At 46.0% G+C, this 60,948-nt stretch overlaps 1 long non-coding RNA gene and 2 pseudogenes across 1 annotated transcript; 1 reads left to right on the plus strand and 2 right to left on the minus strand.

The window, feature by feature from the left end:
- The first annotated feature begins 19,043 nt into the window (after positions 1 to 19,043).
- Positions 19,044 to 24,322, plus strand: LOC139561333 (uncharacterized; annotated as a pseudogene).
- A 20,658-nt stretch (positions 24,323 to 44,980) lies between these two features.
- LOC139561037 (uncharacterized) lies at positions 44,981 to 49,509 on the minus strand (annotated as a pseudogene).
- Positions 49,510 to 58,096: 8,587 nt separating this feature from the next.
- Positions 58,097 to 59,531, minus strand: LOC139561792 (uncharacterized). The gene is made up of 4 exons (XR_011672218.1): positions 59,342 to 59,531; positions 59,121 to 59,205; positions 58,449 to 59,017; positions 58,097 to 58,315 (listed from the first exon to the last, which is right to left on the minus strand). It is a non-coding gene; the product is annotated as an uncharacterized lncRNA (long non-coding RNA).
- Between the last annotated feature and the right edge of the window lie 1,417 nt (positions 59,532 to 60,948).

Raw genomic sequence — 60,948 nt, forward strand, 5'->3', positions numbered from 1 at the left:
GCTGGGAGCTGAGGGGGGTCGGTAGCAGGCGGCAACAGTGAGAGACTTATTTCTGGAGAGATTAATTTTTAAAATTAGAAGTTCGAACTGTTTGGGCATAGACCTGGAAAGTATGACAGAACTTTGCAGGCTATCTCTGCAGTAGATTGCAACTCCTTCCTACTGGTTGTGATCCTGGGTGTTGTAACTGCTGTTCTACTAGAGTGCTGCTGCACCTCATGTTTTTAATTTAACCGACCTGGAAGACCAGTTGAGTTGAATTTAGGCAATCACTGAAATGATCAATTAGCTCAGTTGGGTAGGTGTGGTGCCTATTTGGAACAAAATCAGGTAATACTTGCAGCACTCCAGGAACAGGGTTACCTTCCCCTGAAATACTGTATACTGACAATTGAAAGAGTCAGTACAAGTTATATTGTGAACACTACAATGGAATCAGTTGATATCTTCTCTCATCTCTGTTTTATATCATATTCAGGACCTGACTCGCAACGACAACCACAACATGATCAGGTAAATGCTATTTGTTCAGTGACATTATTTTGAAAATATGAGCAATTCAGAAACAGTGTAAATTATAATTCTATTTCATGGTGTTTCCAAATGTACAGAACCAAGATACTGATGCACTGAATTATGCTGCCCTGAATTTCACCTCCAAGAAAAAGAAGAGGGAGAGAAGAAGAGAGAAGGAGCTAGACCCCCATGTAGTGTATGCTGCTACAAGATGACAAAGTGGAGGATGGAGAGGTGGACAAGTGGTTTGCCATATCTTTGAATACAAGTTTAAATCTTCCTATATTGTATGTGTAGTTAAATAAAATATATTGAAATGTAAATCAGTAAATATCTCTGTAGTGTCGTGTCTTTGGCTATACCGGATTAAGTGAAATGACATATGCTATTCCATAAAATCATGTCTCTGTAATTAATATTAAATGATTAAGCTAATCAGGTAGATAATTAACTAGAAAGTCGGGACACCACGAAATAATGTTTATAGAGCTGTTATCTTCCGAATAAACTCTTAAAGACCTGGTAATGTTATACATCAATAGCAGTCAATATTTAATCCTCACCTTATTTAGTTTCATCTGAAAGTTGTAAATTCTTGGTTATCTTCACAAACCCTGGCTAACAAGTTGAATCAGCAATACAAAATACAACATTTTCACAATTCCTGACATTTAATCCTAGTAGAAATTCCCTGTCTTAGGTCAGATAGGATCACCACTACTTTAAGAATGTGAAATGTCAGAATAATAGTAGAGAGAATGATTTATCTGAGCTTTTATTTCTTTCATCACATTCCCAGTGGGTCAGAAGTTTACATACACTCAATTAGTATTTGGTAGCATTGCCTTTAAATTGTTTAACTTGGGTCAAATGTTTCGGGTAGCCTTCCACAAGTTTCCCACAATAAGTTGGGTGAATTTTGGCCCATTCCTCCTGACAGAGCTGGTGTAACTGAGTCAGGTTTGTAGGCCTCCTTGCTCACACAAGCTTTTTCAGTTCTGCCCACAAATTTACTATAGAATTGAGGTCAGGGCTTTGTGATGGCCACTCCAATACTTTGACTTTGTTGTCCTTAAGCCTTTTTGCCACAACTTTGGAAGCATGCTTGGGGTCATTGCCCATTTGGAAGACCCATTTGCGACCAAGCTTTAACTTTCTGACTGATGTCTTGAGATGTTGCTTCAATATATCCACATAATTCTCCTTCCTCACGATACCATCTATTTTGTGAAGTGCACCAGTCCCTCCTGCAGCAAAGCACCACCACAACATGATGCTGCCACCCCCATGCTTCACGGTTGGGATGGTGTTCTTCGGCTTGCAAGCCTAGCCCGTTTTCCTCCAAACATAACGATTGTCATTATGGCTAAACAGTTCTATTTTTGTGTCATCAGACCAGAGGACATTGCTCCAAAAAGTACGATCTTTGTCCCCATGTGCAGTTGCAAACCGTAGTCTGGCTTTTTATGGCGGTTTTGGAGCAGTGTCTTCTTCCTTGCTGAGCGGCCTTTCAGGATATGTCGATATAGTACTCATTTTACTGTGGATATAGATACGTTTGTACCTGTTTCCTCCAGCATCTTCACAAGGTCCTTTGCTGCTGTTCTGGGATTGATTTGCACTTCTTGCACCAAAGGGGAGGTCTACAATTTTAGTGGAGGTTTACAATCAGGTCGTGGCTGATCTTTTTTGATTTTCCAATGATGTCAAGCAAAGAGACATTCAGTTTGAAGGTAGGCCTTGAAATACATCCACAGGTACACCTCCAATTGACTCAAATTATGTCAATTAGCCTATCAGAAGCTTCTAAAGCCAAGCCTGGAATTTTCCAAGCTGTTTAAAGGAAGGGTCAACTTAGTGTATGTAAACTTCTGACCCACTGGAATTGTGATACATTGAATTATAAGTGAAATAATCTGTCTGTAAACAATTGTTGGAAAAATTACTTGTGTCATGCACAAAGTAGATGTCCTAACCGACTTGCCAAAACTATAGTTTGTTAACAAGAAATGTGTGGAGTGGTTGAAAAACTAGTTTTAATGAGTCTAACCTAAGTGTATGTAAACTTCCAACTTCAACTGTATGTACATATAACTAGAGTGACAGAAAATAAACAGTAGCAGCAGCATATGTGATGAATGAAACAAAGTAAGTTCAAATCAATTAGTTTGAGTAGCTGTTTGATGAACTACTGTATTTAACTATTAAGCAGTTTTATGGCTTGGGGTAGAAGCTGTTCAGGGTCCTGTTAGTTCCAGACTTGGTGCATCGGTACCGCTTGCTGTGTGGTAGCAAAGAGAACAGTCTGTGACTTGGGTAGCTAGAGTCTTTAGAAAAAATGTAGGTCCTTCCTCTGTCACAGCCTGGTATAGAGGTCCTGGATGGCAGGTAGCTCGGCCCCAGTGATGTACTGGGCCGTACACATTATAATCTGTTGCACCTTGCGGTCGGATCCTTAGCTTAATGATGAGGATGGAGGGAATAACGCCTTGCGGTCAGGTTCTTAGCAAAGTGATGCGCTTGGAGGGCACTATGGTGTTGAACGCTGAGCTGTAGTCAATGAACAGTATTCTCACAACGGTGTTCCTCTTGTCCAAGTGGGAAAAGGCAATATAGAGTGAAATAGAGATTGCTTCATCTATGGATCTGTTGGGGCGATGTGTGAATTGGAGTGGCTCCAGGGTGCTCTGAGTACGCGTCCTGGTAATCCGTCTGGCCCTGCGTCTTTGTGAATGTTAACCTGTTTAAAGGTCTTACTCACATCGGCTATGGAGAGCGTGATCACACAGTCGTCCAGAACAGCTGGTGCTCTCTTGCATGGTTCAGTGTTGCTTGCCTCGAAACAAGCATAGAAGGTATTTAGCTCGTCTGGTAGCCTTGAGTCACTGGGCAGCTCGCGGCTGGGTTTCCCTTTGCAATCCTTAATAGTTTTCAAGCCATGCCACATCCAACGAGCGTCAGAGCTGGTGTAGTAGGATTCGATCTTAGTCCTGTATTGATGATTTGACTGTTTGATGGTTCGTCGGAGGACATAGCTGGATTTCTTTAGAGCATCTGGATTAGTGTTCTGCTCCTTTAAGTTTACTCAACTTTTCAGTCCAAGTGTAAGCCGAACAAAATAGTTAGCCCAAACATAGCTCCAACTTCAGTCAAGTTGTCTCATAAGTTCATTCAAATATAAATTATTATTTGGGCATCTTAACTAAAAAAGGCTGTGCAAAAAAACGTTGACATACATTTTGCATGTTTCTTCCAGTTATGCTACCATGTCTATGCCACTTATCTTTAAATCTGATCATTCTCTCTTCATTAATTAGCTTTTCTTATTTAAGCAATTTTGGTTATTAAGGCAAACCATTGCTAGCCATATTTTTATCATTATAATTTTGAGAAAAACGACTTATTTATTCTACTTATCCTGAAGTTATAAAGTACAATCGATGTGAGGAAAAACTAGAGTCATCTAAAGGCAGTGTTTCTCTTTCTCTCCATGTAGATGCAAAAATTTAAAATAATTTCATTTTTAGCTCTGTCATTAATGGTCCACAAACTGATTTAATTACATTTAATCTAAAAGGACAATTAAATTGAACTATTGGTCCTGTATGGGAGAATGAAACCACCATGGAACTACCATGATCCTGGGTGTTGTGACTACTGTTCTGCTGATAGTCATCCTCATCCTGGTCCTCAGGATCAGACGAGATGCAAACACACAATAAAGTTACAATGGAAGGTGCATGTCTCAGATTATTAGACTATAAACTGAGTGTACAAAACATTAAGAATACCTGCTCTTTCCATGACATAGACTGACTAGGTGAATCCAGGTGAAAGCTATGATCCCTTCTTGATCCACTTCAATTAGTGTAGATGAATATAAAGAGATTTCACAACACATTAAGTGTGTGCCCTGAGGCCACTACTCTACTACCACATACGTATCTACAACACAAAATCCATGTGTGTGTGTGTGTATAGTTCGTATGTTATCGTGTGTCTGTGCCTGTGTGTGTCTCTTCACAGTCCCCTCTGTTCCATAAGGTGTATTTTTATCTGTTTTGTAAATCTAATTTGACAGCTTTCATGAGTTACTTGATGTGGAATAGAGTACCATGTAGTCATGTTCTGGACTTGGGGACTGTGAAGAGATCTCTGGTGTGCCATTCAGAGGGTGAATGGGCAAGACAAAATATTTAACTGCCTTTGAATGGGTTATGGTAATAGGTTCCAGGCGCACCGGTTTGAGTGTAAAGAACTGCAACGCTGCTGGGTTTCACGCTCAACATTTTCCTGTATATATCAAGAATTGTCCACCACGCAAAGGATATCCAGCCAACTTGACACAACTGTGGGAAGCATTGGAGTCAACATGGGCCAGCATCCCTGTGGAACGCTTTCAACACCTAGTAGAATCCATGTCCCAATGAGTTGAGGCTGTTCTGTGAGTAAAAGGGACGCAACTCTATATTAGAAAGGAGTTCTTAATGTTTTGTACACTCCGTGTAAATTGAGAGTAAACCACAAGCACACATTCTTGGGATATTCCTCTCTGACAAAAAGTTTGCATGGTAACAAAACATAAAATTAATGTTTGTGTACTGACCGAAATTCCTCTTTACCTATTCAGATATTGAGGCTCCACTGCAACCACAAAGAAGCCAGGTAATAGAAAATGTTATATTTACTTGATTTGTGTACATGACCTAAAGATAACAGTACTTGGACTAAGCTATTTTTAAGAAGTGTTTGTTTTGTTGATACAGTATTTGCATGTTTTGTGTAATATTATTATTTGTTTTCTACAGGATCCGGGTCAGGACCCAGACTCTCTAAACTACACAGCGTTGAGATTCCGTCAGATGAGAACAAGGAATATGAAAACAGCTAAAGGTCTAATAATGTAGATGGAGCATGTTGTGTACGCTGCCACAAGATCATGTCTAAATGTTTTCATGTTGATTTCAGTGTAGCACTGATGAAGAACTAATGTAATACACTGAATAGTTGTTTTATAATTGACTGTTGCTGTGCTCTGTCCCCCTATTTCAAGTTGTCAAAAATCCCCTTTTGACAGCCATCATGGTTAGAGTCTGAGGTAGAGTAGGAGGGGCCAGTGAGCAAAGTGTCACTTCCTGTAGTGTGAGTGATAGGAAAGAGCAGCTCAGTGTTGAGTAAGACCTGCTGAGGTGAACATCACTGGGCCTTTCATGACATTTGTCTTAGAGCGAGTCTATTTTTTATTAAATTTTTTAGAATAACTATAGAATAGATTCCCAGTACTCTACCATCTTTTTAAATTAAAGATGACATAGTCCTGCGTTAATATATCTAATTATGTGTAAATAAGATTCAAATAAGATTTAGAAAACAAACTGCAACAAAACTACCACAAACTGGGGCCCTTTTAACCAAACTCAGAATAATTGTGGTAATATACTGCACTGTATATTTAAGGGGAAATAACCAATAAATTAAAAAAGCTTTGTACAAAACACTTCTTTTATAGTTTGTGTGTATAATGTTGTCACTGATAGGCCTAGGTATATTCCATTATCTCTCTCTCTGCTGAAGACAAGCAACCTGAACCACAGGAAGACTGACCTGGAGCTCTCATCTCTCACCACACTGATCTGTTGTTCTCGTCAACTCTCTCTTTCTCTCTCTCTCTCTCTCTTTCTCTCTCTCTCTCTCTCTCTCTCTCTCTCTCTCTCTCTGCGCATCTAAACCACACTCTATCTTATCACCAATCAGGCCTCACATCTCTTTCCATCCATACCGCCAGACTATAAATACCTGACCAAAATCAAAACCAAAACCAAACTACACTCTCTCTCTCTCTATCTCTCTCTCTGCCGCATCTAAACCATAATACAGATTAATTTAATTGAATGCATGATGTACAATGATACTGTATTTTGGACACCTGGGGTTTGGGACACCTGCACACCGCCAACTGCTGTTTAGTACAATAACTGTACTTTAGTGGGCTATCTTTAAAAATACCATAAATGTGATCTATTCAACATCTTCAACACTTTGGAGCACTTGTAGGCCTACTTCAGTCATAGTGCATCCTTGATGTATTTGCATGCAGAGTGAATTCACCATAAACAATAGACTTACTGCTGTAATGTTGAGTGTACAGAGGCAGGTGTCAATCCTCTCTGCAGACTCTCATCTGATGCATTCGCTGCAGATGTTACATACTCGGCCTGTGGTCAGTGTCAACTCGCTGGTGTGAACAGGGATGGAAAACAACACACACCTCATACAAAGATCTCTGTGTTCAGAAGTTTCCACTCAACAACTAAACAAACAGACATTATGCCTTCACACATTTGGTATAAACTTATATTTCTTAGGTACTTTTGAGTTCACACCTCATCTTATTTGTGTGACATCACTGCTGGAATTTGACCTCTTACACTTACATACTGATAATACCGCTTGTGTTACGTGCGCGAGCGTTGCAAAATAAATGTACACATACATGTTATTTAATCATTGCATCCAAACTACTCGCATGTGTCAAGTCTGCTTGAGCGCTGCAAGTCCCGCCTCTCCCATCGCCTCATTGGCTTTTAGGAGCATATGCCCACGTGGGTGATTAAAAGATGAACTGAGTTCCACACTCCAGTCCAGTTGGTGGTGGTTATGCACATTAAAGTTGGTTGCCAAATGACAAATAAAGTCCAAAGAAGAAGAAGACTGAAGGGGGAGAGATTACTAGAAACTAACTCGGTTTACCCTTTTATCTGTGGATTAATTGTTGAAGTAGAGTACCTTGTGCATTTCAGGTAAATTAAAAACCCAATGTTTATATCCCAGGACAAGATGGCTACCAACAGCAAGCTAGCTAGCTAAATGTGACCCGATACAGGAAACTAGGAGTATGTCGCAAGTCACGACTTCACAGGAGAGCCATTTGAATGCAAAATAAAGGTTTTATCTGTCACGCCCTGACCTTAGAGATCCTTTTTATGTCTCTATTTGGTTTGGTCAGGGTGTGATTTGGGGTGGGTATTCTATGTTCTATTTTTTGTATTTCTATGTTTTGGCCGGGTAGGGTTCTCAATCAGGGACAGCTGTCTATCGTTGTCTCTGATTGAGAACCATACTTAGGTAGCCCTTTTTCCCACCTGTCTTTGTGGGAAGTTGACTTTGTTTATGGCACTTAGCCTTTAGCTTCACGGTTTGTTTTGTAGTGTTTATTGTTTTGTTCAGCATCTTTTCTAATAAAAAGAGAATGTACGCTCACCACGCTGCGCCTTGGTCCTCTTCTTTCAACGGCCGTGACATTATCAAAATGCATTTTTGGGCAGAAATGCCTTCTCAAATGTGTGAACTTTCATGTGCCTTAATAAAAAACGTTTAAGCCATCTGTAAATACAAATAAAGTTGGTAAATTACGAGCCAAGTTGGTTTAGCCAAAGAAAAAGACTGGAACATTCCTGCTAGCCATGATTGGCTGGGATAATGACTGGGCTGGACATGCCGAGAGATGAGTTTCAGATTGTTCTGCTGTATAGCATCTTGTGTCTATAAAATTAGCTGCTCGTTATGCATAGGTAATCCTTGATACTGCAGTTTTTCTAAAGATATAACGTTAGCCATGGAGAACTGCAAATATGTTGCTACTGCTCTCAATAACATTGCTGCCCTGAATTTATCAGGCACTATCGACAAAGGTCAGTGGGAAAAAGTTGTGATGGACTACTTTCTAGGACACGGTCAGTGTGAACCAGAGTGACTTGACACGATCGTGCCATGCTAACTCTCTCTGACTCAGAAAATAAATCAGACGATGAGGAAATCCCTGATTTAGGTAAAAATATTTTCATTGAAGAAGACATTGTAGAGTCTTGTTATGGAGGTGATGGGGAATAAACGGAGATCAACAATGTTGTTATCACGGAAGAAGTTGACCAAGTTTTGAAATCAGTGGAACACAATGGGCCAAACAAGTTGTGCAAACTAAACGGAAATGACACGGCGTCTTATTTCATGAAAGGGGTTGCAGTCTGCCGTGAAGCTTTCATCCATGTATACGGGTAAGAATCTAGCTACAGTTTCAGATACAATTAGTTTCTAAATTTGTCAGAAAGTTGTTTTCATTGCAAGTTAAGGCTTGTTGTTAGCTAGCCAGCTGGAGTTCGATGGCTGGTTTGCTAACTAATGTTAACATTGAACCTAATTTATTTGGTTAACTATAGCTATGACAATCGGTTTGTATTGCTAGTAACGTTACTCTATGGATTTGATTATAGTTAATTTTTTAGCTAGCTAACGTTAACATGACATGTCTAAAGACCCCAAGTTAAAGCTTGCTGTTAGCTAGCTAAAGTTAGCTGAGGTTAGATGGCTGGCTTGCTAGCTAACATTAATTTATGTGTATGAAATGTGTGTAACGTTAGTGATGTTTTCTCAGAATGCCATTTCGCATCTATTGTATAATAATGCTAAAATATTTGTATCTGGAATTTGTCTTACAGCATCAGTAGAACATGCCTGACTCTACTCCACCAGTCATACAAGGAGAATGGTCTATTGCCTCCCATCAAAAAGAGAGCTGGCCCAAACAAGGAAATGCATCAGCTCAGTCATCAAATATATGCACCATTTCAAGCAGAGCTTCAGAAAGACCAGAGTGAACAGATTGTCTTAGATTGCTGGTGTTGTGAAGAACAGCACTGTGACAGGGGTCAACATCCCACAGCTGGTTGGACTGAATGATGGTACGGTGCTGGTGGAAACTATGGCTGGCAACAACACCTGACTCCGTACTTCAGGCCTCTGCCACAAATCAAGCAGTACCAGCACTTCAGGTGAAAATCATTTTCATTGCATTCTTCTTATCTAAACTTGGGAGGTGAATTGATGTTGTGCAGGGTTGTAATGTCTTCTGATTTTTGTTGTTGTTGTTATTCCCTGTTTCACAGCTTCGATGCTCTGGAGCCTGGTGTTGTTGTCGCCAAGGAGCGTTCGGACTGTCGGGACCAGGTTTCAGCTGCTGCGCAACGCAGACATCCTTCCTCCCATAGATGGTCTGCCTGTACAAGCACCACCTGGACTGGACACAGCTAGACAAACATATATTTTTAAGAAGATCAAGGAGTTTTGTGACAAAGCGGCTATGGACATCACATGCCCTGCACCAAAGTCAAGGGCAGGACAGAAACAGACTCTCCGAATATAGATTCCCTTGTTCATGCGTGGTTCGGACGGACCAGTCATCAGCACTATCTGCAGTGCCTCTATTCAAATGACTCTCTCTTAACACACACGCCATACGTTGCTGATACTATTAAAAAAAATATCCTGCTGATCACCCACTTTATCCTTATTGTATGCATATAACTACCTCGTCTATCACCGATAGCGTTATTGATATTGTTCTTGTACATACCGTGTATTATTTTATTTTAACACTATCTATTTCTGATATTGCTATTATGCAAGTAACCATTTGGCTGTACCGTTTACACATTCTGTAGAGACCAATCCATCTACCAAGACTGACATATAAAATGAATACTGATATGTGTGGTCGTAACATGATTTTCTGACATACCACAACAATATCATGTGACCATATCAAGTGTCCACCATGCATATGGCATATGCATCTGTTTATGTACTGGACATGTGCACCTCACTCAGGTTTCAACTCAGGTTGCATGGCCTTGACTTATGTATGGAATACTATGTGATAAGTGAGTGTCTAACAGTATATAAAGTATGCTAATGTACTGGTGTGAAGGCATTTGGGCAGTGGTCAAAAGTACCTAAATAAAAATACTATAAAGTAATACTTAAGTATTTTTGGCGGTATCTGTACATTACTTTACTATTTATATTTTTGGCAACTTTTACTTTTACTTCACTGCATTCTGAAAGAAAATAATGTACTTTTTACTACATACATTTTCCCTAAAACCCAAAAGTACTCATTACATTTTGACAGGAAAATTGTCCAATTCACACACTTATCAAGAGAACATCCCTACTGCTTTTGATCTGGCAGACTCACTAAACACAAATGCTTCATTTGTAAATTAGGGCTGAATGTTGGAGTGTGCCCCTGGCTATCCGTCAATGAAAATAAAAAGGAGAAAAAATTGTGCAGTCTGGTTTAATATAAGGAATTTTAAATGACTTATACTTTTACTCAAGTATGACAATTTGGTACTTTTTCCACCACTGGATGTGGCTGGGGGTTATATAATTTCTTTCACATGACCCATCAACTTAAACAAGTGTGTCTGGGTAAGCGTCATCTAACACTTATAAAATATTTTTATCTGGACACTTTCTGTTTACCTGAAATTTTTCTAGGCTACTACCACTTTTAGTCTTAATCTTTACTACACTACTCACTGTTTAGCACATGACATCATGAGAATCCTTAAAGAGATAGGTGGGGCTGGCTTAAGAGGGTGTGAACAATGCTGAATGGGTGTAGACAAAGGAGAGCTCTCCAGTAGGTACCAAAACATTCAAAGGCCCTTTTCTCAAAGTGAGTTTACAAGTGTATCAACTTTCAAAGCAGAATTACTTTCCCATTGTTCCTCAAAAATGCCTTGTATGATATACCATTTTGTAGCTCTGAGTATCTTCTTTCATGCAATGTAAAAAAAATGAAAAATGAGAGTCACAAATTGCCATGAATGTCTAATGCTTTTCAACCTGTCCACAAATTAATATAGTTGGTTCAGAGTTCGTTTTGATATTTCAACCTACATGTCCTGAACTCGTCTGGTGTGGATGGAGAAAATCAACATGTGCACGATGGTGCACGCCAGGGGAACACGCAATGCCGTCGGGGGTACGCCAAATAAAAATGATAAAAATATGATTCACATTAAAAAAAGAAATGTCTTCATATTTTCAAACAGTCCATTTATATTCTCCAACAGGGCTACACATTTGGGTGAGGTTTTTTTCTTGCCTGAGTAGCCTCGTATCACTGCCAAAAATCAAATGAAACCATCTAATGTTCAGCGAAATAACAATACAATGTCAAATACAGGGAGCCTAGTCAAATGCTTAACATCCAATCACATAAACCGTTACTCTCTCGCGGGAATTCCACTAACGGTCCGTATGTAGCCAAACGTAGGAGCTGCTCATTCCGTTTGCTCGAAAATTGATAAATGGTTAAAAAAGGTAAGGCCCGCATCCATAGAGACACATAACAGCTCTACTGGTAATAGTGCTACTTCCAGCAGTACTGCACCTGTCGACGACACAAGTTGTTCTGCTTCCACGAGCACATCCAATGCTAGCATCAGTAATTCTACATTTGTTGTTAGCCCAGCTAGCATGGACACCGACAGTTGTGAATCTGATGCAGCCGAAGAGCTACTGCCCCCTTACCCGGGAAAGCACCGAACAACAGACAGGGACGTTGGACCATCGAAGAGGAGCAAATACGATCAAATCAAATCAAATGTATTTATATAGCTCTTCGTACATCAGCTGATATCTCAAAGTGCTGTACAGAAACCCAGCCTAAAACCCCAAACAGCAAGCAATGCAGGTGTAGAAGCACGGTGGCTAGGAAAAACTCCCTATAAAGGCCAAAACCTAGGAAGAAACCTAGAGAGGAACCAGGCTATGAGAGGTGGCCAGTCCTCTTCTGGCTGTGCCGGGTGGAGATTATAACAGAACATGGCCAAGATGTTCAAATGTTCATAAATGACCAGCATGGTCAAATAACAATAATCACAGTAGTTGTCGAGGGTGCAGCACCTCAGGAGTAAATGTCAGTTGGCTTTTCATAGCCGATCATTAAGAGTATCTCTACCGCTCCTGCGGTCTCTAGAGAGTTGAAAACAGCATTGACAACGATGAGAACTACATTGATTTGGGGTTCACTTATATTGGGAGTAGTGCCTTTCCTCAGCCACAGTGTGTTATATGTGCAAAAGTACTATCTCATAACTCAATGAAACCTTCCCTCTTGCGCAGACATTTAGAAACAAAACATGCCAATTTGAAAAATAAGCCAGGGGAGTTTTTTGAGCAAGAATTAAGACGACTTTCGAGTAGTAAGACATGTATAAAACCAACAGATACCATTAATAAGAAGGGGCTAGAAGCTAATTATACGGTGAGCTACCGAGTGGCTAGGACAGGCAAGACCCATACTATTGTGGAGGACTTAATTCTTCCTGCTGCCGCAGATATGGTTGGGACAATGCTGGGGGAAAAGGCCCAAAAAACTATACAGACAATGTCTTCATTAAACAATACTGTTTCACGACACATCAGTGACATGGCAGGACATGTTTTGAAACAATTACTGTTTCGCATACAAGCCAGTGAAATCTATGCGTTACAGCTGGATGAGTCAACAGACGTGGCGGGCCTGGCACAGCTCCTGGTATATGTCCGTTACGTTCATGGGGGGGTCAATTAAGGAAGAAATCCTCTTCTGCAAACCACTGGAAACCAGGACAACTGGAGAGGATATTTTTAAAGTACTGGACAGCTTTGTGACATCGAATGGACTTTGGTGGTCAAGATTTGTTGGTATCTGTACTGATAGTGCAAAAGCCATGACAGGGAGACATAGTGGAGTGGTAACGCGCGTGCAAGCAGTTGCTCCCAATGCCACTTGGGTACACTGCAGCATCCACCGAGAGGCTCTTGCTGCCAAGGGAATGCCTGACAACTTGAAACGCGTTTTGGACACTACAGTGAAAATTGTTAACTTTGTTAAAAAGCAAGGCCCCTGAACTCGCGTGTATTTTCTGCACTATGCAATGATATGGGTGGCAAGCATGTAACGCTTTTACAACATACAGAAGTGTGCTGGTTATCAAGGGGCAAAGTATTGACATGTTTTTTTAAATTGAGACACGAGCTTAAATTTTCTTTACTGACCATAATTTTCACTTGTCTGACCACTTGCATGATGTTTCTCACATGACTGGCCTATCTAGGTGATGTTTTTTCTCGCCTGAATGATCTGAATGTAGGATTACAGGGACTCTCTGCAACTATATTCAATGTGCAGGACAAAATTGAGACTATGATTAAGAAGTTGGAGCTCTTCTCTGTCTGCATTTACAAGGACAACACACAAGTCTTTCGATAATTTTATGATTTTTTGTGTACAATTGAACTCAAGCTTACGGACAATGTCAAATGTGAAATGGCGAAGAACCTGAGTGAGTTGGGTGCGTAATTACGCAGGTACTTTCCCGAAACGGATGAATGGATGATACACAAACAACTGGATTCGCTATCCCTTTCATGCCCTGCCTCCAGTTCACTTACCAATATCTGAACAAGAGAGCCTCATCGAAATTGCTACAAGCGGTTCTGTGAAAATTTTATTTAATCAGAAGCCACTGCCAGATTTCTGGATTGGGCTGCGCTTTGAGTATCCTGCCTTGGCAAATCGCGCTGTTAAGACACTGATGCCCTTTGCAACCACGTACCTATGTGAGAGTGGATTCTCTGCCATCACTAGCATGAAAACTAGATACAGCCACAGACTTTGTGTGGGAAATGATTGAAGACTGAGACTCTCCAATACAACCCAACATTGCAGAGTTATGTGCATCCTTTCAAGCACACCCTTCTCATTAACCTGTGGTGAGTTATTCACAGTTTTCGATGAACAAATAAGGTTTTATATGTTAGATGGTTAACCTGTTTTGGTCGGAATTTCGGATGACTGACGTGTCCAAAGTAAACTGCGTGTTACCCAGGTCCAGAAGCTTGGATATGTATATACTTGGTAGTATTGAATAGAAAACACTCTGAAGTTTCTAAAACTGTTAAAATAATGTCTGTGAGTATAACAGAACTGATATGGCAGGTGAAAACCCAAGGACAATCCAACCCGAAAATGTTTTTTTTTAGGTCACAGGCCATTTCAGTGCTTGCCTATTGGAAATACAAATAGATAGGACCCATATTGCAGTTGCTATGGCTTCCACTAGATGTCAACAGTCTTTATAAAGGGTTTCAGGCTTCTTTTTTGAAAAATGAACAAGTAGTTGGAAGAACTACAAGGTGTCTCTCATTAGAGAAGTGGTCTTGTTGGCGTGTGAATGAGGTGCGAGCTCTTCGTTATTTATCTTCCCTATTGAACATACTATTCACCGTCTTAAATATTATAATTTATTTAGATATTAGAGAACCTGAGGATTAATTAGAAACATTGTTTGACTTGTTTGGATGAACTTTACTGGTAACATTTTGGATTCATTTGTATGCATGTTGAAAGAGTGGATTACTGAGATCATTGTCACCAACTAAACTGACTTTTTGGGATATAAAGAAGGACTTTATCGAACAAACCAACCATTCATTGTGTAGCTGGGAACCTTGGGATTACAAACAGAGGAAGATATTCAAAGGTAAGTGATTTATTTAATCTCTATTTGTGACTTTGTGACACCTGTGGTGGTTGAAAAAGTATTTTGGTGTGGAGCGCTGTCCTCAGATAATCGCATGGTATGCTTTCGCCGTAAAGCCTTTTTGAAATCTGACATTGCTGTTGGATTAACAAGAAGTTAAGCTTTTAAATTATGTTTGACACTTGTATTATCATGAATGTTTAATATTACGATATTTGTATTTTAAATTTCGCGCTTTGCAATTTCAACGGATGTTGTCGTAGGTGTCCCGCTAGCGGTTCATGCGCCAAAAGAGGTCTTAAGGCCATGCACTTATCAAGGCTTAGTTTACTTTTTCTAAAACTGTTATCTACCTACAGCATCTACCAAACGACAAGTGTGCTTCCAAAATGGCATCCTATTTCTTATATAGTGCACTTCTTTTGACCAGGGCCAATGTTGACCAGAGAACTATGGGCCCTGGTTAAAAGTAGTGAACTGTACACTCTCTTGGGAAAAAAGATGCTATCTAGAACCTAAAACATTTTTTCAGCTGACCCCATAGGAGAAGATAAAACCAATTTTGTTTCCAGGTAGAACCTATTTGGTTCCATGTAGATGATTCCATTTCTTCCCGGAGTGTGACCTCCTATATGTGCGAGAGAATGCAAAGCTGCAATCAAGTCAAAGGGTGGCTACTTTGAAGAATCTCAAATATAACATATATTTTGATTTGTGTAACACTTTTGTGGTTACTACATGATTCTATATGTGACGAGTTTTAGAAGAAAGTTCTTTATTTCTGGCCATTTTGAGCCTGTAATCGAATCCACAAACGCTGATGCTCCAGATACTCAACTAGTCTAAAGAAGGCAATTTTTGTTAGAAAAATATCATAGTTTTGATGTCTTCACTATTATTCTACAATGGAGAAAATAGTCAAAATAAAGAAAAACCCTTGAATTAGTAGGTGTGTCCAAACTTTTGACTGGTACTGTATTTACATACACCAAACGTATGTGGACACCTGCTCGTCAAACATCTAATTTCAAAATCATTGGCATTAATATGGAGATGATCCCCTTTAATGCTATAACAGCCTCCACTCTTCTGGGAAGGCTTTCCACTACAGTAGATATTGGAACATTGCTGCGGGGACTTGCTTCCATTCAGCCACAAGAGCATTAGTGAGGCCGGACACTGATGTTGGGGTGATTAGGCCTGGCTCACAGTCGGCGTTCCAATTCATCCCAAAGGTGTTAGATGGGGTTGAGGTTAGGGATCTGTCACAGCGTGGCCCTTTTTGGGTGTATATCGTGGCTCCCCCCCTCTCTCAGTCTCTCCCACATCAGGTTTTACAACGGTCATAAATACCTGGTAGAAACTGCCATGCAGTTTTGAGGGAGAGAGTCTACGGAGAACAAAGAGCATCTTGCCCAAACTCCTAATCCCCAAAATGGGAGAATTAAACAATATTTCTATTTTTGAGAGTGTGGGAATGGTCCATGGACACTTAAGGGACAGTCATGTTGAGTGTGTTTCATTTGGTGATCTCATGAAGACAGGAAACACACATAACTGTTTCACTTAAAGTGTACATTTACCAGCTGTCAGGTTTACATCTGTCAGGTTTACATCTGTCAGGTTTACAGCTGTCAGGTTTACATCTGAATGTTGTATAAGATGAATGACTAAGTATAAGAATACTTTTGAAAAGATAACAATGTAATTTAGTCTTCTAAATGAGAATTGGTTGTTTTATGGTAACTTGTGCACAGTCAGTAGCCACGCCCAGGTGGGGACAAACATGATGAAACGGTCCCTTTTCTACCCAAGTATAAAAGCCCCCTTGACGCAATTCACACCAGACCACGCAAACCACGGTGTAAGCAAAGGTTGCAAATGGTTGAATTTCTAAGACCATGCAGTGTGTAACGTTGGCTACACAGCTAGAAATGGTTAAACTCTAAAACATTGCCACGAAGGAGCAAATCTTAGACGAGGACTTTTCAGTTTGCAGCAGCTGGAAATATACTTAGCCTAGGACGAAGAATACCGACAACTGCCGAAACATCTATTCTATGCGACAACATGGGTATGCCTGACTTATCCACTAGGAATGCAACTAGAGACCTTTCTGTCGACTCTCTCCAGCAGACGGACCGGCAACCACAGAGACAGACAACAAGACAAACACTCGTAAATATGTACAGTACCGTTTAAAGGTTTGGGGTCCTTGTTTTCCATGAAAACATACATGAAATGAGTTGCAAAATGAATAGGAAATATAGTCAAGAAGTTGACAAGGTTATAAATAATTATTTTTAATTTAAATAATAATTGTGTCCTTCAAACTTTGCTTTCGTCAAAGAATCGCCCACTTGCAGCAATTACAGCCTTGCAGACCTTTGACATTCTAGTTGTCAATTTGTTGAGGTAATCTGAAGAGATTTCACCACATGCTTCCTGAAGCACCTCCCACAAGTTGGATTGGCTTGATGGGCACTTCTTACGTACCATACGGTCAAGCTGCTCCCACAGCAGCTCAATAGGGTTGAGATCCGGTGACAGTGCTGGCCACTCCATTATAGACAGAATACCAGCTGACTGCTTCTTCCCTAAATAGTTCTTGCATAGTTTGGAGCTGTGCTTTGGGTCATTGTCCTTTTGTTGGAGGAAATTGGCTCCAATTAAGCACCGTCCACAGGGTATGGCATGGCGTTGCAAAATGGAGTGATAGCCTTCCTTCTTCTAAATCCCTTTTACCCTGTATAAATGTCCCACTTTACCACCACCAAAGCATCCCCAGACCATCACGTTGCCTCCACCATTGCGTCAAGCACTCCTCCAGCATATTTTCATTTTTTCTGTGTCTCACAAATGTTCTTCTTTGTGATCCGAACACCTCAAACTTAGATTTGTCTGTCCATAATACTTTTTTCCAGTCTTCCTCTGTCTATTGTCTGTTTTCTTTTGCCCATCTTAATCTTTTCTTTTTATTGGCCATTCTGAGATATGGCTTTTTCTTTGCAACTCTGCCTAGAAGACCAGCATCTCGGAGTCGCCTCTTCACTGTTGAAGTTGAGACTGGTCTTTTGCGGGTACTATTTAATGAAGCTGGCAGTTGAGGACTTGTGAGGCGTCTGTTTCCCAAACTAGACACTCTAATGTATCTGTCCTCTTGCTCAGTTGTGCACCTTGGCCTCCCACTCCTCTTTCTATTCTGGTTAGGGCCAGTTTGCGCTGTTCTGTGACGGGAGTAGTACACAGCGTTGTACGAGAGCTTTAGTTTCTTGACAATTTCTTGCATGGAATAGCCTTCATTTCTCAGAACAAGAATAGACTGATGAGTTTTCGAAGAAAGTTATTTATTTCTGGCCATTTTGAGCCTGTAATCGAATCCACAAACGTTGATGCTCCAGATACTGAACTAGTCTAAAGAAGGCCATTTTTTAAAATCAGAACAACAGTTTTCAGCTTTGCTAAGCATAATTTCTAAAGAGTTTTCTAATGATCAATTAGCCTTTTAAATTATAAACTTGGATTAGCTAACACAACGTGCCATTGAAACACAGGAGTGATGGTTTCTGATAATGGGCCTCTGTACGCATATGTAGATATTCCATAAAAAATCTGACGTTTCCAGCTACAATTGTAATTTACAGCATTAACAATATCTACACTGTATTTCTGTTCAATTTTATGTTATTTTAATGAACCAAAATGTGCTTTTCTTTCAAAAACAAGGACATTTCTAAGTGGCCCCAAACTTTTGAACTGTAGTGTAAATTGCAATTTCTTTTCGAATGAGCAGTCGTTCATGTAAACTATTAGAAATTTCTATGAGTGCAGATATCAGCCATGAGTTTCTCCTGAATGAGAGATCACTAAAAGAAGACTACTGTATTGTGTTTGCTGTGTTTTCTCCATAGATGTTTTAAGTGAGGTGAAGTGACTTTGTGGAGATAGAAGCCCTCGTGGATGACAGTGTCATAACATGCATGTTCCAAAAAGGTCACAACTATGACTCTCTTATATTACAGTAGCTGCAGTGATAAAGAATAATGGATGCCACAATTCAATAATAAGTACTTAATATGTAATACATCTATAATGATGAGAATCTACTTATAAGACAACTATTCTGAGTCAGAACAAGTTGTGAAGTGGATGACAACTTTAAGGATGATCACACTGTCATATATTTCCACTTCTCGTAGAGATGGGTAAGTCAATCTTTTATATTTCTCTGCTTGCAGTATGTGATGTCCAATTATTGTTGTACAGACACTTTGACAATCTAAAGTTTTATTTGGGGTAACTTATAGCATAGTTAATATGTTTTCATGTTCTCTAGTTGATGTGCTAGCTGGAACTGAGTCTTCATCCATACGTCAAGAGAGTGGTCTCATGTCAGCCATCGTTGAAGACATAGTGATTTTGCACTGCTTTCATGAAAGTGACAAGGCAGTATTGTTCTCTTGGTACAAGCAAACCTTGGGAGATAAACTTCAGTTCTCCTCAATTGTCAATAAGTTTGAAAGGAACGCAACATTCTATCAGGAGTTTAAGGGTAACCCTCGCTTCTCGGTGGAAAATGGCCAAGAAAAGAATCACCTAAGGATCTCAGACATGCAGCTGATAGACTCTGGCACATACAATGTGGGAGCTCTTTTAGCAACAATATGGAGTTTGGAGAAGGATCAAAGATAAAGTTAAAGTTTGTTTTTTAAATCTGAATATAGAGATTTATGGTGTAAATATGAGGTATTTCCTTAATCAGATGAGATTTTAATTTAACAAATCATCAGTTAGAACACTTGCTGCCGTGATATTCTAGAAATTCTATGGGTTAATAGACCTTTTTGTCCATTTCAGAAACATGACTGTGCTCCAGCAATCTGTGTCTGAGACGGTCCAGCCAGGAGACTCTGTGACTCTGAACTGCACAATACACACTGAGACCTGTGCAGGAGAACACAGTGTCTATTAGTTCAGACATGGCTCAGGAGGAAATTATTACATTTAATGTTAAAAATACAGTTCTGTTTCACACAGGCCCAAGATGCAGACAGTCTCCATTATGTAGCTCTGAATCTGAGCAACAAGAAGAACAGGTCTAGAAGACAGAGAAGCAACATGGAGGAAGAGATGGTGTACTCTGGGATCAGACAGTAGACCTGGATGAATGAAACAGTTGTCATTGTATGCAAGATACCTCTTTAATAACTAGCTCTATATGAATGCTTCAGTATAATGTGATGATAGCTATTTTAAGTGTAACACAAAGTACAAATAATTTAATGCATTGTTTCTGTGTCAAACTCATTTTATATTTGATTTGCATGTGTAAAGAAAAATAAAGCATTTCCAACTGTTAAACCAAAATAATGTCAACAAGTTGAACTCAATGCATTCTGTTCATACACCTCTGTGGTCATAGTGGAGGGTGTTACAGTGACTTTCCACTATTGGAAACTAACTTTCATAGACTTTTAACACAGGAAGACTGACCTGCACCAACACTCTGCACTACTTTCCCTCTCAAGGCCACCGTACTCTTCACACCCCTTACTGCAACAATGGTCTCTAAACACAGAGCTTACAATGTAAAGGTCAATGTCTTCATTTACATGGAGTCAGGAAGTCCCATGCATCATGTTACAGAAAATATCATGCAGTTGTAGTGTAGGAGGTTTTCTTCTTTGCTTTCTCTAAGACATAGGCCTGCTGATTGCATGCCACAGCCTTGTGTACATGTATTCTGCGGTCTGCTGTGAACAATACACAAGGCTGTAGCTTTCTACACTTTGTTAAGGCCTATTGGCCTTCTGCACAGGACCCTCTATGTCTCTCTCTGTGTTTCTTTCTCTCTCTGTCTCTCTTTATGTGGTTTCAGCAGGATGTCTCAGTGGTGTCAGTCAGTTGTATGACATAATTTTTTGCTCTTCATGTTGTCCTTTTTATCAACAATAGAACACTATTTTTATGAGGCAGCAAGTTATCTATATATAGTCTACTGAAATCTGTGAAAAACCACAATGAACTATTTATTAGGTAATTTGACCTAGACATCTGAAGTCTACTTTAGCCTTAGTCTACTGCGCCACTCGGGAGGCATACTTGAGTCATTTTTATTAAGGTATCTTTACTTTTACTCAAGTATGACAATTGGGTACTTTTTCCACCACTGTCCAGAGTGACGATGATGCCTTGAACTACACTGCCATGAAGTTAGCAGACAAGAAGAGTGCCAAGCCCAGGAGACAGAGGAGAGAACAGAGAGAGGAAGAAATCATCTACTCTGGTGTGTCATCAAGACAGGATGTGACATGTGAGGGTCATTGTAACGATCGTCGTCCTCGTCTGATGAGGAATAGGAAGGATCGGACCAAAATGCAGCGTGGTACGTGTCCATGTTAAATTTATTAAACTGAACACTGAAAACAAAATAACAAAGGTGAAACAACGAAAAAACGAAACAGTCCTATCAGGTGACACAACACAAAACAGGAAACAACTACCCACAAACACAGGTGGGAACAGGCTACCTAAGTATGGTTCTCAATCAGAGACAACGATTTACAGCTGCCTCTGATTGGGAACCATACCAAGCCAAACACAGAAATACAAAACATAGCACAAAACATAGAATGCCCACCCCAACTCACGCCCTGACCAAACCAAAATAGAGACATAAAAAAGGAACTAAGGTCAGAACGTGACAGTCATCCAATCAGCATCATTCTAAATTAAGCCCCACCCCTCCTCTGAATTCCCCTTTAATCTTGACAGTGTCCGTGTGAACTGGCGATTATATAGATTTCTCATTTGCTGTAGGATGCTATTGAAAGGGCTTGCTTCACCTAATATAAATGTAAAATAACTCAGATGCAGAGCATAATTGTCCAGCAACTGTGAAAGCTGATACTAGGATTGTGTCATGAGTCTCAAATCCTCAGCAATAGTGGCTGAGATTGACTGACTGGATACATCTGTTTTTGTAGAAGTGTACAACAAAATGTACGTATATAATGATTTCGCAAATGTCTGAACTCTTACTTTTTATGATAATGGTTTTAACATGGAAGTCTGTAACCTGCCTTTATGTTGGTGTGATAGTTCAATAAGCATCATTTTATTTCCTAGTTTAATGACTTCTTACTTCTTACCACTTATTTGCACCAGGTATCAAAATCACATCTTTATTTTGTCAAAAAGGTGCCAACCTCACCAGAGTTCACTTCCTCCTGAAAGCTTGAACTGCCTTCTACAGACATGAAGTGAGAAATACAATGTAAACCCCATGTGTATGTCAAAGAGGACATACATGTATGTACCAATAGTCACAGCCACTAACCCAAATTATGAAAAAATATAGACCAGTAACTCTGACATTACATCAGTTGAAGGGCTGCTCTAACTATGTTATGCCACAGGACACATGTTAGATTGAAGTTTTTATCACATGTTTTATGCCTGTTCAGACAGCCAATAATATCACTTAGTTCAGAGTTTCCGCCTACTTCATGATGATTAACCAATGAGTGTCATCATATAAAAGGTGCCTCGTTGTCAGACCCACACACTATACAGTTCAGAAAGGAAATTATGATTATATATTGGACAATAATTTTAATTAACACCAATTTGGGTAAGTAAGAAATATAAACGTGGATCCTTTTACTTATGTCATAGTCTTTTTTAATCAATTTGGATGACTATGTAGTCTGAATAATGATAATAATGTATATTTCTGTACTATAACTTGTCTTTGATTTATTTAGTTTGTTTGCTTCACAGGTTGTGCACTTAACAAGGATGTAATCCAACCAGACCCTGTGATAGTTACACAACTGGGACAAAGTGTATCACTCACTTGCTTTTGTCAATCTAATTTGATGGTCAGAGTCTCTTGGTTCAAGCAAACTGTTGGACAGAAGCCCCTTCTCATGGCATCATCATATTATGGGACTAAAAATAGTTTGTATTTTACCAAGGACTTTAATGAGACTAAACGTTTAAGTGTGAAGAGAGAAGTTGACAGCTTTAACCTGACCATCTCCAAGACAGAGTCAGGGGACACAGCTACATACTACTGTGGTGCTATGGAAGTGGGCAAAGTCATATTTGGAGAAGGAACTTCTTTAATTGTCAAAGGTAACTTAATTCTGTACCTTATTGCGTTCATATAATGCTAAATGAATGAATCTAGCAAGAAAAGAAAATGTACACACCATGACCTTACTCACTCTCTTTAGATTCAGGGTCCAACCACATGTCTATACTCCAGCAGCCTGTGTCTGAGTCAGTCCAGCCAGGAGACTCTGTGACTCTGAACTGTACAATACACTCCAAGACCTGTGCAGGAGAACACAGTGTCTATTGGTTCAGACATGGCTCAGGAGAATCCCGTCCAGGAATCATTTACAACAATGGAGACAGTAGTGATCAGTGTGAGAAGAGCCCTGGGGCTGGGTCAACTACACAGAGCTGTGTCTACAACCTCCCCAAGAGGAACCTCAGCCTCTCTGATGCTGGGACTTACTACTGTGCTGTGGCCTCATGTGGGGAGATACTATTTGGAAAAGGGACCAAGCTGGACATTGACTGTTAGTGATATTTCTGACATTTCTAAAATGTTCTAACATTTTATGCCTGCTTAAACAAAATGTCCTGAATCTCCTCTATCACTGTCTGTTTTTCCACAGATGGTTGTAAGGAGGACCAGGTTCTCTTGGTGTACTGTCTGGGTGTAGCGTTGGCTCTTTGTGTCATCATCATCATTGTCCTTGGTTGTGTTATGTGTAAGATGAACAAGAAAACCTCTCTGCTGTGCAGCGGTAAGCGTTATCATTGCCCACAATATATGCTTAAACTGTTGGTGCAATATACATTACATGTTATAGTCATAAAACTGGGTTAATTCATTGTATGATGATGATGTTGATGATGATGATTCCTTCATGTTTGTCTAAAAGGAACGCATCCTCAGCCAAGTGGTCCGGCAGTCCCCAGTTCTCATAACCAGGTATGCAGACCTTATAGTCAACTATTCTGAGTATGCCTTTGACTACCTGTAAACAAATCCTTCTATCAAATTTCAGGTAATTTCCTGATGTTGTGGGAATTTGTTTTGTTATTCCTCTTAGGATCAAGAACATGATGACACACTCACGTCGGTCCATTACGCTGCTCTGAATGTCATCCACAAGAAGCCAAAGACCCAGAGACAGAGGAGCACCATGGAGAGAGACACTGTGTACTCTGGGGTGAGGTGCCAAAACATGGACTGAAACATAAATTTACCTCCTTTAAGACTTGCATTGCTTTTCTGTTACACACTGTGTTTTTATCATTATAATTGTGTTACAATTGCTTGTATTCTGTCAAACTCCTTTTAACATTACTGGTGTGATACTGTGGTACATTTTCGATCAAATAAAACATTAATTCACTGTAATGTTGATGTATTGTTTGATTTGCACTCATATTCTTCAAGTTAATCTGGGAAGTTTGCAGGTACATTGCATCCTGATTACATGATGTTTATAATAGCATGCGTAGAGTACATTGTACTGACTAAAACTTTCAGTTGTCTCAAACTCTCTTTTTAAGCTGTATTCTGCGTCACATCTCTGTGGTGTTCTGACGGCCCTAAATAGATTTTCCACTCAGCCTAACTCATCTCAAACCCCCAGTAATGACCATCAGTCCTCACCACACACTGTCTTCACACACCTCAGTGCATCAAAACCACAAACATCCATGTCACTAAGATCACAACTCAATCTCTTCATGAGGAAAGCCTGAACTAAAAATAGACTTCTTAGCTGAGTATATTTTGAAGAGAGTCGATATTGTTGAAAATTGAATCTGAATATGACAATGTACGCATAGTAATTAAGAAGTTTTCACAAACAATACAAAATGTAAATATGCATATGTGCAGGTTGAAGTACTGCACTTCATTTCTCTTTCAATGAGGTACGTGGAAGTCCCCATAACTACCTGAACAGTAGAGTTGGCATGAACTTTTATAAATTGTCAAAATGTTAAAATTGTTCACTAAGAATCATTAAAAATGTACTTTCCTGTGATAGATCATGTGTGTAGTCATAATATCTGTCAAAAAATGCCCAACAAAGACAATGTTTGGTTAAGAATCTTTAACGAGTTAATATATTACATGCATATTAGATATCTGTATCATGTTATAAATCCATTTCAGAATAATAGTGTCACATGCATCAAACAGGCTAGTTATTCATCATCACTGGATCATTACTACTAACATCAACTAAATTATTATAAAGTGTAGCTTAGTTACCAGGAGGAGCCACACAATCACTCAAAATAAAATGGGTAGCAGAGTGCTCTCTATATGACGAAGACAATGACTCATGTTTGTCTGTAGTTTTGTATTGAGTTCCAGGGAGTAGTTGAATAAGTATGGGAAACAACCTATTCATTCAAGTCATCTCTCCTCTGTAATGTGTTGTCCTCTTTTAGTTGTGTTGATAGCATGTCACTCACACCCACCCCCACACAGTGAACAGTTTCACAGGTACTCTGCAGTCTTCTGTACGCCCAAGACGAGGCTGTATCTACGCTTTGGTCAGGTGGGCCTGCTGGCTTTGTGCACACAGGACCCTCCTACCTGCTCTCTGTGTCTCTATGTCTCTATGTGGTTTTCCGCAGGATGTCTATGTGGTGTCACTGTTGTTCTCACTATCTTTACTTGCTGTTCATGTTGCACCTGACAGCTTCCAACCAAAGCAAAACAGTTATTTATAAAACTGACTCTAATATACAGTGATGGAAAAAAGTATTTGATTCCCTGCTGATTTTGTACGTTTGCCCACTGACAAAGAAATGATCAGTCTATAATTTTAATGGTAGGTTTATTTGAACAGTGAGAGACAGAATAACAACAAAAAAATCCAGAAAAACGCATGTCAAAAATGTTATAAATTGATTTGTATTTTAATGAGGGAAATAAGTATTTGACCCCTCTGCAAAACATGACTTAGTACTTGGTGGCAAAACCCTTGTTGGCAATCACAGAGGTTAGACGTTTCTTGTAGTTGACCACCAGGTTTGCACACATCTCAGGAGGTATTTTGTCCCACTCCTCTTTGCAGAACTTCTCCAAGTCATTAAGGTTTCGAGGCTGACGTTTGGCAACTCGAACCTTCAGCTCCCTCCACAGATTTTCTATGGGATTAAGGTCTGGAGACTGGCTAGGCCACTCCAGGACCTTAATGTGCTTCTTCTTGAGCCACTCCTTTGTTGCCTTGTGTTTTGGGTTATTGTCATGCTGGAATACCCATCCACGACCCATTTTCAATGCCCTGGATGAGGGAAGGAGGTTCTCACCCAAGATTTGACGGTACATGGCCCCGTCCAATGTCCCTTTGATGCGGTGAAGTTGTCCTGTCCCCTTAGCAGAAAAACACCCCAAAGCATAATGTTTCCACCTCCATGTTTGACGGTGGGGATGGTGTTCTTGGTGTTATAGGCAGCATTCCTCCTCCTCCAAACATGGCGAGTTGAGTTGATGCCAAAGAGCTCCATTTTGGTCTCATCTGACCACAACACTTTCACCCAGTTGTCCTCTGAATCATTCAGATGTTCATTGGCAAACTTCAGACGGGCATGTATATGTGCTTTCTTGAGCAGGGGGACCTTGCGGGCGCTGCAGGATTTCAGTCCTTCACGGCGTAGTGTGTTACCAATTGTTTTCTTGGTGACTATGGTCCCAGCTGCCTTGAGATCATTGACAAGATCCTCCCGTGTAGTTCTGGGCTGATTCCTCACCATTCTCATAATCAGTGCAACTCCACGAGGTGAGATCTTGCATGGAGCCCCAGGCCGAGGGACATTGATAGTTCTTTTGTGTTTATTCCATTTGCGAATAATCGCACCAACTGTTGTCACCTTCTCACCAAACTGCTTGGCGATGGTCTTGTAGCCCATTCCAGCCTTGTGTAGGTCTACAATCTTGTCTCTGACATCCTTGGAGAGCTCTTTGGTCTTAGCCATGGTGGAGAGTTTGGAATCTGATTGATTGATTGCTTCTGTGGACAGGTGTCTTTTATACAGGTAACAAACTGAGATTAGGAGCACTCCCATTAAGAGTGTGCTCCTAATCTCAGCTTGTTACCTGTATAAAAGACACCTGGGAGCCAGAAATCTTTCTGATTGAGAGGGGGTCAAATACTTAATTCCCTCATTAAAATGCAAATCAATACGGCCTTATTCTAAAATTGATCAAATAGTTGTTTTCCCTCATCAATCTACACACAATACCCCATAATGACAAAGCAAAACCAGGTTTAGAATATTTAGCAATTTTATCTGAATAAAGAAAGTTTAATATCACATTTACATAAGTATTCAGACACTTTACTCAGTACTTTGTTGAAGCACCTTTGGCAGTGATGAGAGCATCAAGTCTTCTCGGGTATGACGCTACCAGCTTGGCACACCTGTTTTGGGGGAGTTTCTCCATCTCTGCAGATCCTCTCCAGCTCTGTCAGGTTGGATGGGGAGCGTCGCTGCAGAGCTATTTTCAGGTTTCTCCAGAGATGTTCGATCAGGTTAAAGTCCGGGCTCTGGCTGGGCCACTCAAGGACATTCAAAGATGTGTCCCGAAGCAACTCCTGCATTGTCTTGGCTTTATGCTTAGGGTTGTTGTCCTGTTGGAAGGTGAACCTTCACCCCAGTCTGTGGTCCTGAGTGTCCTAAGCACTCTGGAGCAGGTTTTCATCTCTGTACTTTGCTCCGTTCATCTTTGGTTTACAATGTGAGCAGATAGTTCCCTCTCCAATGATGTACTCTGTCCTGTATCTCAGCCTGTGTGGACAGAACTGGTGCCACTAGGGGGTTCTGTGACCCTTGAAAGCTTCTCCACAGTGGACTTAGTGTTATCCTAGATATGGCTGAAACACACTCCAGGACATGGACTTGTAACAACCTACTATGAAACAGTGTAATTTCAAGTTGCAAAAGGATGGAATTAGTTTCTTTGGAAAGTTGCCCTCACTGATGTTGGATTGTATCATTGTGGAATATTCTGGTATAGTGAATGCTATTTTGGAAATGGTGCATATCTCATGATTCAAGGTCAGTGGAGAAATGGGAAGAGATTGGAAGACAGAAAATTATGTTTCCAATTTCAATTTCAGATAATTTTCCTACTCAGAATGTCTAAATGTTGTGTGGTTCTCTTTAGCCAATGAATCTTGTTACGGCTGTCCTCGCTGACAGAAGGTGTGGACCAAAACGCAGAGTGGTTAGTGTTCATACTTTTAATGAAAGTCAACAAAACACTTCAAAATACAAAAACAACCAACGTGACAAAACCGAAACCGTCCTGTGTGGCACCAAAACCTCCACAGGAACAAACACCCACAAAACACAAGTGAAACCCTGGCTGCCTAAGTATGATTCTCAATCAGGGACAACGATTGACAGCTGTCTCTGATTGAGAATCATACCAGGCCGAACACAAAATCCCAACATAGAAAATCAACCATAGACAACCCACCCAACTCACGCCCTGACCAACTAAAATAAATACAAAACAAAGGAAAACAGGTCAGGAACGTGACAGAACCCCCTCCCTTAAGGTGGGAACTCCGGGCGCACCAGCACAAAGTCTAGGGGAGGGTCTGGGTGGGCGTCTGTCCACGGTGGCGGCTCTGGCGCTGGTCGTGGTCCCCACCCCACCATAGTCAACCCCCGCTTCCGTGGCCTCCTCCCAATATCCACCCTCCATGTCAATCCCACTATTCCAAAGGGTAGCACCTGACTGAGGGGCAGCACCGGACTGAGGGGCAGCACCGGACTGAGGGGCAGCACCGGACTGAGGGGCAGCACCGGACTGAGGGGCGGATCCTGGCTGGCTGGCTCTGGCGGATCCTGGCTGGCTGGCGGATCCTGGCTGGCTGGCTCTGGCGGATCCTGGCTGGCTGGCTCTGGCGGATCCTGGCTGACTGGCGGCTCTGGCAGACCCTGGCTGACTGGTGGCTCTGGCAGATCCTGTCTGGTTGGCGGCTCTGGCAGATCCTGTCTGGTTGGCGGCTCTGGCAGATCCTGTCTGGTTGGCGGCTCTGGCAGATCCTGTCTGGTTGGCGGCTCTGGCAGATCCTGTCTGGTTGGCGGCTCTGGCAGATCCTGTCTGGTTGGCGGCTCTGGCAGATCCTGACTGACGAATGGCTCTAGCGGCTCCTGACTGACGAACGGCTCTGATGGCTCGGGACAGACGGGCGGCTCTAATGGCTCGGGACAGACGGATGGCTCAGATGGCGCTGTGCAGACGGATGGCTCAGATGGCGCTGGGTAGACGGATGGCTCAGATAGCACTGGGCAGACGGATGGCTCAGATGGCGCTGGGTAGACGGATGGCTCAGATGGCACTGGGCAGACGGATGGCTCAGATGGCGCTGGGTAGACGGATGGCTCAGATGGCACTGGGCAGACGGATGGCTCAGATGGCGCTTGGCAGACGGGCAGCTCTGGCCGGATGAGGCGCACTGTAGGCCTAGTGCGTGGTACCGGGCTGAGGGCACGCACCTCAGGGCGAGTGCGGGGAGAAGGAACAGTGCGTACAGGGCTCTGGAGATGCACAGGTGGCTTGGTGCGTGGTGCCGGAACTGGAGGCACTGGGCTGGAGACACGCACCACAGGGAGAGTGCGTGGAGGAGGAACAGGGCTCTGGAGACGCAATGGAAGCCTGGTGCGTAACGTAGGCACTGATGGTACTGGGCTGGGGTGGGAAGGTGGCGCCGGATATACCGGACCGTGAAGGAGGACACGCGCTCTTGAGCACCGAGCCTCCCCAACCTTACCAGGTTGAATGGTCCCCGTAGCCCTGCCCGTGTGGCGAGGTGGAATAGCCCGCACTGGGCTATGCATGCGAACCGGGGACACCACCTGTAAGGCTGGTGCCATGTACGCCGGCCCGAGGAGACGTACTGGAGGCCAGATATGTTGGGCCGGCTTCATGGCACCCGGCTCGATGCCCAACCTAGCCCTCCCAGTGCGGCAAGGTGGAATAACCCGCACTGGGCTAAGCACGCGTACTGGGGACACCGTGCGCTCCACCGCATAACACGGTGTCTGACCAGTACGACGCCCTCTCACTCCACGGTAAGCCCGGGGAGTTGGCTCAGGTATCCAACCCGGCTTCACCACACTCCCCTTTAGCTCCCCCCCAAGAAATGTTTGGGTGAGCCTCTCGGGCTTCCGTGCTAGCCGCGTACCCTCATACCTCCGGTTCCTCTCTCCGGTTGCCTCTGCTCTCCTCGCTGCCTCCAGCTGTTCCCATGGGAGGCGATCCTTTCCAGCCAGGATCTCCTCCCATGTGTAGCAACCCTTGCCGTTCAAGACGTCTTCCCATGTCCATTCCTCTGTCTGTCTCTGCTGCTGTCGCTGCCCTTCTCCACTCCGCTTGGTCCGTCTGTGGTGGGTGTTTCTGTTACGGCTGTCCTCGCTGACAGAAGGTGTGGACCAAAACGCAGAGTGGTTAGTGTTCATACTTTTAATGAAAGTCAACAAAACACTTCAAAATACAAAAACAACCAACGTGACAAAACCGAAACCGTCCTGTGTGGCAACAAAACCTCCACAGGAACAAACACCCACAAAACACAAGTGAAACCCTGGCTGCCTAAGTATGATTCTCAATCAGGGACAACGATTGACAGCTGTCTCTGATTGAGAATCATACCAGGCCGAACACAAAATCCCAACATAGAAAATCAACCATAGACAACCCACCCAACTCACGCCCTGACCAACTAAAATAAATACAAAACAAAGGAAAACAGGTCAGGAACGTGACAGAACCCCCCCCTTAAGGTGCGAACTCCGGGCGCACCAGCACAAAGTCTAGGGGAGGGTCTGGGTGGGCGTCTGTCCACGGTGGCGGCTCTGGCGCTGGTCGTGGTCCCCACCCCACCATAGTCAACCCCCGCTTCCGTGGCCTCCTCCCAATATCCACCCTCCATGTCAATCCCACTATTCCAAAGGGTAGCACCTGACTGAGGGGCAGCACCGGACTGAGGGGCAGCACCGGACTGAGGGGCAGCACCGGACTGAGGGGCAGCACCGGACTGAGGGGCAGCACCGGACTGAGGGGCGGATCCTGGCTGGCTGGCTCTGGCGGATCCTGGCTGGCTGGCGGATCCTGGCTGGCTGGCTCTGGCGGATCCTGGCTGGCTGGCTCTGGCGGATCCTGGCTGACTGGCGGCTCTGGCAGACCCTGGCTGACTGGTGGCTCTGGCAGATCCTGTCTGGTTGGCGGCTCTGGCAGATCCTGTCTGGTTGGCGGCTCTGGCAGATCCTGTCTGGTTGGCAGCTCTGGCAGATCCTGTCTGGTTGGCGGCTCTGGCAGATCCTGTCTGGTTGGCGGCTCTGGCAGATCCTGTCTGGTTGGCGGCTCTGGCAGATCCTGACTGACGAATGGCTCTAGCGGCTCCTGACTGACGAACGGCTCTGATGGCTCGGGACAGACGGGCGGCTCTAATGGCTCGGGACAGACGGATGGCTCAGATGGCGCTGTGCAGACGGATGGCTCAGATGGCGCTGGGTAGACGGATGGCTCAGATAGCACTGGGCAGACGGATGGCTCAGATGGCGCTGGGTAGACGGATGGCTCAGATGGCACTGGGCAGACGGATGGCTCAGATGGCGCTGGGTAGACGGATGGCTCAGATGGCACTGGGCAGACGGATGGCTCAGATGGCGCTTGGCAGACGGGCAGCTCTGGCCGGATGAGGCGCACTGTAGGCCTAGTGCGTGGTACCGGCACTGGTGGTACCGGGCTGAGGGCACGCACCTCAGGGCGAGTGCGGGGAGAAGGAACAGTGCGTACAGGGCTCTGGAGACGCACAGGTGGCTTGGTGCGTGGTGCCGGAACTGGAGGCACTGGGCTGGAGACACGCACCACAGGGAGAGTGCGTGGAGGAGGAACAGGGCTCTGGAGACGCAATGGAAGCCTGGTGCGTAACGTAGGCACTGATGGTACTGGGCTGGGGTGGGAAGGTGGCGCCGGATATACCGGACCGTGAAGGAGGACACGCGCTCTTGAGCACCGAGCCTCCCCAACCTTACCAGGTTGAATGGTCCCCGTAGCCCTGCCCGTGTGGCGAGGTGGAATAGCCCGCACTGGGCTATGCATGCGAACCGGGGACACCACCTGTAAGGCTGGTGCCATGTACGCCGGCCCGAGGAGACGTACTGGAGGCCAGATATGTTGGGCCGGCTTCATGGCACCCGGCTCGATGCCCAACCTAGCCCTCCCAGTGCGGCAAGGTGGAATAACCCGCACTGGGCTAAGCACGCGTACTGGGGACACCGTGCGCTCCACCGCATAACACGGTGTCTGACCAGTACGACGCCCTCTCACTCCACGGTAAGCCCGGGGAGTTGGCTCAGGTATCCAACCCGGCTTCACCACACTCCCCTTTAGCTCCCCCCCCAAGAAATGTTTGGGTGAGCCTCTCGGGCTTCCGTGCTAGCCGCGTACCCTCATACCTCCGGTTCCTCTCTCCAGTTGCCTCTGCTCTCCTCGCTGCCTCCAGCTGTTCCCATGGGAGGCGATCCTTTCCAGCCAGGATCTCCTCCCATGTGTAGCAACCCTTGCCGTTCAAGACGTCTTCCCATGTCCATTCCTCTGTCTGTCTCTGCTGCTGTCGCTGCCCTTCTCCACTCCGCTTGGTCCGTCTGTGGTGGGTGTTTCTGTTACGGCTGTCCTCGCTGACAGAAGGTGTGGACCAAAACGCAGAGTGGTTAGTGTTCATACTTTTAATGAAAGTCAACAAAACACTTCAAAATACAAAAACAACCAACGTGACAAAACCGAAACCGTCCTGTGTGGCAACAAAACCTCCACAGGAACAAACACCCACAAAACACAAGTGAAACCCTGGCTGCCTAAGTATGATTCTCAATCAGGGACAACGATTGACAGCTGTCTCTGATTGAGAATCATACCAGGCCGAACACAAAATCCCAACATAGAAAATCAACCATAGACAACCCACCCAACTCACGCCCTGACCAACTAAAATAAATACAAAACAAAGGAAAACAGGTCAGGAACGTGACAGAACCCCCTCCCTTAAGGTGGGAACTCCGGGCGCACCAGCACAAAGTCTAGGGGAGGGTCTGGGTGGGCGTCTGTCCACGGTGGCGGCTCTGGCGCTGGTCGTGGTCCCCACCCCACCATAGTCAACCCCCGCTTCCGTGGCCTCCTCCCAATATCCACCCTCCATGTCAATCCCACTATTCCAAAGGGTAGCACCTGACTGAGGGGCAGCACCGGACTGAGGGGCAGCACCGGACTGAGGGGCAGCACCGGACTGAGGGGCAGCACCGGACTGAGGGGCGGATCCTGGCTGGCTGGCTGGCTCTGGCGGATCCTGGCTGGCTGGCTCTGGCGGATCCTGGCTGGCTGGCGGATCCTGGCTGGCTGGCTCTGGCGGATCCTGGCTGGCTGGCTCTGGCAGATGCTGGCTGACTGGCGGCTCTGGAAGACCCTGGCTGACTGGCGGCTCTGGCAGATCCTGGCTGACTGGCTGGCTCTGGCAGATCCTGTCTGGTTGGCGGCTCTGGCAGATCCTGTCTGGTTGGCGGCTCTGGCAGAACCTGTCTGGTTGGCGGCTCTGGCAGATCCTGTCTGGTTGGCGGCTCTGGCAGATCCTGTCTGGTTGGCGGCTCTGGCAGATCCTGACTGACGAATGGCTCTAGCGGCTCCTGACAGACGGGCGGCTCTAATGGCTCGGGACAGACGGATGGCTCAGATGGCGCTGTGCAGACGGATGGCTCAGATGGCGCTGGGTAGACAGATGGCTCAGATAGCACTGGGCAGACGGATGGCTCAGATGGCGCTGGGTAGACGGATGGCTCAGATGGCACTGGGCAGACGGATGGCTCAGATGGCGCTTGGCAGACGGGCAGCTCTGGCCGGATGAGGCGCACTGTAGGCCTAGTGCGTGGTACCGGCACTGGTGGTACCGGGCTGAGGGCACGCACCTCAGGGCGAGTGCGGGGAGAAGGAACAGTGCGTACAGGGCTCTGGAGACGCACAGGTGGCTTGGTGCGTGGTGCCGGAACTGGAGGCACTGGGCTGGAGACACGCACCACAGGGAGAGTGCGTGGAGGAGGAACAGGGCTCTGGAGATGCAATGGAAGCCTGGTGCGTAACGTAGGCACTGATGGTACTGGGCTGGGGCGGGAAGGTGGCGCCGGATATACCAGACCGTGAAGGAGGACACGCGCTCTTGAGCACCGAGCCTCCCCAACCTTACCAGGTTGAATGGTCCCCGTAGCCCTGCCCGTGTGGCGAGGTGGAATAGCCCGCACTGGGCTATGCATGCGAACCGGGGACACCACCTGTAAGGCTGGTGCCATGTACGCCGGCCCGAGGAGACGTACTGGAGGCCAGATATGTTGGGCCGGCTTCATGGCACCCGGCTCGATGCCCAACCTAGCCCTCCCAGTGCGGCAAGGTGGAATAACCCGCACTGGGCTAAGCACGCGTACTGGGGACACCGTGCGCTCCACCGCATAACACGGTGTCTGACCAGTACGACGCCCTCTCACTCCACGGTAAGCCCGGGGAGTTGGCTCAGGTATCCAACCCGGCTTCACCACACTCCCCTTTAGCTCCCCCCCAAGAAATGTTTGGGTGAGCCTCTCGGGCTTCCGTGCTAGCCGCGTACCCTCATACCTCCGGTTCCTCTCTCCGGTTGCCTCTGCTCTCCTCGCTGCCTCCAGCTGTTCCCATGGGAGGCGATCCTTTCCAGCCAGGATCTCCTCCCATGTGTAGCAACCCTTGCCGTTCAAGACGTCTTCCCATGTCCATTCCTCTGTCTGTCTCTGCTGCTGTCGCTGCCCTTCTCCACTCCGCTTGGTCCGTCTGTGGTGGGTGTTTCTGTTACGGCTGTCCTCGCTGACAGAAGGTGTGGACCAAAACGCAGAGTGGTTAGTGTTCATACTTTTAATGAAAGTCAACAAAACACTTCAAAATACAAAAACAACCAACGTGACAAAACCGAAACCGTCCTGTGTGGCAACAAAACCTCCACAGGAACAAACACCCACAAAACACAAGTGAAACCCTGGCTGCCTAAGTATGATTCTCAATCAGGGACAACGATTGACAGCTGTCTCTGATTGAGAATCATACCAGGCCGAACACAAAATCCCAACATAGAAAATCAACCATAGACAACCCACCCAACTCACGCCCTGACCAACTAAAATAAATACAAAACAAAGGAAAACAGGTCAGGAACGTGACAGAACCCCCCCCTTAAGGTGCGAACTCCGGGCGCACCAGCACAAAGTCTAGGGGAGGGTCTGGGTGGGCGTCTGTCCACGGTGGCGGCTCTGGCGCTGGTCGTGGTCCCCACCCCACCATAGTCAACCCCCGCTTCCGTGGCCTCCTCCCAATATCCACCCTCCATGTCAATCCCACTATTCCAAAGGGTAGCACCTGACTGAGGGGCAGCACCGGACTGAGGGGCAGCACCGGACTGAGGGGCAGCACCGGACTGAGGGGCAGCACCTGACTGAGAGGCAGCACCGGACTGAGGGGCGGATCCTGGCTGGCTGGCTCTGGCGGATCCTGGCTGGCTGGCGGATCCTGGCTGGCTGGCTCTGGCGGATCCTGGCTGGCTGGCTCTGGCGGATCCTGGCTGACTGGCGGCTCTGGCAGACCCTGGCTGACTGGTGGCTCTGGCAGATCCTGTCTGGTTGGCGGCTCTGGCAGATCCTGTCTGGTTGGCGGCTCTGGCAGATCCTGTCTGGTTGGCAGCTCTGGCAGATCCTGTCTGGTTGGCGGCTCTGGCAGATCCTGTCTGGTTGGCGGCTCTGGCAGATCCTGACTGACGAATGGCTCTAGCGGCTCCTGACTGACGAACGGCTCTGACGGCTCGGGACAGACGGGCGGCTCTAATGGCTCGGGACAGACGGATGGCTCAGATGGCGCTGTGCAGACGGATGGCTCAGATGGCGCTGGGTAGACGGATGGCTCAGATAGCACTGGGCAGACGGATGGCTCAGATGGCGCTGGGTAGACGGATGGCTCAGATGGCACTGGGCAGACGGATGGCTCAGATGGCGCTGGGTAGACGGATGGCTCAGATGGCACTGGGCAGACGGATGGCTCAGATGGCGCTTGGCAGACGGGCAGCTCTGAGCCTCCCCAACCTTACCAGGTTGAATGGTCCCCGTAGCCCTGCCCGTGTGGCGAGGTGGAATAGCCCGCACTGGGCTATGCATGCGAACCGGGGACACCACCTGTAAGGCTGGTGCCATGTACGCCAGCCCGAGGAGACGTACTGGAGGCCAGATATGTTGGGCCGGCTTCATGGCACCCGGCTCGATGCCCAACCTAGCCCTCCCAGTGCGGCAAGGTGGAATAGCCCGCACTGGGCTAAGCACGCGTACTGGGGACACCGTGCGCTCCACCGCATAACACGGTGTCTGACCAGTACGACGCCCTCTCACTCCACGGTAAGCCCGGGGAGTTGGCTCAGGTATCCAACCCGGCTTCATCACACTCCCCTTTAGCTCCCCCCCAAGAAATTTTTGGGTGAGCCTCTCGGGCTTCCGTGCTAGCCGCGTACCCTCATACCTCCGGTTCCTCTCTCCGGTTGCCTCTGCTCTCCTCGCTGCCTCCAGCTGTTCCCATGGGAGGCGATCCTTTCCAGCCAGGATCTCCTCCCATGTGTAGCAACCCTTGCCGTTCAAGACGTCTTCCCATGTCCATTCCTCTGTCTGTCTCTGCTGCTGTCGCTGCCCTTCTCCACTCCGCTTGGTCCGTCTGTGGTGGGTGTTTCTGTTACGGCTGTCCTCGCTGACAGAAGGTGTGGACCAAAACGCAGAGTGGTTAGTGTTCATACTTTTAATGAAAGTCAACAAAACACTTCAAAATACAAAAACAACCAACGTGACAAAACCGAAACCGTCCTGTTTGGCAACAAAACCTCCACAGGAACAAACACCCACAAAACACAAGTGAAACCCTGGCTGCCTAAGTATGATTCTCAATCAGGGACAACGATTGACAGCTGTCTCTGATTGAGAATCATACCAGGCCGAACACAAAATCCCAACATAGAAAATCAACCATAGACAACCCACCCAACTCACGCCCTGACCAACTAAAATAAATACAAAACAAAGGAAAACAGGTCAGGAACGTGACAGAACCCCCTCCCTTAAGGTGGGAACTCCGGGCGCACCAGCACAAAGTCTAGGGGAGGGTCTGGGTGGGCGTCTGTCCACGGTGGCGGCTCTGGCGCTGGTCGTGGTCCCCACCCCACCATAGTCAACCCCCGCTTCCGTGGCCTCCTCCCAATATCCACCCTCCATGTCAATCCCACTATTCCAAAGGGTAGCACCTGACTGAGGGGCAGCACCGGACTGAGGGGCAGCACCGGACTGAGGGGCAGCACCGGACTGAGGGGCAGCACCGGACTGAGAGGCAGCACCGGACTGAGGGGCGGATCCTGGCTGGCTGGCTCTGGCGGATCCTGGCTGGCTGGCGGATCCTGGCTGGCTGGCTCTGGCGGATCCTGGCTGGCTGGCTCTGGCGGATCCTGGCTGACTGGCGGCTCTGGCAGACCCTGGCTGACTGGTGGCTCTGGACGATCCTGTCTGGTTGGCGGCTCTGGCAGATCCTGTCTGGTTGGCGGCTCTGGCAGATCCTGTCTGGTTGGCAGCTCTGGCAGATCCTGTCTGGTTGGCGGCTCTGGCAGATCCTGTCTGGTTGGCGGCTCTGGCAGATCCTGTCTGGTTGGCGGCTCTGGCAGATCCTGACTGACGAATGGCTCTAGCGGCTCCTGACTGACGAACGGCTCTGACGGCTCGGGACAGACGGGCGGCTCTAATGGCTCGGGACAGACGGATGGCTCAGATGGCGCTGTGCAGACGGATGGCTCAGATGGCGCTGGGTAGACGGATGGCTCAGATAGCACTGGGCAGACGGATGGCTCAGATGGCGCTGGGTAGACGGATGGCTCAGATGGCACTGGGCAGACGGATGGCTCAGATGGCGCTGGGTAGACGGATGGCTCAGATGGCACTGGGCAGACGGATGGCTCAGATGGCGCTTGGCAGACGGGCAGCTCTGGCCGGATGAGGCGCACTGTAGGCCTAGTGCGTGGTACCGGCACTGGTGGTACCGGGCTGAGGGCACGCACCTCAAGGCGAGTGCGGGGAGAAGGAACAGTGCGTACAGGGCTCTGGAGACGCACAGGTGGCTTGGTGCGTGGTGCCGGAACTGGAGGCACTGGGCTGGAGACACGCACCACAGGGAGAGTGCGTGGAGGAGGAACAGGGCTCTGGAGATGCAATGGAAGCCTGGTGCGTAACGTAGGCACTGATGGTACTGGGCTGGGGCGGGAAGGTGGCGCCGGATATACCGGACCGTGAAGGAGGACACGCGCTCTTGAGCACCGAGCCTCCCCAACCTTACCAGGTTGAATGGTCCCCGTAGCCCTGCCCGTGTGGCGAGGTGGAATAGCCCGCACTGGGCTATGCATGCGAACCGGGGACACCACCTGTAAGGCTGGTGCCATGTACGCCGGCCCGAGGAGACGTACTGGAGGCCAGATATGTTGGGCCGGCTTCATGGCACCCGGCTCGATGCCCAACCTAGCCCTCCCAGTGCGGCAAGGTGGAATAGCCCGCACTGGGCTAAGCATGCGTACTGGGGACACCGTGCGCTCCACCGCATAACACGGTGTCTGACCAGTACGACGCCCTCTCACTCCACGGTAAGCCCGGGGAGTTGGCTCAGGTATCCAACCCGGCTTCACCACACTCCCCTTTAGCTCCCCCCCAAGAAATGTTTGGGTGAGCCTCTCGGGCTTCCGTGCTAGCCGCGTACCCTCATACCTCCGGTTCCTCTCTCCGGTTGCCTCTGCTCTCCTCGCTGCCTCCAGCTGTTCCCATGGGAGGCGATCCTTTCCAGCCAGGATCTCCTCCCATGTGTAGCAACCCTTGCCGTTCAAGACGTCTTCCCATGTCCATTCCTCTGTCTGTCTCTGCTGCTGTCGCTGCCCTTCTCCACTCCGCTTGGTCCGTCTGTGGTGGGTGTTTCTGTTACGGCTGTCCTCGCTGACAGAAGGTGTGGACCAAAACGCAGAGTGGTTAGTGTTCATACTTTTAATGAAAGTCAACAAAACACTTCAAAATACAAAAACAACCAACGTGACAAAACCGAAACCGTCCTGTGTGGCAACAAAACCTCCACAGGAACAAACACCCACAAAACACAAGTGAAACCCTGGCTGCCTAAGTATGATTCTCAATCAGGGACAACGATTGACAGCTGTCTCTGATTGAGAATCATACCAGGCCGAACACAAAATCCCAACATAGAAAATCAACCATAGACAACCCACCCAACTCACGCCCTGACCAACTAAAATAAATACAAAACAAAGGAAAACAGGTCAGGAACGTGACAAATCTACTCAAGTGAAAGGAACCAATCCTGACATTGAAGGTCAGATATTTGAACAACTGAACTCTAAAAAAGGCTGCATGAAATGTAAAAATATTCTAAATATTTTATTTCATCCATCTGGGCACCAGATGTAGGTACAGTATTATAAATTATTTGTTTGTGTTTTTCTGGTCAACAACATTAAGAATTCCCTCGTTATATGTATGGAATTTTCTCCTATCCAGTGGCGACTTTAGCATACATTTATTTTATGCCAACAAAGCCGCTACACAGCACAACACTAAACAATACATCAACTGCACTGTAGCGGTGACAAACGGTGCCCACAAACTGTTAGGGCCTACATGAAGATGTTCCAACAGCAGAGTCCCAACACCTTCCCACTGCTACACCTGGCTATAAGCGGAGCCTTGTCTGGCAGCGAAACAGTTAATTCAGACTAATTTAATGCCTAATAAAAAGCATAGCTGATATGGCTGACTTGCTTAAACAAATGCTGTTTCTACTGACAATTAAGATGTACAAACTATGGCATAAGGGGATGACAAGTGGATAAGAGGCCATCCGTAATTTCGGTTAAGACATTAATGAGCAAGCTAGGATGGACGTAGTCAATATAACTATTTGTTCAGCACTTTTGAAATGAACAGCGACAGAATTCAGAATATGAGCCGTTCTTACAGTATTCTCCCTGTACACCAAGTCAGAACCGTAGGATAAATAAAGGGGGTATATAAGCTGCCAATGAAAGCTCTTACAATATTAGATGATGACATTTCTCTAAAACAGGCTATAGGCTAAATGTGCACAACCAAGTCAGAACAGTAGGGAGAGGCACATGGGCTACTAACAGTTTACTACACAACATACACTTAGTATTACTTTCTTAGCTACAGTACACATATCTCCCTGGCATAATACATCATTTATCCAGCAGTATACAATACATTTTTGGACTCACCTTGTTGTGCTGTGCTCACTTGAACAGGAAGGTGGCGCAGCGGTCCTTCGTGGCTAATTTTGTCATCATACTTTGTCATCAAAGTCTGGCCTTCTCTGGATTTATGGTGCTTTCAAGACAACTGGGGACTCTGAAAAAAACAAGGTTGAATCCTGACGTCAATGATCTTCAGGTCGGAGCTCTAGAAAGAGGCCAGAGTTCCCGACTTGGAATTCCGAGTTGGATGACGTATTTTCAAAACGTATTTTCCCAGTCGGGGCTCGTTTTTATTCAGATTTCCCAGTTGTCTTGAACTCACTGAAGTCTGGGATTTCCCAGTTCCAAGTTTCTAGTTGTTTCGAACGCGGCAGAAGTCATACTGGATTGACAGCATGGCCTATGTTGAATGTTTATCCTTTTAAACTTGGAAAAGAGACCGTTAAACCCAGACTTGGGACCACAAAGCCACTGCACTAAATAGCAGGCTAGTGATTGCTTTGCGATGCTTGCAGTTAGACAATGATTCCTTCCAAACCACTCATTGTTGAATTTGCAATTTCCAACTTCTTGTGTAATGTTTATGTCCAATGGCCGATGAGCAACAATATGTTTTATCTATAATTTCTCTTCATAATTTCTCTTCATATGACAAGGATTGACAAGGATTTGCCAATAGATTGCAGACTTGATGCATGATGATGACTGCCTGCTTGCTAGCTAACATTTTGAAAGTAGGATGTTGACATGATCAGTCCAATCAAAGCTAGAGTACATATAATGATATTTTATGTCATTTTATCTGTGGCCAATGACCTTGGGCCTTCTTGGATGGGCACTTCTAATGTAACTCTATGGCAGCACCCAAGGGTCTTGAATTTCCGAGCTCTCCCTGTAGATTTTGCAGTGACATAGTGTCCCCATGAGTGACAGAACACTGAGCCAATCACGGCGCAACTAGAGGACAATGCCAAACCCTATGCTCCGTATTTTCCGCTGGCTGCCCCACCACCACAGAAAGCACTGAGCTAGGCTGAAACACCTGCTTTTTGGATGTGCCTTACTCAAGAAAGCAAAACATTTTTGCATTTTAATTCAATAAAGATGAATGTATTTATTGAAAGTCTGAACAGCAATATCTGCATCTTCAACATGTCAAAAGGCTGAAATATGGACATTTTACTTTACGTTATGTTACAAAAGCTGACGAGCACTGAAACATTTGAAAAGACAGTAAACCACATTTGTATTTGTAACAGCTGAAGGATTGAGAAACTGAATCATTGAATTAATCTATTTCCTGATGAAGTAAATGATGAAGAAGATGGTCGGACAGCAGAGGAGAAATCCAGTTCTTATGAAGGAGAAGAGGACAGGTATCCTCATATCCGCTTCAGTCGCCACTTGAATATCACCCCCTGAAACAATTACATGTTTTCCATTATACAGTAGGGGTTATTACAGTGTAGTAGCATGCATTTTATTTTGCAATTATTTGATCAGGTAAGTCAGTACGTAGGGTGGATGGTAGCCTAGTGGTTAAGAGCACTGGGCCAGTAAATGAAAGGTTACTGGTTCGAATCCCCGAACTGTCAATGTGCCCTTGAGCAAGACACTTCAAATCAAATCAAATCAAATTGTATTTGTCACATACACATGGTTAGCAGATGTTAATGCGGGTGTAGCGAAATGCTTGTGCTTCTAGTTCCGACAATGCAGTAATAACCAACGAGTAATCTAACCTAACAATTCCACAACTAATACCTTATACACACACAAGTGTAAAGGGATAAAGAATATATACATAAAGATATATGAATGAGTGATGGTACAGAACGGCATAGGCAAGATGCAGTAGATGGTATAGAGTACAGTATATACATATGAGATGAGTAATGTAGGGTATATAAACATAAAGTGGCATAGTTTAAAGTGGCTAGTGATACATGTATTACATAAAGATGGCTAGATGATGTAGAGTACAGTATATACCTATGAGATGAGTAATGTAGGGTATGTAAACATTATATTAAGTGGCATTGTTTAAAGTGGCTAGTGATACATTTTTACATATATTTCCATCAATTCCCATTAATAAAGTGGCTGGAGTTGAGTCAGTATGTTGGCAGCAGCCACTAAATGTTAGTGGTGGCTATTTAACAGTCTGATGGCCTTGAGATAGAAGCTGTTTTTCAGTCTCTCGGTCCCTGCTTTGATGCACCTGTACTGACCTCGCCTTCTGTATGATAGCGGGGTGAACAGGCAGTGGCTCGGGTGGTTGTTGTCCTTGATGATCTTTATGGCCTTCCTGTGACATCGGGTGGTGTAGGTGTCCTGGAGGGCAGGTAGTTTGCCCCCGGTGATGCGTTGTGCAGACCTCACTACCCTCTGGAGAGCCTTACGGTTGTGGGCGGAGCAGTTGCCGTACCAGGCGGTGATACAGCCCGACAGGATGCTCTCGATTGTATATCTGTAGAAGTTTGTGAGTGCTTTTGGTGACAAACCGAATTTCTTCAGCCTCCTGAGGTTGAAGAGGCGCTGCTGCGCCTTCTTCACAACGCTGTCTGTGTGGGTGGACCAATTCAGTTTGTCCGTGATGTGTACGCTGAGGAACTTAAAACTTACTACCCTCTCCACTACTGTCCCGTCGATGTGGATAGGGGGGTGCTCCCTCTGCTGTTTCCTGAAGTCCACAATCATCTCCTTTGTTTTGTTGATGTTGAGTGTGAGGTTATTGTCCTGACACCACACTCCGAGGGCCCTCACCTCCTCCCTGTAGGCCGTCTCGTCGTTGTTGGTAATCAAGCCTACCACTGTAGTGTCGTCCGCAAACTTGATGATTGAGTTGGAGGCGTGCATGGCCACGCAGTCGTGGGTGAACAGGGAGTACAGGAGAGGGCTCAGAACACACCCTTGTGGGGCCCCAGTGTTGAGGATCAGCGGGGTGGAGATGTTGTTACCTACCCTCACCACCTGGGGCGGCCCGTCAGGAAGTCCAGTACCCAGTTGCACAGGGCGGGGTCGAGACCCAGGGTCTCGAGCTTGATGACGAGTTTGGAGGGTACTATGGTGTTAAATGCTGAGCTGTAGTCGATGAACAGCATTCTCACATAGGTATTCCTCTTGTCCAGATGGGTTAGGGCAGTGTGCAGTGTGGTTGCGATTGCGTCGTCTGTGGACCTATTGGGTCGGTAAGCAAATTGGAGTGGGTCTAGGGTGTCAGGTAGGGTGGAGGTGATATGGTCCTTGACTAGTCTCTCAAAGCACTTCATGATGACGGAAGTGAGTGCTACGGGGCGGTAGTCGTTTAGCTCAGTTACCTTAGCTTTCTTGGGAACAGGAACAATGGTGGCACTCTTGAAGCATGTGGGAACAGCAGACTGGGATAAGGATTGATTGAATATGTCCGTAAACACACCAGCCAGCTGGTCTGCGCATGCTCTGAGGACGCGGCTGGGAATGCCGTCTGGGCCTGCAGCCTTGCGAGGGTTAACACGTTTAAATGTTTTACTCACCTCGGCTGCAGTGAAGGAGAGCCCGCAGGTTTTGGTAGCGGGCCGTGTCAGTGGCACTGTATTGTCCTCAAAGCGAGCAAAAAAGTTATTTAGTCTGTCTGGGAGCAAGACATCCTGGTCCGCGGCGGGGCTGGTTTTCTTTTTGTAATCAGGGATTGACTGTAGACCCTGCCACATACCTCTTGTGTCTGAGCTGTTGAATTGCGACTCTACTTTGTCTCTATACTGGCACTTAGCTTGTTGATTGCCTTGCGGAGGGAATAGCTACACTGTTTGTATTCGGTCATGTTCCGGTCACCTTGCCCTGGTTAAAAGCAGTGGTTCGCGCTTTCAGTTTCGCGCGAATGCTGCCATCAATCCACGGTTTCTGGTTTGGGAATGTTTTAATCGTTGCTGTGGGTATAATGTCGCCGATGCACTTTCTAATGAACTCGCTCACCGAATCAGCGTATTCGTCAATGTTGTTGTTGGACGCAATGCGGAACACATCCCAATCCACGTGATCGAAGCAGTCTTGAAGCGTGCAATCAGTTTGGTCGGACCAGCGTTGAACAGACCTTAGTGCGGGAGCGTCTTGTTTTAGTTTCTGTTTGTAGGCTGGAAGCAACAAAATGGAGTCGTGGTCAGCTTTTCCGAAAGGAGTGCGGGGGAGGGCCTTATATGCGTCGCGGAAGTTAGAATAACTGTCACGTTCCTGACCTGTTTTCTATTGTTTTGTATGTGTTTAGTTGGTCAGGGCGTGAGTTGGGATGGGCAGTCTGTGTTGTTTGTTCTATGTGGGAGTGTGTTGGTTAATTAGCCTTATATGGTTCTCAATCAGGGACAGGTGTTATTCATTTCCTCTGATTGAGAATCATATATAGGTTGGCTGTTCTCACTGTTTGTTTGTGGGTGATTGTCTTCCGTGTCTGTGTATGTCGCACCACACGGGACTGTTTCGGTTTGTATGTAGTCTGTTCCTGTTCGTGCGTTCTTTGTGTCTATGTAAGTTCTCATGTTTAGGTCAGTCTACGTCGTTTGTTATTTTGTATCATTTCAAGTGTAGTTCATGTTCGTTTTCGTCTTGTCAATAAATCATTATGTATTCACAACCCGCTGCATTTTGGTCCTCCGATCCTTCTCTCCTCTCCTCGTCCGAGGAAGAGGAAGAGCTAGAGCACCGTTACAGAATCACCCACCAACCTAGGACCAAGCGACGGGGGAGAGCGCAACAAGGAAACCAGGACTCGTGGACATGGGAGGAAATATTGAACGGAAAAGGACCCTGGGCTCAGACAGGGGCATATCGCCGCTCTATTGAAGAGAGGGAGGCAGCTAAAGCCCAGGAGCGGTGGTTTGAGGAGGCAGCAAGGAGACGTGGCTGGAAACCCGAAAAGCCTGTGAGTAAACCCCAAAAATTTATTGGGGGGGGGGGTTTAAAGGGAGAGTGGCGAAGTCAGGTAGGAAACCTGCGCCTACTCCCTGTACTTACCGTGGAGAGCGAGAGTACGGGCAGACACCGTGTTACGCAGTAGAGCGCACGGTGTCTCCTGTACGTGTGCATAGCCCGGTGCGGGTTATTCCACCTCCCCGCACTGGTAGGGCTAGATTGAGCATTGAGCCAAGTGCCATGAAGCCGGCTCTACATATCTGGCCACCAGTGCGTCTCCTCGGGCCGGCTTACATGGCACCAGCCTTACGCATGGTGTCCCCGGTTCGCCTACATAGCCCGGTGCGGGTTATTCCACCTCCCCGCACTGGTCGGGCGACGGGGAGTATTCAACCAGGTAAGGTTGGGCAGGCTCAATGCTCAAGGGAGCCAGTACGCCTGCACGGTCCGGTATTTCCGGCACCACCTCCCCGCTCCAGCCCAGTACCATCAGTGCCTACACCACGCACCAAGCTTCCTGTGCGTCTCCAGAGCCCAGTTCCTCCTCCACGCACTCTTCCTGTGGTGTGTGTCTCCGGCCCGGTGCCTCCAGTTCCGGCACCACGCACTAAGCCACCTGTGCGTCTCCAGAGCCCTGTATGCACTGTTCCTTCTCCCCGCACTCGCCCTGAGGTGCGTGCCCTCAGCCCGGTACCTCCAGTTCCGGTACCACGCACCAGGCCTATAGTGCGCATCGAGAGTCCAGTGTGCCCTGTTGTTGTTCCCCGCACTAGCCTAAAGGTGCGTGTCCTTAGCCCGGTACCTCCAGTTCCGGCGCCACGCACCAGGCCTATAGTGCGTCTCAGTCGGCCAGAGTCTGCCGTCTGCCCAACGGCGCCTGAACTGCCCGTCTGCCAAGCGGCGCCTGAACTGCCCGTCTGCCAAGCGGCGCCTGAACTGCCCGTCTGCCAAGCGGCGCCTGAACTGCCCGTCTGCCAAGCGGCGCCTGAACTGCCCGTCTGCCCAACGGCGCCTGAACTGCCCGTCTGCCCAACGCTGTCTGAACTGTCCGTCTGCCAAGCGCCGCATGAACTGCCCGTCTGTATTGAGCCTTCCGCCAGACCGGATCAGCCAGAGCCTTCCGCCAGACCGGATCAGCCAGAGCCTTCCGCCAGACCGGATCAGCCAGAGCCTTCCGCCAGACCGGATCAGCCAGAGCCTTCCGCCAGACCGGATCAGCCAGAGCCTTCCGCCAGACCGGATCAGCCAGAGCCGTCAGCGAGCCATGACCAGCCAGAGCCGTCAGCGAGCCATGACCAGCCAGAGCCGTCAGCGAGCCATGACCAGCCAGGATCCGCCAGAGCCGTCATCCAGCCAGGATCCGCCAGAGTCGTCATCCAGCCAGGATCCGCCAGAGCCGTCATCCAGCCAGGATCCACCAGAGCCGTCATCCAGCCAGGATCCGCCAGAGCCGTCATCCAGCCAGGATCCGCCAGAGCCAGCCAGCCAGGATCCGCCAGCCAGTCCGGAGCTGCCGTCCCTCAGTCCGGAGATGCCGTCCCTCAGTCCGGAGATGCCGTCCCTCAGTCCGGAGCTGCCGTCCCTCAGTCCGGAGCTGCCCCTTATCCTGGTGCTGCCCCTTATCCTGGTGCTGCCCCTTATCCTGGTGCTGCCACTTAGTCCGGTGCTGCCCCTTAATCCAGTGGGGTTAATTTGGAGGGTGGCCATTTGGAGGAGGCTACGAAAGCGGGTAGTGACTATGGTGGGGTGGGAACCACGCCCAGAGCCTGAGCCGCCACCGTGGATTGATGCCCACCCAGACCCTCCCCTAGACTTTTTGGTGGTGCGTCCGGAGTTCGCACCTTGAGGGGGGGGGGTTATGTCACGTTCCTGACCTGTTTTCTATTGTTTTGTATGTGTTTAGTTGGTCAGGGCGTGAGTTGGGATGGGCAGTCTGTGTTGTTTGTTCTATGTGGGAGTGTGTTGGTTAATTAGCCTTATATGGTTCTCAATCAGGGACAGGTGTTATTCATTTCCTCTGATTGAGAATCATATATAGGTTGGCTGTTCTCACTGTTTGTTTGTGGGTGATTGTCTTCCGTGTCTGTGTATGTCGCACCACACGGGACTGTTTCGGTTTGTATGTAGTCTGTTCCTGTTCGTACGTTCTTCGTGTCTATGTAAGTTCTCATGTTTAGGTCAGTCTACGTCGTTTGTTATTTTGTATCATTTCAAGTGTAGTTCGTGTTCGTTTTCGTCTTGTCAATAAATCATTATGTATTCACAACCCGCTGCATTTTGGTCCTCCGATCCTTCTCTCCTCTCCTCGTCCGAGGAGGAGGAAGAGCTAGAGCACCGTTACAATAACAATGATCCAGGGTTTTACCAGCCCTGGTTGTGCAATCGATATGCTGATAGAATTTAGGGAGTTTTGTTTTTAGATTAGCCTTGTTAAAATCCCCGGCTACAATGAATGCAGCCTCAGGATGTGTGGTTTCCAGTTTACATAGAGTCAGATAAAGTTCGTTCAGGGCCATCGATGTGTCTGCTTGGGGGGGAATATATACGGCTGTGATTATAATCGAAGAGAATTCCCTTGGTAGATAATGTGGTCGACATTTGATTGTGAGGAATTCTAAGTCAGGTGAACAGAATTACTTGAGTTCCTGTATGTTGTTATGATCACACCACGTCTCGTTAATCATAAGGCATACCCCCCCCCCCCCCCCCCCCCGCCCCTCTTCTTAGATGCTTGTTTCTGTCGGCGCGATGCGTGAAGAAACCAGCTGGCTGCACCAACTCCGTTAACGTCTCTTGAGTGAGCCATGTTTCCGTGAAGCAAAGAACGTTACAGTCTCTGATGTCTCTCTGGAATGCTACCCTTGCTCGGATTTCATCAACCTTGTTGTCAAGAGACTGGACATTGGCGAGTAGTATGCTAGGGAGTGGAGCGCGATGTGCCTGTCTCCGGAGCCTGCTCAGAAGACCGTTTCGTTTGCCCCTTTTACGGCGTCGTTGTTTAGGGTCGCCGGCTTAACCCTAATTGCTCTGGATAGTTCTGGCAAATGACTAAAATGTTAATGAAGTCATTGAGAACACATTTTCTTTTATAATAACCAACTGTGTACGTAAATGTAATGTTTATGAAATTTGAACAAAAGAGCATAAGAAGTTTATCTTGAATGTCCAGCTTGGTCCCGTTCCCAAACAGTATCTCCCCACATGAGGCCACATCACAGTAGTAAGTCCCAGCATCAGAGAGGCTGAGGTTCCTCTTGGGGAGGTTGTAGACACAGCTCTGTGTAGGAGACCCAGCATCAGGGCTCTTCTCACACTGATCACTACTGTCTCCATTGTTGTAAATGATTCCTGGATGGGATTCTCCTGAGCCATGTCTGAACCAATAGACACTGTGTTCTCCTGCAGAGGTCTCAGTGTGTATTGTACAGTTCAGAGTCACAGAGTCTCTTTGCTGGACTAACTCAAACACAGGCTGCTCTACAACTGTCTTGCTGTTGGAGCATGAATCTGAAAAGAGGGTTTAAAATGTCATTAAATCTGTCTTAACTATCTACAATTTTCCTGTTTCAAGTGTTCTTACTCAATGAGAGAATCTTCACAATGTGATAATACCTGATATAAAAAATCCTAAAATGATGTTTGCTTAGGTTAACTCATCACTACTCTTTGTCTACCAATTCAGACTTTCTCTAAAAATATTTTACGGAATATTAAAATAATTTTCTCAGGACTGTACCTTTTACATAGACTTTTTACATTAATTGTCCAAATTCCAACTCATTTGAGTGAGCGCTCCCAAAGTAGTACGTGGCTGAATCCGAGCTGAGATATTGAGTCTGAGATACTGAGGTGATTTATTCCTTGGCCGCTTTGCATTGAAAATTGAGGGTTACCCTTGAACTCAGGGTAAAATGTAGGACTCTTGTCATACTTATACATGGTTGAGATGACCTGAGGTTTTTCTCCAAAGGATTGCTTGTACCAGGAGAAATGCATGGCCACGTCGCCTTCATAGAAGTGCTGCAAAGTCACTGTGTCCCCAACATTGGCTGATATGAGACCACTCTCCTGTTGTTTTGCTGAGGGCTCAGTCCCAGCTCATGCATGAACTACAACAAAAGAAAAGACAACATCTTACACAAATATATTCACTGTTATATATACATAACAATGCAAGATTGGAATGCCTCAGTGTCTGTGAGTTTTAAGAAAAATGTATTGTATCATTATATTCCCTGATGAAGGCTATTGCTAAAAGTGACTGAGTAAAAAAATGTATACTGAACATGCCATCACAATAAAAGTAAATAAAACATACCCATCTCTCCAAGAATAAAAAATGTGCACAGTGGTGCGAACATCCTGATAGCTGTCATCTTCTTCAAAACCTGTGTCTTGAGTGGAACAGAACAGTCTACCTCTGTAGAACAACACTTCTCAAAACAAGTTATTTTGTTTCTGAGATAGATTCTGCGGTATCTCATTCAGCATTTCAGTACATTTCAGTGTTTTCGCAGTGAACAGGGAAGATATGCTGAAGGTAGGCTAAGTGCCCCTGTTGTGACTTGACCTAACCCAGATTACAAGAGACCGGAACGCCAGAGCTGAACTTCCTGTTGGGCTGACGCTATTGTGTTTATCTTACATGATCTATGCTTTCAAATGTAATGCAGCAAAGGTGAGAATTACACTTTTCAAATCAAATCAAACTTTATTTGTCACATGCGCCGAATACAACAAGTGCAGACTTTACCGTGAAATGCTTACTTACAAGCACTTACCCAACAGTGCAGTTCAAGAAGAAGAAAATATTTACCATGTAGACTAAAATAAAAAGTAACACAATAAGAATAACAATAACGAGGCTATATACAGGGGGCACCGGTACCAAGTCAGTGACTGGAGTCCCTGACAATTTTATGGGCTTTTCTCTGACACCGCCTATTATATAGGTCCTGCATGACAGGAAGCTTGGCCCCAGTGATGTCCTGGGCCGTTCGCACTACCCTCTGTAGCGCCTTACGGTCAGATGCCGAGCAGTTGCCATACCAGGCGGTGATGCAACCAGTCAGGATGCTCTCGATGGTGCAGCTGTAGAACTTTTTGAGGATCATGGGATCCATGCCAAATCTTTTCAGTCTCCTGAGGGGGAAAAGGTATTGTCGTGCCGTCTTCACATCTGTCTTGGTATGTTTGGACCATGATAGTTCGTTGGTGATGTGGACACCAAGGAACTTGAAACTCTCGACTACAGCCCCCTTCGATGTTAATGGGGGCCTTTTCCTGTAGTCCATGATCAGCTCCTTAGGCTTGCTCACATTGAGGGAGATGTTGTTGTCCTGGGACCACACTGCCAGTTCCCTGACCTCCTCCCTACAGGCCGCCTCATCGTTGTCGGTGATCAGGTCTATCACTGTTGTGTCGTCAGCAAACTTAATGATGGTGTTGGAGTCGTGTTTGTCTACGCAGTCGTGGGTGAACAGGGAATACAGGAGGGGACTAAGTACACACCCCTGAGGGGCCCCCGTGTTGAGGATCAGTGTGGCAGACTGTTATGAATTTTATGTATAATGACTAAATGATGTATACATTTAAAGTAATGATAGGACTATATCTAACAGAATTCTACCCTGTCTCTGTATAATGATGAATGTTTGTCCATAAGAAGACAAGGAACTGTGGCAGACAACTTGTGACCACTGTGGAACTGATAACAGGGAAGGAAGTCTCCCCACCCAGGGAGGGGAGAAACCTTGGGCTTGTAGTAGATTGTATAACAGGTGGCAGGATGGGATAAGCAATGTATGAGTAGGAGAAGACTTGTGAACTATATTGTCATTGTCTGAGAGGAGGAGGGACATTTATGACGAAATGAGAGGTATATAAACCAATGTACAGGAAATGATAAGCAGAGCTCTCGTAAATAAACGTTTCTGAATATTGTAGACTGGCCTCTGTCTGTTTCATTTCAACAAGAATCTTACAAATTCTTAGTAACAGACCGAGTAGTTCAATTGAAGTTCAGTTTCTGAACATTGAGAACATAATTCTCGTAACACAGACGTGTTGTTGCGAACATAAAAGGCATTTAACTCGTCTGATAGGCTCGCGTCACTGGCCAGCTCGCGTCTGGGTTTCCCTTTGTAGTCTGTAATCGTTTTCAAGCCCTGTCACTTGCGACGAGATTCAGAGCCGGTGTGGTAGAATTCAATCTTCATCCTGTACTGATGCTTTGTTTGTTTGATGGTTCGTCTGACGGCATTGCGGGATTTCTTATAAAAGTCCGGATTAGTCTCCCGCTCCTTGAAAGTGGCAGCTCTAGCCTTTAGCTCGATGCGGATGTTGCTTGTAATCCATGGCTTCAGGTTGGGATATGTACGTACAGTCACTGTGGGGATGACGACATCGATGCACTTATTGATGAAGCCAATGACTGAGGTGGTGTATTCCTCAATGCCAATGGATGAATCCTGTAACATATTCTAGTCTGTGCTAGCAAAACAGTCCTGTAGTGTAGCATCCACGTCATCTGACCACTTCCGTATTGAGCGGGTCACTGGTACTTCCCGCTTTAGTTTTTGCTTGTAAGCAGGAATCAGGAGGATAGAATTATGGTCAGATTTGTCAAATGTAGGGCTGGGGACAGCTATGAATACATCTCTGTGTCCCCGGCCACTAAGAGCGCCGCTTCTGGGTGAGCACTTTCCTCTCTGCTTATGGCCTGATAGAGTTGGTTGAGAGCGGTCTTAGTGCCAGCTTCACTTTGTGGTGGTAAATAGATGGCTACGAATAATACAGATGAGAACTCTCTTGGTAGATAGTGTGGTCTACAGCTTATCATAAGGTACTCTACCTCAAGCGAGCAATACCTCAAGACTTCTTTAATATTAGACATCGTGCACCAGCTGTTATTGACAAAAAGACACACCCTCACCCCTCGTCTTACCAGAGGGAGTGTCTCTGTTCTGCCGGTGCATGGAAAATCCTGCTTGCTCTATATTGTCCGTATGTTCGTTCAGCCACGTCTCTGTGAAACATAAGTTGTTACAGTGTTTCATGTCCTGTCGGTAGGATAATCTTAATCGTAGGTCATCAATTTATTTTACAATGATTGCACGTTATCAAGAATAATAGAAGGCAATGGGAGTTTACTCGCTCGCCTCCGGATTCTCAGAAGGGTGCCCGATCTGCGGCCTCTTTTCCGACGTCTTTTCTTCAAGCAAAAGGTGTGGATCTGGGCCTGTTTCAGTGAAAGCAGGTGTCACGCCCTGACCTTAGAGATCCTTTTTATGTCTCTATTTTGGTTGGTCAGGGTGTGAGTTGGGGTGGGCATTCTATGTATTTTTTTGTGTGTTATATTTCTATGTGTTTGGCCTGGTATGGTTCCCAATCAGAGGCAGCTGTCAATCGTTGTCTCTGATTGAGAACCATACTTAGGTAGCCTGTTCCCACCTGTGTTTGTGGGTAGTTGTTTTCTGTTTTGTGTATTGCACCTTGCAGAACTGTTTGTTTGTCATTTTGTTGTTTTTTGTTCAAGTATTCGTATTTATTAAGTATTATGAATACTTACCACGCTGCACCTTGGTCTTCTCCTTCTTCCGACAACAGCTAAGCCCTAACCCTCCTGCATGTCTCCCCAGCCTGGTGAGTCCTGTGCCTTCTCCCAGAGCCAGGCCTCCTGTGTGTCTCTCCACTCCAGTGATGATCCATGGCAAGAAGCCTACAGTGGTGATCCATGGCACGAAGCCTCCAGTGATGATCCATGGCAAGAAGCCTCCAGTGATGATCCATGGCACGAAGCCTCCAGTGATGATCCATGGCACGAAGCCTCCAGTGATGATCCATGGCAAGAAGCCTCCAGTGGTGATCCATGGCATGAAGCCTCCAGTGATGATCCATGGCACGAAGCCTCCAGTGGTGATCCATGGCACGAAGCCTCCAGTGATGATCCATGGCACGAAGCCTCCAGTGGTGATCCATGCCACGAAGCCTCCAGTGATGATCCATGGCACGAAGCCTCCAGTGATGATCCATGGCAAGAAGCCTCCAGTGGTGATCCATGGCACGAAGCCTCCAGTGATGATCCATGGCACAAAGCCTCCAGTGATGATCCATGGCACGAAGCCTCCAGTGAGGATCCATGGCACGAAGCCTCCAGTGAGGAGTTATGGCACGAGGCCTCCAGTGTCACCCGTCAGTACGGAGCCTCCAGCAACGCCCTTTAGTCCGGAGCCTCCAGCGTCGCCCTCTAGTCCGGAGCCTCCAGCGTCGCCCTCTAGTTCGGAGCCTCCAGCGACGCCCTCTAATCCGGAGCCTCCAGCGTCACCCTCTAGTCCGGAGCCTCCAGCGTCACCCTCTAGTACGGAGCCTCCAGCGTCGCCCTCTAGTCTGGAGCCTCCAGCGTCGCCCTCTAGTCTGGAGCCTCCAGCGACGCCCTCTAGTCCGGAGCCTCCAGCGACAGTCAGAGTCTCCCTCCTGTTCGGAGCAGCCAGAGTCTCCCTCCTGTCCGGAGCTGCCAGAGTCTCCCTCCTGTCCGGAGCTGCCAGAGTCTCCCTCCTGTCCGGAGCTGCCAGAGTCTCCCTCCTGTCCGGAGCTGCCAGAGTCGCCCTCCTGTCCGGAGCTGCCAGAGTCGCCCTCCTGTCTGGGGCCCGCTGCTAGGGTCCCCAGTCCGGGGTCGGTGGCGAGGGTCCCCGCTCTAGAGGCGCCACCTAAGTGGGCCAAGCCAGAGGTGGAGCGGGGTCTACGTCCCGCACCAGAGCCGCCACCGCGGTGAAATGCCCACCCAGACCCTCCCCTATAGGTTCAGGTTTTGCGGACGGAGTCCGCACCTTTGGGGGGGGTACTGTCACGCCCTGACCTTAGAGATCCTTTTTATGTCTCTATTTTGGTTGGTCAGGGCGTGAGTTGGGGTGGGCATTCTATGTTTTGTTCTGTGTGTTGTATTTCTATGTGTTTGGCCTGGTATGGTTCCCAATCAGAGGCAGCTGTCAATCGTTGTCTCTGATTGAGAACCATACTTAGGTAGCCTGTTCCCACCTGTGTTTGTGGGTAGTTGTTTTCTGTTTTGTGTATTGCACCTTGCAGAACTGTTCGTTTGTCGTTTTGTTATCTTTTGTTCAACTGCGACCTGGCCAAGATAAAGCATAGCGGTGTGAACAGACAACAACACAGAGTTACACATGGAGTAAACAATAAACAAGTCAATAACACAGTAGGGGGAAAAAATGAGTCTATATACATTGTGTGCAAAAGGCATGAGTAGGTAGGCAATAAATAGGCCATAGGAGCGAATAATTACAATTTAGCAGATTAACACTGGAGTGATAAATCATCAGATGATCATGTGCAAGTAGAGATACTGGTCTACTAAGTAAGGGGATGAAGCTGCACAGTACTGTCTTTTATCGATGGCGGTTATGATATCATTTAGTACCTTGAGCGTGGCTGAGGTGCACCCGTGACCGGCTCGGAAACCGGATTGCACAGCGGAGAAGGTACGGTGGGATTCGAGATGGTCAGTGATCTGTTTATTAACTTGGCTTTTGAAGACCTTAGATAGGCAGGGCAGGATGGATATAGGTCTGTAACAGTTTGGGTCCAGGGTGCCTCCGCCTTTGAAGAGGGGGATGACCGCGGCAGCTTTCCAATCCTTGGGGATCTCAGACGATATGAAAGAGAGGTTGAACAGGCTGGTAATAGGGGTTGCGACAATGGCGGCGGATAGTTTCAGAAATAGAGGGTCTAGATTGTCAAGCCCAGCTGATTTGTATGGGTCCAGGTTTTGCAGCTCTTTCAGAACATCTGCTATCTGGATTTGGGTAAAGGAGAAGCTGGGGACGCTTGGGCGAGTAGCTGCGGGGGGGGAGGGGGCGGAGCTGTAGGCCGAGGTTGGAGTAGCCAGGTGGAAGGCATGGCCAGCCGTTGAGAAATGCTTGTTGAAGTTTTCGAATATCATGGATTTATCGGTGGTGACCGTGTTACCTAGCCTCAGTGCAGTGGGCAGCTGGGAGGAGGGGCTCTTGTTCTCCATGGACTTTACAGTGTCCCAGAACTTTTGGGAATTAGAGCTACAGGATGCAAATTTCTGCTTGAAAAAGCTAGCCTTTGCTTTCCTGACTGACTGCGTGTATTGGTTCCTGACTTCCCTGAACAGTTGCATATCGCGGGGACTATTCGATGCTATTGCAGTCCGCCACAGGATGTTTTTGTGCCGGTCGAGGGCAGTCAGGTCTGGAGTGAACCAAGGGCTATATTTGTTCTTAGTTCTGCATTTTTTGAACGGGGCATGCTTATCTAAGATGGTGAGGAAGTTACTTTTAAAGAATGACCAGGCATCCTCAACTGACGGGATGAGGTCAATATCCTTAAAGGATACCCGGGCCAGGTCAATTAGAAAGGCCTGCTTACAGAAGTGTTTTAGGGAGCGTTTGACAGTGATGAGGGGTGGTCGTTTGACCGCGGACCCGTAGCGGATACAGGCAATGAGGCAGTGATTGCTGAGATCCTGATTGAAGACAGCAGAGGTGTATTTGGAGGGCAAGTTGGTCAGGATAATGTCTATGAGGGTGCCCATGTTTACGGATTTAGGGTTGTACCTGGTGGGTTCCTTGATGATTTGTGTGAGATTGAGGGCGTCTAGCTTAGATTGTAGGACTGCCGGGGTGTTAAGCATATCCCAGTTTAGGTCACCTAACAGAACAAACTCTGAAGCCAGATGGGGGGCGATCAATTCACAAATGGTGTCCAGGGCACAGCTGGGAGTGGAGGGGGGTCGATAGCAGTGAGAGACTTATTTCTGGAGAGATAAAAAAAAAAAAATTGAAGTTCGAACTGTTTGGGTATGTCAACATCAGAAGCCTCCTCCCTAAGTTTGTTTTACTCGCTGCTTTAGCACACTCTGCCAACCCTGATCTCCTTGACGTGTCTGAATCCTGGTTTAGGAAGGCCACCAAAAATTCTGAGATTTCCATACCCAACTATAACATTTTCCATCAAGATAGAACTGCCAAAGGGGGAGGAGTTGCAATCTACTGCAGAGATAGCCTCTTGGTAAAATAGCCCTTACACAGCCTGGAGGTGTGTTGGGTCATTGTCCTGTTGAAAATCAAATGATAGTCCTACTAAGCCCAAACCAGATGGGATGGTGTATCGCTGCAAAATGCTGCGGTAGCCATGCTGTTTAACTGTGCCTTGAATTCTAAATAAATCACAGACAGTGTCACCAGCAAAGCAACACCACACCATAACACCTCCTCCTCCATGGTTTACGGTGGGAAATACACATGCGGAGATCATCCGTTCACCCACACCGCATCTCACAAAGACACGGCTGTTGGAACCAAAAATCTCCAATTTGGGCTCCAGACCAAAGGATAAGTTAATTTGCAGCAATTCGACCATGAAGGACTGAGTCACACCGTCTCCTCTGAACAGTTAATGTTGAGGTGTGTGTGTTACTTGAACTCTGTGAAGCATTTATTTGGGCTGCAATTTATGAGGCTGGTAACTCTAATGAACTTATCCTCTGCAGCAGAGGTAACCAGCCTTTAATACCAGCCTTTTCCTGTGGCGGTCCTCATGAGAGCCAGTTTCATCATAGTGCTTGATGGTTTTTGCGACTGCATTGTAGAAAATTCAAAGTTCTTGAACGTTTCCAATATGACGGACCTTCATGCCTTAAAATAATGATGGACTGTCGTTTCTCTTTGCGTATTTGAGCTGTTCTTGCTGTAATATGGACTTGGTCTTTTACCAAATAGGGCTCTCTTCTGTATACCACCCCTACCTTGTCACAAAATAAACATTTGGCTCAAACGCATTAAGAAGGAAAGAAATTCCACCAGTTCACATTTAACAAGGCACACCTGTTAATTGAATTGCATTCCAGGTGACTACTGGTTGAGAGAATGCCAAGAGTGTGCAAAGCTGTCATCAAGGCAAAGGGTGGCTGTGTATATTATAATTGTATTTCATGGTTTAGTTAGTTCTCTGTTGTGTTTATTAGTGAATTGGTTATTATTTAATAAGTTGGCCGTAAAGGACAAAGTACCTAGCATAGGACAATTGTATTACATTGATTACTTCATAAAAATATTTTAATTAAAACTGTTATTCGCCACTTAGTATTTCCTGTCTTGACTCCACTGATCACAGCCCCCTATTCTGAAAAGCAGCTAGTTGCCTTATAAGGAGAATATGATTGGAGTCTGAGGTAGAGGAGGGGCCAGTGAGGAAGGCATCACTTCCTGTGGTGTGAGTGACAGGGAGGAGCAGCTCAGTGATGAGTGAGACCTGCCGAGGTGAACATCACTGGGCCTCTCAGTCTAACACTGGGGGATATATATATATATCTCCTCTCTGCCCACCCACCCAATACATTTCTTTGTTGAAAATGTTCTACCTGGAACCAAAAAGGGTTTTTCAAAAGGAGCTCCGATGTGACAGCCAAATAACCCTTTTTGGTTCTAGGTAGCACCTTTTTTTCTAAGGGTGTGCCTGCTCAAAAGAACATGGTCAATTTTCCACCATGTAGCATGTGTAAGTAGAAACGCGTGGGTGATTTGAGGGGCTGTTGACAATGATGTGAGATGGAGAGAATAGACATATCATGTGTCACCCTCTCTCTGCTGAAGACAAACAACCTGCACAACAGGAAGACTGGCCTTCAGGGCTCACCACACCTCTCAGTGCATCAAAACCACACATGCTCTTTTCACACTCTTCATCTGGATGATAAACACCTGACCCCTGCCGCTCAGTCAGATGTGCGAAGTATGTGAGGAATACAAACAATCTAAAAACATTCCCCAAAACCTAAAGTATTGGGTGTCATCTCAATAGTTTGATCAACTATTTTCCTTCATGAAAACCTCTGACCCATTCCCTCAAACAGAATGACGTAAGTCAGTATCAGTGTTCACAGTGCTATTTATTCATGCTAATACAATAAGTGCATACACAGGGATTTGGTGAAAGCAAGTAACATACGTTCTATTGATATTGGCCTTAGCTTTATCTATTCCCTGGTGGTGTAAATGATGATGAAGATGGTAGGACAACAGAGGAGAACTCCAGTTCTTATGATGGAAAGAAGGACCAGGATTCTCATCTGTGGATCAACGTCACCATCTGAAAGATATTAAATATACTCTATCACTCCACTATAGTGCGTTGGGCAGCAGCCGAAAACATGTTATCAATCATTAACTGTAATGTTAATGTCTTTCTAATAACAGCATAAGGGTTAAGAAATGTTAGCTACCTTCAACATCCAGCTTGGTCCTGTTCGCAAACAGTATCTCCCCACATCAGGCCACAGCACAAGAGTAAGTCCCAGCATCAGAGAGGCTGAGGTTCCTCTTGGGGAGGTTGTAGACACAGCTCTGTGTAGGAGACCCAGCCTCAGGGCTCTTCTTCTGACACTGATCACTCCTGTCTCCATGGGTGTAAATGATTCCTGGATGGGATTCTCCTGAGCCATGTCTGAACCAATAGACACTGTGTTCTCTTGCACAGGTCTCAATGTGTATTGCACAGTTCAAAGTCACAGAGTCTCCTGGCTAGACTGACTCAGACACAGACTATTGTACAACATGCTGGGTCCTGGAATCTGCAGCTTTTCCACAAATCTGGTGCCACACTTCCTTGTAGGAAAGCAAAGCTTTTTGTCAAACTCTCCGAAGAAAATTGCAGTGATAATACAGAGATAACATCTGGGGCTTGTCCTGCCATCGTCATACACAGTGATGAAGCATTCCAAATCAGCTGTGTCTCCAAGAGTGAAGGTGCTCCAAACATCAGACTGAGTGACAACAACAGCAAGAGACAAAGCTGAAAGATAAATATTTATATTAATAAAGAATCCACATATCATAGTTCATACATGTACTGTAAGACCTCAAAATGTCTGTTTTCTTATTACCCCTAGCTTTACCTGTTTGGAATAACAGATAGATGTTCTTCATATAACAGACAGAGTTTCATCATTGTCCTTCTAATGTGTATACTGGTCATCTTGTCTGTCAGATAAGAGTGAGAGAAAAGGGATTAGCTGTCGTACAAATCAGGAGGTTTTTAAACTGTACCTAAATGATTTGTACATAAATTAACCATATTTTCAAGTTAAACTAAATACAATAGTCTTAATGAATGTACCTTTTTCTCCAAAGTCCATCCTGAATAGGCTTCAACCGCAGTATGTTGCTGTATCAGAGTTTGCCTCAAACGTGTGAAAATATTCCTTTATAGGCGTCAGTTTTGCCCCTTTCTTGCAGTTTGTTCTTCATGGTCTAACTGACATTAGAAAGATGACGAGAATCAACCACAGTGTGAGGTGACAGGAACTAAAAGGCTGGAGCCAGAGATGACCTGATATTATTGGTTAGTAGCTCTGACACCCAGACAGAACTGCAGGCTTTGATGATGAGCTATAAGGCCTGTATCTGAAAAGACCTGTCTACCTTTGTAGCTGTAGCTACAGCCGGGATTGGGTTATCTTTAGGGTTAGGACTAGGCCTATAGTGTTAGCTTTAGGGTTAGGACTAGGGCTATAGGGTTAGCTTTAGGGTTAGGACTAGGGCTATCGGGTTAGCTTTAGGGTTAGAACTAGGGCTATAGGGTTAGCTTTAGGGTTAGGACTAGGGCTATAGGGTTAGCTTTAGGGTTAGGACTAGGGCTATAGGGTTAGTTTAAGGGTTAGAACTAGGGCTATAGGGTTAGCTTTAGGGTTAGGACTGGGGCTATAGGGTTAGCTTTAGGGTTAGGACTAGGGCTATAGGGTTAGTTTAAGGGTTAGGACTAGGGCTATGGGGTTAGCTTAAGGGTTAGGACTGGGGCTATAGGGTTAGCTTTAGGGTTAGGACTAGGGCTATAGGGTTAGTTTAAGGGTTAGGACTAGGGCTATGGGGTTAGCTTTAGGGTTAGGACTAGGGCTATGGGGTTAGCTTTAGGGTTAGGACTAGGGCTATGGGTTAGTTAAAGGGTTAGGACTAGGGCTATAAGGTTAGCTTTAGAACTAGGGCTATAGGTTAGCTTTAGGGTTAGAACTATGGCTATATGGTTATCTTAAGTTTTAGGACTAGGGCTATAGGTTAGCTTTAGGGTTAGAACTAGGGCTATATGGTTATCTTAAGGGTTAGGACTAGGGCTAGATTTAGTGTTAGGATTTGGGCTATATGGTTATCTTAAGGGTTAGAACTAGGGCTATAGGGTTATCTTAAGGGTTAGGACTAGGGCTATAGGGTTAGCTTTAGGGTTAGGGCTAGGGCTATAAGGTTTAGCTTTAGGTTTAGAACAAAATAGATTGCATCATGAGGAGGAAAATGATGTGGATATATTGAAGCAACATCTCAAGACATCAGTCAGGAAGTTAAAGCTTGGTCGCAAATGGGTCTTCCAAATGGACAATGACCCCAAGCATACTTCCAAAGTTGTGGCGAAATGGCTTAAGGACAACAAAGTCAAGGTATTGGAGAGGCCATCACAGAGCCCTGACCTCAATCCTATAGAAAATGTGTGGGCAGAACTGAAAAAGCGTGTGCGAGCAAGGAGGCCTACAAACCTTACTCAGTTACACCAGCTCTGTCAGGAGGAATGGGCCAAAATTCACCCAACTTGTTGTGGGAAGCTCTGGAAGGCTATCCAAAACGTTTGACCCAAGTTAAACAATTTAAAGGCAATGTAACCAAATACTAATTGAGTGTATGTAAACTTATGACCCATTGGGAATGTGGATAGAAGCTGAAATAAATCATTCTTTCTAC

The sequence above is a fragment of the Salvelinus alpinus genome, chromosome 31 (genome assembly GCF_045679555.1).
Source record: "Salvelinus alpinus chromosome 31, SLU_Salpinus.1, whole genome shotgun sequence".
NCBI lineage: Eukaryota > Metazoa > Chordata > Actinopteri > Salmoniformes > Salmonidae > Salvelinus > Salvelinus alpinus.